Genomic DNA, 72,089 nt, shown 5'->3' with positions numbered 1-72,089 from the left:
ATGTTTTTTTCTGTGTCTAATGAGATGATCATGTGCTTATTATTCTTGCTTTGTTGATGAGATGAATTACATTAATTGACTTGCATATATTGAACCAGGTTTGCATCCCTGAAATGAATCCTGTTTGATCATAGTGTATGACTTTTTTGATGAATTGCTGAAGTTGATTGGTCAGAATTTTGTTAGAAGTTTTGCATTGAAAGAAATGTATTCTTTATCTTATATAACTGTAATTACTCTGTACATCACCTTTACACTAACAATAAAAATGCATTAAATGAAAAAGAAAGGAAGGACAGAAAACTATCATTTTGTAAAGGTCTCTGTAATCAATCAAACTTCTCTTAAATTGGTCTAAAAGCAATTGTTTTAAATAGTTCTTTTATTTTGGGATAATATTAGATTTTATTAGGTAATACTGTTAGATTTTTTTCAGGTACTCAAGTACTCCTTTCTCACTTTTGCTTTCCGATAATATAATCATCTTTCATTCCATTTATTTTTGTCAAAAGTAAGGATTGGAAGATGTTACTGTTAGCTATTTACATTTTATCAATTTTTATCTCTTTCAACTTTCACTTTCTCCACAATATATTCAGATTTTATTATTTTTATCAATATTTTTATTCTAGGATTCAGTCCAAAATACCATACTTTGTACAGGAAACTAGCCTCTTCTGATTTGGTATTTCTCAGTCTTATTTGGGTTATATATTTATATATGTATATTTATATAATGTGTATAATATATATATATATATACAGAAGTATATTAACTTTGATTTTAACATCTTATATAGAGAGTAGTTTTACAAAGGAGTTTCCATGCATGCCAGTTTATAAATATAATTCATCAAGATGTTACCTCTTCCATCATTCTCCATCCCCTGAATCTGTCTCAGCCCCACCCTCCCCTCAAGTTACCTGGCTCTATTTTCACATGTATACATTGAGTATTATATATGTATTTGTCCACTCTTCTTCTCTCTATTTGTCTTCAGTCTTGTGTTCCATAATTAAAAGGGATTTTTGATCCATGGAAGCTGGATTTTCATAGTTGCAGACCAATTATCCTTCTTTTTTGTTTTAGAAATTTCTTTATTCAGGAAGGTTTAAGGAATATTTGCTGACTCTGTTCAATGTTAAATGTAGCGAGTAATAAAATTAGTGGAATTATTAACTTAGAGTAGATAAGAACTGGTAATCACAATGAATATTCAAAAGTACAAGGTTTGCACAAGAGATGAAAATAAAGGCTAAAAGGAAATTCTAGATTAAGCTGTGAGAAAATTTGGAAGGCAGACTAAAATCCTTGCAGTTTATTCCACATTGGTGGGAACCACCAGACATTGTGAGCACAGAAATCATCTATATTGATTCTCTGTAGCCTGTAGATGTAGCTGCCTCTGGTCACTCTGAATAAATCTCCTGTATAAATGGCTCAGATAGATGCTGTTCTCCTCCATCCTGTATGTATGCAAGAGACTGTTGAACCTCAGAATTATTATTTGTTTTGGGGTCCGGTTGTGGGGTCTGAACTCTTGAGCCTGGGCGCTGTCCCTCAGCTCTTCAGCTCAAGGCTAGCACTCTACCACTTGAGCCACAGCGCCACTTCCGGCTGTTTTTTTCTTTTTGCTTATGTGGTGCTGAGGAATCAAACTCAGGTCCTCAGGTTTGCAAGGCAAGCGCTCTACCACTGAGCCACCTTCCCAGCCCTGAACCTCAGAATTATAAAAGTCACATCATCTATGCAATACTTTGGAAGACTGAAAAATTATGAATATGAAATGAAATAAGCAGCCTCCAATGGAACAAGGAAATTTAAAATCCTATATTCTTGTTGAAATCATCTGAAATGTTTGTATATCAATTGAGGACAGCACAAATGTAATCAAATAATTAATACTTCCTGTAAAAAAAAAATCTTAGGATGATTTTTATTTGAAATTCAATGTGACCCGTAAGGCTCACTATCAAAATTCAGTCCAGTTAAGGATTCATCCCCATCATAGTTCATGTCAATCAACCAGCCTCTCATTTTTTATTTATTTTAAGAGGATATATGGAGAATATTGTGCTAAACACTGAAGTTGGCTTAAAAATAGGAAGTCAGAAAGTCAGAATTGGAGAATTAGAGTCAAGATTAGCTTGGCAAGCTAATGCATTTCATTGTATTATAATAGAAAGCACAGTGGAGAAAATCAGAAGCTTGTTCTTACTCCCTACTAACTGGAACTAACCTTTAAGAGAAGTTCATGTAATAGCTATTGTGATGCCCCAGAGGAGGATGCTTCCTTCCCAAATCACAGCCCCATTCAAAAACTTACTCTACAGAGATAGTTATGAAGTAGACTTTTGGTAAACTTCATATCTAGTCACTTTAAATGAACTGCAATGAGATATTTGAAGGTACTCTAATTATCTGGGCTCACATAAAATGTATATTACATTAAAATTTTTATCAAGTGTAGCCTAACAAATAATGTATGATAGAGCCAGGCTTCTCAGGGGGCTTAAGCAGAAGGATCACTCAAGCCCAGGAGTTTGAGTCCATCTTGTACAACATACCACAGGCTATGAGATGATTTACCTTCTAAAAGCCTTCTACAGACTATATCAGGCAACCAACAACTATAAAACAGCAGCAAGAGCTGGATACCACATCTGGAGATGGAGGCTTCATTGCCGTCAGGGTTCTGGGGCTTAAACGAAATAGTTGGGAACTAAATTTCTGGAAATTGTACTCACAAACTCTTACGCCATCTCTCTTTCTAGATTAGTAAAGTTGTGCATTTTGACAACCAAGAAAAGTGTATTTAAATAAATATATTTATCACCATGCTCTGCTGAAGAATGCAGTTTATAAGAAAAAGGTCCAGGGACTGGGAAGGTGGCTCAGTGGTAGAGCACTTGCCTTGCATGCATGAGGCCTGGGTTTGATTCCTGAACACCACCACATAAGCAGGAAAAAAAGCCAGAAGTGGCGCTGTGGCTCAAGTGGTAGAGCGCTAGCCTTGAGCTGAACAGCTGAGGGATAGCGCCCAGACCCAGAGTTCAGGCCTCAGACCAGACCCCTCCCCCCCCCCAAAAAAAAGTCCATTGGTGGCTACAGATAGTATTTTAATCATTTTTCTTTTTGTAAAGTTTATGCAAACAAATAAAGCCAATTCCTGTGATGCTGTTGCACATCCTAATTAAACTCACCTGTTATATTAGGATAATTTTTCTGTCATTATCTTTTTTAGATCATATTATTTCAGTGCCTTTATAGTATGTATTCCATCGAATGTCTGGTAATTAACTTTAACAATGCTAGCTTCGTGGGAGTTAAACGTATTATCTTGTTTTGGTTATTATGAATATGTACATATGCCCAAATCTGTTCAATTTTTTTGTTTTTTGGGGTTTTTTTGTTTTTGTTTTTGTTTTTGGGTCTAGTCATGAGCCTGAACTCTGGGCCTGGGCACTGTCCCTCAGCTTTTCAGCTCAAGGCTAGCATGCTACCACTTGAGCCACAGCGCCACTTCTGGCTTTTGTTTTCTGCTTATGTGGTGCTGAGGAATCGAACCCAGGGCCTTATGCATGCAAGGCAAGTGCTCTACCAGTGAGCCACCTTCCCAGCCCCCTGTTCAATGTTTTCAGGGTCTATCTTACATATTGCTCAGGTCCCTCCCCAAAAGGCTGACCAGTGCCTGCCTAGCCCACCTCCAGCTGTCACACACATGTCTCACCCATCTGGCTCCAAACTGTATTCATTTGTTATATTTATTCATAGCCACCATGCGCTAGGTAGTGTTCTGGATCATGGCAGTAAAACAATATACAAGCAAATGTGATCCTGTCACCATGACACTTCTAGTCAACTGGGAAGACAGAGACTAAAGAAACAGTGTGCTCAGACATTAGTTTAATATGGAGATGAGCTGGTAAATTAGGAAACAATGCCAGAAGCCCCTGTGATCCAGAAGGTGACATGTTGCCAACTCATAATTGATCGTTTCTTACCATCTTGCTTTGTCACTCACACCATCACGAAACCTCACTGTGGCTCTTTGCTTAGAATCAGATCTATGCAAATAACAATGGTGCAGATGACACTGGACTACTGTCTAGCTTGGATTTTATAGCTGCTTCCTGCAGAAATCTAGCTTCTAACTTGTGATCTATCCTTTTCTTCCTCCTGGACTAATTATAGTAAGTATTCCCAGTTTGTTTGCAAACTTTGGACACAAAGAACTTCACTGGACTTCATAGAAGACATTCATCCAAGTTTAACAACAGTTTCCCAGACTTCACAGTTCCCCTCTATCTATCTCTGCCAGATTTCTTGGGATTACCATCCTGGCCCTGGTACAGATGCAGAGTTCGACGTAGGGCTCTCTTGACTTCTTGGTTGCGCAAGCAGTAAATGATGGGATTGAGTAATGGTACAATGACAGCATAGAGTACAGAGACCAGCTTGTTGGTGTCAAAAGCAGAGAGTGCCTTAGGCCGGGCATAGATGAAGATACTGGCTGCATAGAAGATGATCACCACGGTGAGGTGAGAAGCACAGGTGGAAAAAGCTTTATGGCGACCAGCAGCTGAAGGGATCCGCATCACAGCACCCGTAATGGCCATGTAGGAGGCTCCAGTAACAGACAGCGGCCCCAGAAGGATAAAGATGGCCAGGACAAAGTCTGTAAGCTCTGCTGTGGACATGTCTGTGCATGACAGGTTGAGCAATGGGGAGACATCACAGAAAAAGTGGTTGATGATGTTGGGACCACAGTAAGAGAGGCGAGAAATGAGAAAAACTTTGACCATGGAGATGCCAAAACCCCCGGCCCAAGAACCAGTTGCCATCTGCACACACAGCCGGCCACTGACAATGACAGGGTAGCGGAGAGGATGGCAGATGGCCACATAACGATCGTAGGCCATCACAGCAAGAAGGACACACTCAGTGCAGCCCAGTCCCAGGAAAAAGTAGAGCTGTGTCATACAGCCCTCAAAGGAGATGAGTTGCCCATGACTCTGTGTGGACCCAATGAAGCCAGCAAGCATCTTGGGAATGGTGACAGTGACGTACCAGATCTCCAGGAAGGACATATTAGCCAAAAAGAAATACATGGGTTTGTGGAGAGTGGGATGGTTCTTAATTGCCACAATGATAAGTGCATTTTCTGTCAGTACCAACACATAGGCCAGCAGAGAAAGGGAAAACAGCAATGCCCTCAAGGGCACTGGTGCAGGGAAGCCCAGCAACACAAATTCACTCACTCGCCCACTGTGGTTCCTCTGCTCCATGGCACTGGCTCTGCCCATTTCTCTTCAGAAGATGAGGTTGCAGTGTCTCAAAAAGACAGCAGCAAGAGCCTAGATTTCATCTTAATAGTTATTAGTTGTGGTACATGTGACTAATCACTGAGCTGAGAAATGAGCTAAGACACCCATGGACTCAAATAAGTGGCTTTGTATTGAAGACAGGCTAAGTCTTGCTGAAACCTTGAGCAAACACTTATTATTCATGTATTTCTCACCAGGAAATGTATTTCATGTATTTCTCAACTTACTGATCCCAATGTCTCTTCCTTGTTCCTATACCAACACAAGAAGGAAAGACCAAGATGATAGATATTAATGATGAAAACACTGTAGCAATAAATTTTCATATGCATGTAAATAATCATATCCCCAAAGTAGGAAAAGCTAAGAGTCTTGGCTTCCTAAAAGCCATTGTTAGATAGATTGTAACTGTTTCAGAGAAGTAAATTATGAAATGGTGTTATAATAGTAACATATAATCAGAGTTTTCATTATGCATTATTGTTCTAGGCACTGTTTTAAGTTAGTAGAAGTAGCACTGGATCCTCAGAATAAAGCTGTGGGTTAATATTAAAAACTCCCTTTCAAGCCTCAGGAAGTTGAGGAATGGAGAGGTTAAATAACTTGTTCTGGATTGTGGACATTATAAGAGCCAAAAACAAGGACCTCAGAGCCTAAAAACTATTCTGGTAACACAAAAGATGGGCTACATAATACAATCTGTATTTACATGTAGGTAAGGGTATCTTTGGAACTCAGCTAAGGGTACAGTGTTCCCTGCAAAGAAAGAAGACCAAAGCAGAACAGCAAAGTGTATTACAGGAAGACTTTGGACCCGCCTGGAAATTGTGAAATGGAAGCTGGCTGACAGAAAGACTAAAAATCCCATTAGTTCTCAAAGTTCTCATTAGTTCTCCTATTATGAGAGTAAAGCCCTTATTTTGGCATCAAGGCCAATATAAAAGCATACATTTAGTGACACAAATCTCCTGGTTTGACTTGATACCAAAGACAAATTTCCCTTCCAAAATGTCAAACTTTTTCTGTGTTCCATGCAGAAACTGATAGAAATAAAAATTCACCCCATACCCTGTATGGTCTTAACATTTAAACAGTATATAGAGATTAGAACTGGAAATAGGGGAGAGTCCATGAACTATCTAAGAGCTATCTCTTTCCAGAAAACCCCTTACTTTTTATTTGTACATCTATTCTATGTGTTATTGAGGCAGGGTAAGGAATGATAGAATGTGTTCACAAAGCAAACTTTACACTGCTAATAATCTTATACTTGCATTTCCACTGTCTTTATGCTCTTTTGTCCATTTTTGAGCCCTGAACATTTCTCTCAATACCAGAGTATGGCAACAAAAAAAACTACAGAATTCCAACATGGCATGCTTTACCCATCACTTCCATTCTCAACATCCACACCCATGATATAATTTGACCCAGAATTTAGGTAAAATGAACTTGGTATGAGGATGACAGATTCAATGAGAGAACATTAGTAGGTGTATGACTGATGAGTGAGAAATGGAAGATCATGAAAGCTCTAGAGTGGGCAGGCACATATGAATGGATAAGAGCCCTTTATGAAGGAAATCATAAAGAAAGCAATATTGGAGTATCAACAATATGGGTTATGTGAATGGGGATTTAGCGTTTTATTAAGTATAGAGAGGAATAAGGATAGAGACTGTTGAACAAAAATAGTGAAGACATGGGAGATGTCTACTTGAAGAAGAATCAGTGGACAATAGAATCTACTTGTGTCGGATGTCATTAACTCACCAGGGCTTTCCTGAGATGTCTAGGTCAGTTAGGAGAGGACGTAGGGGTGTATATGAAAGATGATCAAAGCCTCAGGTCAAAATGAAGTTGTGGAGACTCCTCTTCCTTCCATGTTCAGGGGACTCTGCCAAATGAGAAAAGATTCCTTTATCTTACACTTCCCTTATTCATTCCTCTTTCCCACTACCCCGCCTCCTTTGATGCTTTGGGATGTCACGGAGGCAGGAACCCAAGAGACCAAAAGAGATACAAGAGGAAAAAAAACAAAAAAGGATAAGATAGAGGACAGAAAAGAGAACCGATAGGAAACTGAGAAAATGAGGTTTATGGAGAGAGTGTCACAATACAAATATCTATATTGTTGGTATACTACATTGTGAGTTGAATAACTATCAACAGCAACAATTGTTTGCACTGCTTAAGTGAGGAATACCTGTAAAACTTTAGATTTTATTGAAAGAGATGCCCTTCTGACTTTTGTGATTATTGCCAGTCAGTAAGTTGAGTTCATCCATGAAATTAGAGGGGACTTATTGTCAAATAAAGAAGAGATACAAATCCATCTTCCTTATCCAAATCAAACAAAGCATTTGGATATTTCAGGTCACAGAAAGAATATTCTGCGAAAGCTATAAGTTTCCTAACTTTCAGGAAATTCTGAAACAACATGATTGATAAGCTAATACATAAATGAATACATCTACAGGAAACACATGCACAATATGGAACAAAAACTAAATTATCAGTTACAACAGGGTTAATCATCTAAAGTGTATAAGCCTCAACCTTAGGAAAAAATTTTCAGTTTTCAAAGCTAATTGGATTTTAGAATTTAAAGTAAGGGCAAGAGGGCATGTATATCTATTTAAAGCCAAATGCATATATTTGTTAAACATGGGAATACTAAATATATTCCCATTAAGAAAGAAGATGACAAAAAAATTGGTCCTGTTACATTACTTTGGAAATTTTTGGCAAGTCAACACAGCATGAAATAAACAAATACTAAATATTGAAAAGATAGTTGTAATGAAGTGAACACTTATCTGTGGTTTTGGGGTGTAAACGTGATCACTTTTCTAGAATAAGTACATAACATGCATATGCAGTCATGATAATAGTTTTTAGGAAACTCTCAAACTCTATTTGGAGTGGCTGTATCATTTGACACAGCTACCACAGATGAATGCCTGATACCCATTTTAGTATCCTTACCACCATTTTGTGCTATCATTGATTTTTTTTAATCTTAGTGTTTTGATAGGTGTGTACTGATATTGTAATGTCTTTTGCATTTCTCTAAAGAACAAAAAAGTCAATACCTTTTCATGAACTTATATAGCATCTCCATATCTCTTCAATAAAATATCATTGTGTCTTTTGCCTCTTTTTTTACTTGGGTTGCTATTTGTATTAGTATTAACATTATTACTATCATTATTTGTGCTGGTCCTGGGCTCGAACTCAGGGCTTAGGCACTACCCCTGAGCTTTTTCTTTCCTCAAGGCTAGTGCTCTACCATTTGAGCCAGAGCTTCACATTCGGCTTTTTTTTTTTTTTTGGTAGTTTATTGGAGACGAGTGTCACAGACTTTTCTGCCCAGGCAAGCTTTGAACCACAATCCTCAGATCTCAGCCTTCAGAGTAGTAAGGATTATAATCATGAGCCACTGGTTCCAGGTTGGGTTATTATTTTTAGAACTGTTTTTAAGAGTTCCTTATTCTATGTGTTTACTTTCTTCTAGGTGGGCTAATAATTATGAAAGAGAATAAATGAGCTCAAAATGGATTGTGGGAATTTATATAAAAAAGAACAAAAAGACTGTTGAAATGGAATTAGGGAGGGTAGGTAAAGATTGGAATACATTGTAAACTTGCATAGAAATGTCAATGAAATCTCCTTTGTATAGTGTTGTATATGCAAATAAAACTAAGTAAACACGAGTTCTTTATTCTGCATTCTGATTCTGTGGTTTACAAATATGGCTTCTCCATTAGACTTTCTGTTTTGATTTTTTTTTGGGGGGGGGGGGTCAGTTGTGGGGCCTGAACTCTGCCTGGGTGCTGTCCCTCAGCTCTTCAGCTGTAGACTAGCACTCTACCACTTGAGCCTCAGCCCTACTTCAGCTTTTTCTGCTTATGTGGTGCTGAGGAATTGAACTCAGGGCCTCATGTATGCAAGGCAAGCACTCTACAACTGAGCACTTCCCAGCCTGTTTTGATTTTCTTACCAGGGTATTTTAAACAGCAAAAATTTTTGTTGAATTCTATCAAAGTCTAGATTATCAGGTTATTTTTTTAGTGGAATTTGGTGCAAATTCTAAGAATTCTTTGACTAGGTCTAGATTCCAAAGCACTTCTATTTTTCTCTCAAATTTTTATACTTTTGCATTTTACAATTGAGTCTACAATGTTACATATTAATTAATTTGATTTTTTTCAGTTGTGGGGCTTGAACTCAGGGCCTGGGCATCATCCCTGAGCTCTTTTTACTCAAGTCTAGTGCTCTACCACTTTGAGCAACAGCGCTACTTTCAGTTTTCTGGTGGTTAATTGGAGATAAGCATCCTACAGACTTTCCTACCCGGACTAACTCCAAACAACGATCCTCAGATCTCAGCCTCTTGAATAGCTAGGATTACAAGTATGAGCCCCCAGTGCCCAGCATAATTTTTATATAAGGTGGAAACTCAGGCCTATGTTTGTCCAGTCATGCTAAATCCCAAACCTACCCAGATGACAGCATCATTTAGAAAAGTGTTTATTTTTTCCCCTACTGAATCACTTGGGTATACTTTTCATAACTTAGTATATGTTTACTTTTTGTTCTCTGTCCTGTTTCACTGATTTATGTACCCACACCACCACAAAGAACACTTGGTTTTGTGGCTATATAATACATGTTGGGATTATGTATGGTAACTCTTCTTACTTTATTCTTTTCAAGTTTAACTATGTGTGATTCATTTGTTTCTATATAGGAATTTTGAATAAGCTTACCTATTATGACCAAAAAAAAAAGACTCTCTTGCTCCAATTTTAAAAAAGATTTGCACTAAACTTGCAATTGGATGAAAGCTGTCATCATTACTATTCTGAAGCACTGCAGTCCATAAGCACAGTATGTTTCTCCATTTTTTCCATTTTCTTTGGTTTCCTTGATCAGTACTCTGCAGTTGACAGTACATAAGAGTTGTTAATGAGTTGTTATTTATGTCACCAAAGTGTGACTCTTTTTTGTTGAATAATGGTCAATGCTATCTTGCCACTAATTCCATTGTGTAAATGTTCATTGATAGTATACAGCAAATTTGTTCTCTATTCAACTAATTTCCATTTTAAGCTTTAATGATTTTATGGAAATATACTGGCACTCTAGCTACATGGGAAATATAAATTGGAGGATTGCAGTCCACTGCAAGTGAATGTTATCAAAAGTTGGTTATTAGAAGATAAAGAAAGATTGGTATTAATTGATAGTTAAGTAGGAGGTTCTGATGTGCTAATATAGATAATGGTGTACTGTACATTTTCTAAAGTAGAATAAGAGAATTTGGGTGTTTTCACCAGGATCCCTGCTGTTTTTCCTATCCCTTCCTGTAAATAGTTTTTTTTTCCTGTAAATAGTTTTGTGCTTTCCTGTCTTACATTGAGGTCTGTGAGAGATTTTTGAATTGATGGTGGTGACAGGTGCTGTATGAAGGTCTAGTTTCAGTTTCCTGCATGTCAACATCTAGTTTTGCCAGCACTATTTGTTGAAGAACCTGTCTTTCTTCCAGCCTATATTTTGGCTTCCATATCGAATATTAGCTTGGTATAGGTTTATAGATTTGTGTCTGAGTCTTCTATTCTGTTCCATTGGTCCTCATGCCTATTTTTGTGGCAGTACCAAGCTGTTTGCATTACTATGGCTTGGTAATAGAGTTTGAAGTTTGGTATTGTTATTCCTCTAATACTGTTCTGCCTGCTATTTTGTGGTAGATAGAATGTATTTACAAATCTGTAAGTAGACACCTGGGTGGTAGGTATGCATGTGGTTATAAATGAATTAACTGACCTATAATAGCTAGTGAGAGCTCAAATAGTCAAAGCCCAACAAAATCAGCAGCAGGAAATGGCTACAAGCAAGAGGTGGATGGGACCAAGGGGAGAGGAGTAATGAATGAAGGGGGGAAGGAGAGAGAATGCAATCACAAATCTGTTTTATATACCACAAAATTAAGAAAAGTAAGGGAAGGGGTGGGCTGAAGGGGGGTGAGAATGTTGAAGGAGTAACACTGATCATGATGTGTTGTAGTCATAACCTGCTCTGTGAAATTGGACCTCCTTTGTACAACTACACAAAGATAGCAATTAATAAAAAGAAAACAGAATGGCAAAAAAATAGAAATGTGAAAGAGAAGACAAACATATTTACCTTCTTTTAAACATTGTACAACAAGTCAACGTAGTAAGATGACACATGCATTCCATAAGCAAGAACAATTAAAATATCTTCATGATTAAAAAATAGGTGGCTCTTGGGAAAACCCCACAAAATATATGAATATTCATCAAGATTGATGACAAATGACAAAAAATGAAAAAAATTCAAATGACTGAAATCAACGTGAAAAGAGGCATTATAACCAATTTTATTGAAATAATGAGGATTGCAAGAGAGGTATGAATAGCTGCACATCTACAAACTATATAATCAGAAGTGGTAGTGGTGGAGTGGCTCAAAGTGGTAGAGCACTTGCCTTGAGCTGAGAGGATGAGGGACAGCACCCAGGCCCAGAGTTCAAGCCCCATGATGGACCAAAACAAAAAAAAAGGCTTGGGGCTGGGAAGGTGGCTCAGTGGTAGAGCACTTGCCTTGCATGCATGAGGCCCTGGGTTCGATTCCTCAGCACCACATAAGCAAAAAGAAAAAAGCAGAAGTGGCGCTGTGGCTCAAGTGGTAGAGCGCTAGCCTTGAGCTGAAGAGCTAAGGGACAGCGCCCAGGCCCCACGACTGGACCCCCCCAAAAAAAAAATCAGAAGTGGAAAATTCCTAACAAGAGGCAAAACCAAATTGCCTACAGTGAAATAGGAAAAATCTCAACAGACATATAACAAGAGGTAAAATTAATAATAGAAAAACCTTCCTCCATGAAAAAGCTAAATTAAAAAATTAATTCACTGGTAAATTTTGCCATATGTTTAATTAATTAACACATATATTTCTTGAATTATTCCCAAGAGTAGAGGAAAAGAGATTGGTTTCACCTCACTCTGTGAGGGTATTATTTCCTTGACACCAAAGCCAGAAAGAAAAGGTGTTTTTTAGCTGAAGTTTTTTTGTGTGTGTGGTTAAGGATACAGAAAATAAAAACTGAATTTACAGTCATGAAAAGAACATATTGTTCAGAACTTCTTGCCCATCTTCGTGATGATAGAGGTGACACTTCTCAAAGAGAAATGCATTCATTACCTGACTTATGTAAAGATATGTATGTATGTGTGTACATATATATATATATATATATACATATATATATATATACGTATATATATATCCCTATATGCCAGACCCTGGTGGCTCATGCCTCTGACCAGGAAGGCTCAAATCTAAAGGACCATGAGGGAAAAACTTTGTGAGAGTCTATCTCCAAAAATGCAAAGACATTGTTTAAATAGCAGAATGCTAGCTGAGCAAGCAAACCAAGCAAGCATGAGTTCCTGAGTTCACATCCCAATAACGATGTGTACTGCATAGATAATATGTTGTGCTGCCAAGCGTGTAAAGAGAGACAGTAGCACAGGAGCCTGGTGAGAACTGATGATGTTACAGTGCTGGAAATGTGTCAGAATATATCCACATTTCTGTTATAGGCAACTAGGTTGGTAGAGATTCCTTTTGTTCATTGGAAATAGATGGAGGGTGAGCATATGTAACAGGAGAGGCAAGGTAGCAGGCGAGAGGTCAGGGTTCATTCTTCAGTTTTTCTTTTCTTTTCTTTTTTTTTGGGGGGGGGGTTTGGTCGTGGGGCCTGAACTCTGGGCCTGGGCACTGTCCCTCAGCTCTTCCACTCAAGGCTAGCACTCTACCACTTGAGCCACAGCGCCACTTCCGGGTTTTTTACTTTTTGCTTATGTGGTGCTGAGGAATTGAACCCAGGGTCTCATGCATGCAAGGCAAGCGCTCTACCACTGAGCCACCTTCCCAGCCCCATTCTTCAGTTTTTCTATGTGAACCCAGAGGAAGAGCACTGAGTCTAGTGGAGATAGACATGTCAACATTAGGACCATGGGGGGGGGGCGGTTAAAAAATTAGTTATTACAAAGGTGATGTGCAGAGGGGTTGTACTTAACATAAGTCAGGTAAAGAGTATATTTCTTTTTGAACAATGTTACCCCTTCCCCCACTTTCTCCTCGTTTTCCCTTCCCATCCCCACTTGCAAATTGTGTAGTTTATTTTCAACATAGTGTCCAGTGAGGACCACTGCTGCATTTGTTCACCCTTTGTCCCTCCATTTCTGGGCCTCCTCTTACCTACCTAAAGACAGATAAATGAACAAACAAGATAGAAAGAAAGGCAAAGAAAACTAAAACTGGGCTGGGAAGGTGGCTCAGTAATACAGCACTTGCCTTGCATGCATGAGGCCCTGGGTTTGATTCCTCAGCACCACATAAGCAAATAGAAAAAAGCCAGAAGAGGCGCTGTGGCTCAAGTGGTAGAGCGCTAGCCTTGAGCTGAAGAGCTGAAGGACAGCACCCAGGCTCAGAGTTCAGGTCCCATGACCGGACCAAAAAAGAAAAGAAAAGAAAATTAAAACTGCAATGAAGAAAGAAACCTTGTTTCCATTTCCTGGAGTTCATTTTGATAAATATTATTTTATATGATTAAAGGCACATTGGCATTGAGTTTTTGTGTTCCTCCTCTAGGAATATCATCTTTTGAGGACTATGGGTTTTAATACAAAACAATTAGAAGCAGTAGTAAGTCAAGCATAAAAAAATAATATATCTAAGATAGGTAGTCCAAGACAATTCAACAGAAAATGGAAAATGTGGAGAAGTCCAAATCTTCATGATCTGTACTATACTGAATAAGAGCATGAACATGGCACAGTGGCTCAACTGGTAGGTCAGGAACAGCACCCAGGCCATGAATTTAAGCCCTAGGACTGGCACAAACAATACCAACAAAAAATAGTGAGCCCCCCCGCCATCTCAAAATAACCAGTGCAAATAAGAGCCAATTATGTATGTCAAGTAGTAGAGCACCTTTCCACCAAAAACAAGGCCATGAATTCAAACCTGAACATTCTGCAGGAGGAAAGATTTTAAGCATGAGGTAGCAATAAAATACATGTTGTAAGACTTAGATTGGCAGCAGTGAGGAAAAAAGGTAGCAAGAGGCAGGGTAGCCTTAGATCCCTAGAGTAATAGTTTTCCTTTATAAACAGTTTTCTGCCATCTGAAATTCCTTAGGGCCTCAAAAGACAATAGATTCAATGAAGGTCAAGTCCCCATGAGAAAGAGAGGGAAGAGTTGCATAGGTGAGCTCAGTACACTTGGGGGAAGACACAGATTTCACCCCTTCCAGTTGACTCTAAGGATAAAAGAGGCACAGCTGGGCATAGCATCAGGACTGAGAGCATGGTCAAGCCACAGACTGAGCTCTCTCATGTCTGAGACAGAAAGCATCAGCAACCTAGTTCCAACTGCAGCCACTAATGGATCGACCAAGACAACAAGCGCGATATCCCTGGTTTCTTCTCTGGCTCTTCTGAAACAAAGGTTAGGCATGAACAAGAATGTAAGGCAAGCTGATCAAAGACAATGCCCACATTACACACAGGTAAGGCTCACTTCCCAGGACCAGATCAATCATGGGCCATCTATAGTTTCAGTTGCTCAACTGGACAAGGTTCAGGTAGGTTTTAGTGATACACCTAATCCAAATGGTATTCCTGGGTCTATACTGAGAATATCTCCTTTGGTTTCTCTCTTTTCTGGGCCTGTTTTCTTTGCATGTGGATGTTCTGTAAAGTTCTCTGATTCAGGAAGTTTCCATAAGAATGTATGCCTCCTCTAGGTCTTGATTGTCCTCTGTCTATTTCAGGAAAGATTTGTGCAAGCGAAATATTCATGAGACAGAGACATTCAGACTACAATACTTCTTTTTGGCAATCCTATGGATATAGAAAGTACAGATTAACTATTGGATATTTTCCTTTGACAGTTCACTCTAATATTTCTTGTAATTTTCATGAAAAATGATGGCTCTCCATAATTTTTTTCTCTATTATGGAAACAATTGAACTCTCATTGAATGCATTCACTTCCTAGGTGTTTTTAGTAAATACTTTTCAGAATTGAATTGAGAACCAATGTATTACAGAGTACTGGCAATCAATTGTCTGTTAGACATGTACAGGACTATATCGTACCCCATAGCCTAATTAAACAAGAAAAATAATTATGATACGTGACATGAAGTATCAAGATACGAAGATGGTGAATGTCTTAAACTGATCACCTTTAATAGATGTCATTTCTGTTCTGTCTTTTATCTACTATTTCCTACTCTGAATTTCTTCTAAATGAAGTATAATAAAATATGCATTTTCATATTGCATACTGTGTCACATTGTTTTAGAAGGGGAGTCCCTAAATGCATTTATAAAGGTAACTAATAATTTGTGAAGATTAAAAACAAGGAAACTAGAATAGGGGATATAAGTGTGTGTGTGTGTGTGTGTGTGTGCGTGTGTGTGTGTCTACTCTTTTTCCATTTGATTCCATTCCTTTGCCTCTAGGGCCCATTTATTTCTCCATTGTTAATGTGCTCTTTAAGTGGGAAGCAGAAAATGGATATAAATGGAAATGCTCAAATTTATTTTAGAATAAAAGGCTTACAAAGTCAAAATCAGACCATAAAAAATAAAATTTGAAGAAAAATAAGGCATCTCATAAATCAGAGGTTACTGAGGATCTTTTTTGTGCATTTATTTTTAGACAGCACAAAACTCTTCCTCTTACAATGGAGATTTGTGACTTTGTGACTTTTTCCCTTCCATTAATGAGAAGCCAGGGGTAAAAGCATTTAAAATAAGATTCTTCCAATCAAGAACCTCTCCCATGACTACACTGTGGCTTCCTGTCTGCCTCCATGGCTGCAGAAAACTGGACACGAGTAGATGAGTTTATCCTCATGAGCTTCTCTTCCCTAGCCAAGGAAATGCAGCTGCTGCTCTTCCTGGCATTTCTGGCCATCTACCTGGTCACCCTGTTGGGAAACAGCCTCATCATCGTGGTCACCTTGGCTGACCCCATGCTTCACAGTCCCATGTACTTCTTCCTCAGGAACCTGTCCTTCCTGGAGATTGGCTTCAACCTCGTCATTGTGCCCAAGATGCTGAGCACCCTGCTTACCCCAGACACAACCATCTCCTTCCTGGGTTGTGCCACTCAGATGTACTTCTTCTTCTTCTTTGGGGTGGCTGAATGCTTCCTCCTGGCCACCATGGCCTATGACCGCTATGTGGCCATCTGCAGTCCCTTGCATTATCCCGTCATCATGAACCACAGGACTCGTGCCAAGCTGGCTGTGGCCTCCTGGTTCCCAGGGTTTCCAGTGGCTACCGTGCAGACCACGTGGCTCTTCAGCTTCCCATTCTGTGCCACCAACAAGGTGAACCACTTCTTCTGCGACAGCCCGCCTGTGCTGAGGCTGGTGTGCGCAGACACGGCGCGGTTTGAGGTCTATGCCATCGTGGGAACCATTCTGGTGGTCATGCTGCCCTGCCTGCTGATCGTGTGCTCCTACGCTCGCATTGCTACTGCTATCCTCCAGATTCCTTCGGCCAAAGGGAAGCACAAGGCCTTCTCCACCTGCTCCTCCCACCTCCTAGTTGTCTCCCTTTTCTATGTATCTTCAAGCCTCACGTATTTTCGACCTAAATCAAACAATTCTCCTGAAAGCAAAAAGCTGTTATCCTTGTCCTACACTGTTGTGACTCCCATGTTGAACCCCATCATCTACAGTCTGAGGAATAATGAGGTGAAAAATGCCCTGGGTCGGACTTTCCACAAGGCCCTCATCCTCAGAAATCACATGCCATAGACATCCTGTCTCCCTCTCTTTACACATCCATTAGTGAAATCCAGCAGTTGAAACAGCTATTAGAAAGCAGACAGCTCATATATGCAATCCGACCTACTTAGGAGTCTGGAATCTGGAGGATCACAGTTCAAAACCAGACCAGGAAGCAAAGGTTTTGAGACTCAGCCTCCAAAACCAGACACAGCAAAATTCCAGACTGAAGTCATGGCTTAAGCTGTAGAGCACTAGCCAAGCTTGCCAAGCAGTACAAGTCAACATGAGACCTAGAGTTCGAACTTCAGTATTGGGGAAACAAAACGTACTATAGAAAACTGTGCTTAGAGTCAGGAAAGGTAAGAGGCCATGCTAGACATGAGGAGTCCTGGTAGAATAAGGCAAGGTGGAGAAGTGGGAGGTGTGTGGGGAGGGGTGGTAGGAGTCACAGTGTCCAGAGTACATCTTTATCATTTCAAGGAGAGTTGTCTCTTTTACCCACTCCATGTCTTAGTCACCTTGTTGGAGTTACCAGTGAAATATTTTCTAAAGCCATTCAACTCCATTAACTTGTATTAAAGTATTTTTTGTTTAAACATTCCTGCAGTGTGGTTTCTTGTGCCTTACCATCTTAAAGTAGCAGATTCCCTCATGTGTTTTATCTGTTGAAACTTTCCCTTGAAAACGTCATGCAATTTGTTGCTTACAATTTTTCCCTTAACATCTAGAACCTGGAGGAGGAGGAGTAAATTTATGCATAGGCACAACAAAATTATAGAAGGTATTAAATCATTGCTATTTTCAAATACACAACTGATTTTTAATAGAGAATGGAATATAGACTGTTCAGTGTTGTCTTCAAAGATAAGTGTAGAAGTAATGGATAGAATTAATAAGAGACTATTTAAAATAAATCATTGCTTTTTAAGCACTCTTCCATGATTAGTGTGGTGAAAAAATAGATTCATTAAGTATCATAGTTCTTTAAGAACTGAACTGTGAATCTGGGTAATTTAAACATTTGTGATAGAAATACATGAAAATTAGAATTCTCTTCCAAGGAGACAAGTAACCAAAGTGGACTACTTTGTTCTAAAAGGAATCGATCTCACACAAAATTGTGCAATCTAAACTATACTGAAATATAAAATTTTAACTCAGTTGACTGTCTCCTTTAAATAAATACTGTGATTCTAAAGTGCAACAGTACATGGTTTCAATGTAGTCTCTCTTTCTCCAGGTATAGATTCAAGGTGCATATTCATAATTGCCTCTCTAATCTCTCTTCCCCTTGTTTTCCCTCCCACATTGGTCAACTACATTGTATCTTATATAAGGTAATGCTGCCACAATTACTTTATTAAACATATTTATTATTCTCATTTAAATGTTGAAACAGTTTTAGCTAATCTGAAGTTGATATAGTAGAGGTAAGCTGTAATAAAATGACAGTAAATAGTACAGGTGGGATTTAAGCTGCTATTCTGTTATCAGTTACAATGTTCCTCCATTATAAGTTAGGTGACATATGATAAAGAATTGTTAAAACGAAAATTAAATGTGCTAGAACTGGAGGTCTGACTCAGATGACAGAGTGCCAGCCTTGATTGAAACAAGAATTAAATATGTAGTTCTAGCACAAAATAACTGAGGGAAGAGATTTCCTAACCACCTGTCAAGGGTTATTGTACAGAGTATACTTATAAAGTTGTTCTGGATGATGAATCTGATATAAGTATATAATGAGATAGTTCCTATCATATAGCATATTATGCAGCAAACTACTCACATTATAATTTGTGAGAAGAATCACCAAGATCTCATTATCTATTACTGTATTTCTCATAATCTCTGACAGTTGTTGCTATACTATGTGTATTTGTTTCTACTTGGTTTTATTAATTAATATCATAAGTAGATTTGCAAGATTAGGTAAGACACAAGTAGTTTTCTCATCTACAAATGGAGACTACCACAATGACTTCCACACAGAATTGTAACATTTAAGTTAGGTAGTGAACATAAAGGCCTTATTTTTATCTCTTTATTTTTATTTGTATGAATGTGAAGCATGATATGTAAATAAATGAATATCAACCCTATGTCATCATTTAGTTTATACACTTCACTATTTTCTATGTCTTACCTTTTTAAAGCAGATAATCAAATAGAAATAATAATGTAGTGAATGTTTTTATAGTTATGTTTTTTGTGTGTTTAGTTATATTGAAATAGAATTTTAAATAGATTTAGGTATCAATATCCATGAAATGGTCTCAGTTCGTTGATTTTTCTTTATGAGTTCTTCAAGGTTCTTCAACTTAATACAATTGTTCCTAGTCCACCCATTTCCCCACAGTACTTACTTTTATTAAGAATTATAATGATATAATTATAATGCTAAGAATTATAATGATATAATTATAATATTATTTATTAAGAATTATAAACTACAATCTCCCAGAATCTTTAAAAGATGTTCGAGTAGTTGTAATTTATACAGTATATTTACATTAAGCTTTATTAATATTAAGGATAACTTCATAAATAATATCAGTAATAACTTATGTCAGTCAGTGAGTTCAGATTCTAAAATATATTTTGAATACAAAATTGACAAAGAGCTAAGCAAAAAATTGGTCTTTGGCAAATTCTAGAGCCATGTGAATGCCCGGACAAGTATGTAAAAATGGTGTCACAAATCTACAGTTAATTGCATTCCGTGTGTGTGTGTGTGTGTGTGTGTGTGTGTGTGTGTGTGTGTAAAGAAATGCCAAGTCAAATAATACCAAAAAATACTTAGGAAACTGAGTGGTAGTATTTTGCAATAGATCAAGAGATACATTAAGATTATACACAAAAGTCCCAAGTGAGAAAGAACTTGGTATATTATGGAAGTATAAGAAAAGCTATTTTTACTGGAATGAGAATCTCAGAAAGATGGGTAAACATGATTTGATACATGTGTAGAGATAGAGTGCAGTTTATACAAGAATTGTTCTTAATCATGTGAAAGGCTTTAACATTTAACTTACATCCACTGGGTAGCCATTAAAATACTGTGATCAATTTTTTAAGACAATAACTGCCGGATTACAGAATGCATTGCAAAATAGGAGAGTAGAATGAGAGAGACCAGTGAAGTATGTTGGGTTTAGTAATAGTAAAACAGCAATAGTAATTAAAGTTGAAATTCTAAACACATTTTAGAATGTGTTACCCAGGTGCTGGTGACTCATGTCTGTAATCCTAGCCACTCAGGAGGCTGAGATCTGAGGGTCAAGTTTGAAGCCAGCTTGGCAAGAAAGTCTGTGAGACTCTCATCTCTAATAAACTATTCAAAAAAGCTGGAAGTGGTGCTGTGGCTCAAGCTATGAGCCCTGAGAAAAAGAATCTCAAGGATAGCACCAGGCCTTGAGTTCAAGCCCTAGGACCTGCAAAAACAAATAAATAAGTATAAATAAAATGAAATAATTGACAAGGCATGGGGAGATGGATTTTTATTGAACTCTTGAGGAAAAAGGAAGTATCAAGAACTCCATCCACATTTTTGGTACTAACAATCAAGTTAAAGGCTATCCCCTTCATCTAGATGGAAAATGAAGGACTAGACATGATGGGGCATGGTAGAAAGAGAAACAGAGAGTTCAGTTTCCATTCATGTTCAATCCACTAAAATAGATACTAGACACAAGGGTAAGCCACTGAAATAGTTAGTATGCAAGACACAGTCTTTGCAGTTCAATGATCAGACAGAATTAGAAATATACAATTCAAATCCTGAGTATTAACACAAGCATACGAACTAGGGGTAAAAGAAGAGCATGAGTGTCAACTGGGATTGGGGAGAAGTTTAGAGTTGAGTGCCAAAAGAAATTTTACCATAGAATCACAGGAAGTGAAGAGGGACAAAACTGCATGGTGCATTATACCATCCCAAGTAGGTATCAGAGGTCAGCAATCTGCAAAGGGCCAGATAATAAATCTGCAAACCCTATTTATAAAGGGCCAAGAAGAAAAAAAACAAAAGTTAATAGTCACTTGTATAATAAAAATAATTTTTCAAGCTGGGCACTGATGGCTCACACCTTCATTCTAGCTACTCAGGAGGCTGAGATCTAAGGATCACAGTTCAAAGCCACCCAGGCAGAAAATTACCTGAGACTCTTATCTCCAATAAAGTATTCAGAAGAAGCCAGAAGTAGCACTGTGGCTCAAGTAGTAGAGTGCTAGCCTTGTGCAAATAAAGCTCAGGGACATTACCCAGATCCTCAGTTCAATCCCCAGGACCAGCAAAAAAAAATTTCATCATTTTATTGAAGAAAATTAATAAACTATTACTAAGCTGATTACATTTTCAATGGAGAGTTACTAATAGAACAGTGACATTCACTTTTGGAGGGATAACATGTCAGTTAATTGAGTTTCAGAGTTAGTGTTCTCTTTCATGAAAATCAGTTGCAAGTGTTTATCTACTAGTACTGATCTGTAAATCATTTAAATAGGGATACAGGTGGACCCATGCAACAATGAGATGTACAAGTCATGTTGAAAAATGAATTTTACAACTTTGGTGGGGGGGAGAGGCTCGGGTGGGGGAAGGGAGGAGTATGAGAAGGGACGGGAAGGGGAAACAAAGAGGAGGCAACTATGCTTGATAAGAAATGTACTCATTATCTTGCCCATGTAATTGTAACTCCTTTGTAGGGTATTCTCACAATAAAAAAAATAAAAATTAAAAAAAAGAAATTTAACATATTCCATTGCTGAAAATACCTTTCACAATGATACATACGCATAAATATCTTTTGTACTGAACATATACAATATAACTTAATAGAGTGTATTCATTATAGAAGATATTTACACAAGTCTATTAGATTATGTTCCTATTGCTTTTAGCATAACAGTGCACTGAAGATTATTGGTTTTCCACAGAAAATTCAGTGTACACTCATTAATTTCTTAGTTAAAGGGTTTTATTTTTTTGAGATATGGAAACCTTTACTAATAATGTTGGATTTGGACAGTAAGGCTGTAACTTCCCAATGCCTGGACAAGAGCATGAACTGTGAAACTGAAATGCCTAGATTTTACCCTGACCCTATGACTTCACAGCTCTTTGATATTGGGGAAAGCTAGTTGGAATCTCTTGTGCTCAGTTTCCTCTGTAAAATAAAGACAATCATAGCAATCACCTCATAAATCGGGTAAGAAGATTAGATGAGCTCAACGTGTTCATCACTGAGGAACCATGCTAGGCATGTTTTACTTCAATGTTCACCATCATGATAATATTAATGACAGTGGTGATGATAGTGATAATAATGTTAGCAGTAATATATCATGGTAGAGAAAATGAGAACCATTACGATGACTTTGAAAAGGTTTTTTTTTTATGCTGATCTGTTTGACCACTCTTTTGTGAACTAGGTAAATCAGTTTAACTTTTCAGTGCAATGATACAATCAGACATATATTTTGCAACATTTACTTTGGTGGCAATGTAGAGGAGAGGAGAGAATGGGGAACAAAGCAACATGGAAAAAAAAAGAGGCCAGTTAGAAAACTTTTGTAGTACAGCCCAATTAAGTGTAAGGGAAGACACTTCTTAATCTTAGAAATTGAAGCCCTCTATCAAAATAGGTCAGCAATAGAGGCCGTTTAGCAGAACTGATAGCTCTGAGGAAAATCACTGCAACTCTGGGCAGCAAATTGGAATGCCACTTGGGATTTGAGCCTCAAAGCTTGCTTCTTGACAAGAGATATGGTGTTGGGGCTTGGGTTGTTAGCCCTCTCCTTAGATCCAATCCTGTCTAGTGACCTCAGTTCCCACTCCAGTTTCCAGCACAGGCCACTGGGAGCCTCAGTTGCTGTGCTCCCGGGAGCAGCCCAGTATCTCGTTAACAACTTTTTAATGAGATCACAGTCGGTAACTGTTCATTAAGAAATTGGCGCATCTGCAACCCCAAGGGTAGAGGAGCCTGAGGACAGAAGCCAGTGACAATAGATCATCACCTATGTGTAGAGGCATGGGAGGAGGAGAATAACCTGCTCTTAGCCGACTCCCAGGCTTTTCCTGTTAGATCTCCAGGGCCCCAGGCAGCTCCCAGAGACTTTGAAGCTGCAGACAGAGATCTGAAGGGACTAAGGCCTTGGTGAGAGAAGGTGACAACAGAACCAAGGGATCCCAGCCTTGCAGCATCTTTTAGTCTACAGAGAGTTTGGAGAAAATCAAATGCTTTTCAGGTTTCTTTTTACATGCTTGTTGTAAGTGGATTATTCTGGGGACTTTTTTTTTTAAATCATTTGCTTTTCATAATGAATGTCATTGTTATTCTTCCTACTCCTCCAAGTACATATTCCTGCAGTTATTTTCCAAATATTTTAACAACTACCCTTGTCCTGGAGGTTCAGTTGTTGAGGTTGTTCTCTCTCTTGGAAATCCAGTCTGTTCGGTGTTTGAAGACATTGCCTATATATAAATGAAATTTGACCACTGACTTCCATCTCTGGCCGGGATTAGAGCTAGAATCTCCTAATCAGCTTCTTTACCTCTAGTCACAGGGCAGTTACATACCTCCCATTCCCATCCATCTTCCTGAGCTCCCACAGAGTCCTTTCCAAATATACACATAACAATCTATCATCATGCCTACACTTATGATTCCACATCACTAGAATAAAGCCAATGTTATTAGCATGTCATGCTAGCCCTTACAGTTCAGCTCTAGCTGGTCCTTCCAACCTTACTTCTTCCCATATCCCAACCTTATAGTTGAATGAATATTTGACTAATCGCCTGTAATTTTTCCCCTTAGTTTAGTTTTTTTTTTCAAAATTCTTGTCACAAGTCTTGAGACTGAAAACCTAGCTCCAAATCCTGTTTGTGTCATTTTCCAGCTACGCAAGTTCATGAAAATAACTCCAAATGTACCGATGTACATTTCCATTAGTAATTGTTGAATTGTCTACTCCTTTCAATCCTTAACATTCTTTCCAATTATATTAGCATATCAACTCTGCAGAATTCTCAAAAGGTTTTGTCATTGTCTGTAGCATACATACATTATGAAGTTCAGGATACAGGAAGGAACAAAATTACTGTCAAATAGAAGCTGCCTATTTATTAGTATAAAGTGTTATCAGGACAGAGCAAATAAATATCAGAGCTTAGATGATTGCATCTAACTCCAGTATTCTGGTACTTTTCGTATAGCTTTGTCCTACTCTAAAACAGAAAGACAGATGCTCAAAAGAAGTTAGCAGGAAGCTTTGGGAGTGTCTTAAAGAGAAAACAATATTGACACCAATAAATATAAATGGATGGCTTAATAAAATAAATGGTGAACTATTTCTCTTTTTTTATTGTGAAAATACGGTACAGAGGGATTACAATTACATGGGCAAGATAATGAGTACATTTCTTATCAAGCATTGTAGCCTCCTCCTTTGTTTCCCCTTCCCATCCCTTCCCAGCCTCCCTCGCCCTCCACCCAATCCTCCCCCCCCACACACACACCAAAGTTGTAAAGTTCGTTTTCGACATGACAACTTGTACTTCTCATTGTTGTAACGGGTCCACCTGTATCCTTATTTAAACAACGTGTTTTTCCCCTTCCCCTCCACAAATTATACTGACATCAAATACAGTGAAAGCAGGGGTTATACTGTGGGGGAGAGAAATACAAAGCAACTAAGAAATAATCTTATAAATGCATTAGAAACAAATGCATAAAAGAAAAAAACATTTAAATATATATCTTAGGGTTCATTTTCATAACATCACCTTATCTGACCTTTTCTGCTTGATTCATACATATACTAGATATTGCAAATAAGGCATTGTTGCCTCCTCCTTTGTTTCCCTTCCCATCCCTTCCCATCTCATCCCACCACCACCACCCCGGCCAAAGTTGTAAAGTTTGTTTTTCGACATAATGATTTGCACATCTTGTTGTTGCAATGGGTCAAACTGTATCCCTATTTAAATGATTTGTTTTTTCCCCTCCTCTCCACAAATTATACCAACATCAAATATAGTGAAAGCAGGGGTTATACCCTCGGGGAGGGACATACAAAACAACAAAGAAATCGTCTTATAAATATGCTAGAAACAATTGCATGAAAGCAAAAACATTTGAATACTTATCTTGGGATTCATTTCACCTAACTTCCACTTACCTGCCCTTTTCTGCTTGTCTCAGACAAATACTAGTTATTGTAAATAAGGGAAACCATGGAACCTATGTTTCTTTGGGCCTGGCTTACTTCACTTAATACAATTTTTTCCAAGTCTTTCCATTTCCTAACAAATGGGGCAATGTCATTCTTTCTGATGGAGGCATAGAATTCCATTGTGTATATATACCACATTTTCTTGATCTATTATCTACTGTGAGGCATCTGGGTTGGTTCCATATCTTAGCTATGGTAAATAATGCTGCAATAAAAATAGTTGTGCTGGTAGCTTTAGTGTGGTCTTGTTTGTGATCATTTGGGTAAATGCCCAAAAGTGGGATTGCTGGGTCATAGGGGAGCTCTATGTGGAGTCTTTTGAGGAACCTCCATACTGCTTTCCAAAGTGGTTGAACATTCCCACCAACAATGCAGTAAGGTTCCCTTCTGTCCACATCCCCTCCAGCATCTGTTGTTATTAGAGTTCTTGATTTTAGCCATTCTAACTGGGGTGAGGTGGTATCTCAATGTTGTTTTGATTTGCATTTCTTTTATGGCTAGAGAGGTTGAGCATTTCTTCATGTGTCTATTGGCCATCATTTCTTTAAGATAACTAAATAATTTGAAAAAGTGATTTTTTTTTATTCTTTCAGTAAAGCTACATGAAACAGAATAAGTATTCACCAGAAGTAAACTTCATTATTAAAACATTTTACCTTTGCTCCATCCCTCTGCCAACAGTTCCTGCCTCTCACCCCATCAATGCTGCCCAAGTCGACTCTTACCTGTATCTTAAATGACAGGTAACATTGTTCCTTCCAGGAGTCACTGGGTAGTTCCTATATGCAAATCTGAGCTCACTCTCATTTGAACAAATATGGTGTCTTGTGCATATGCCTGCCAAGCCTTAATGGCATAAGACTATTTTACATGTATAACAGAATCTAAAATTTTCCTTTGCTTCAAATGCCTGTCTTTTTAATTAAATATGAATGCTTGTACATAATAAAAATTCAGTAAGGTTTCTTCCTCCTGGTGTTGGACATTAGCTCTTTACCTGTCTATAATTTGAACTAAAATTTTACTTCTAAGGAATTGAACATAGATTAAAGGAGAAAATTTACAATGGAGAAACCTGGATGACAGCACCTTAAACAGGGATTAAGGTTAAAACAACATGTTTATCTGCACAGATTGATAGTACATGGTAAGAAGAACAAGGAAGGAACCTAATCTGTATGTTATTATTTCTAACTACCCCAAACCCGAATGCATATTTATTCATGGAAAATCAACTTATAGCACTTACTGGAGAATTTAATACAAAATACCTGACCATCTTTAATCATATCAAGGGTAAAGTACATGAAATGTCTCTGTTATCTTTGTGAGTCTCCTATAAATCAAAAGTCATTTCAAAATCAAAATGATTTGATGAAAATACTTATCAGGGGATGTGGACAGAAGGGAACCTTACTTCATTGTTGGTGGGAATGTAAACTTGTTCAACCACTTTGGAAAATAGTATGGAGGTTCCCCAAAAGATTCCACATAGAGCTCCCCTATGACCCAGCAATCCCACTTTTGGGCATTTATCCAAATGATCACAAACAAGACCACACTAAAGCTACCAGCACAACTATTTTTATTGCAGCATTATTTACCATAGCTAAGATATGGAACCAACCCAGATGCCCCACAGTAGATAATGGATCAAGAAAATGTGGTATATATACACAATGGAATTCTATGCCTCCATCAGAAAGAATGACATTGCTCCATTTGTTAGGAAATGGAAAGACTTGGAAAAAATTGTATTAAGTGAAGTAAGTCAGGCCCAAAGAAACATAGGTTCCATGGTTTCCCTTATTTACAATAACTAGTATTTGTCTGAGACAAGCAGAAAAGGGCAGATAAGTTGATGTTAGGGGAATGAACCCCAAGATAAGGATTCATATTTTTTTTTCTTTCTTGCGATTGTTTCTAAAATATTTATAAGACGATTTCTTTATTCCTTTGTATGTCCCTACCCCACGGTATAACCCCTGCTTTCACTGTATTTGATGTTGGTATAATTTGTGGAGGGTACTAGAAAAAACAAATCGTTTAAATAGGGATACAGGTGGACCCATTGCAACAATGAGATGTACAAGTTGCTATGTAGAAAAATGAGTTGATGTTAGGGAAATGATCCCTAAGATATGTATTTAAATGGTTTTTTTTCTTTCAGGTGATTGTTTCTAACACATTTATAAGATTATTTCTTTGTTGCATTGTAGGTCCCTGCCCCATGGTATAACTCCTGCTTTCAATGTACTTGAGGTTGGTATAATTTCTGGAGGGGAAGGGAAAAACAAATCATTTAAATAGGGAAACAGGTGGATCCATTGTACAAGTCGTTATGTGGAAAAAAGAACTTTACAACTTTGGTGGGGGGGGGAGGAGGATTGGATGGGGAGGCGTGGTGAGAATGGGAAGGGATGGGAAGGGGAAACAAAGGAGGAGGCTATAATGCTTGATAAGAAATGTACTCATTATCTTGATCATCTAATTGTAACCCCTCTGTACAGTATTTTCACAATAAAAATTAAAAAAAAAAAACAAAAATAAGAAAAACGAACTTTACAACTTTGGTCTGGGGTGGGGGGGTGGCTGGGCGGGGGCGGGGGGGTGAGGAGGGTGAGAGATGAGAAGGGGTGAGGGGGTGAGAAATGGGAAGGGATGGTAAGGGGAAACAAAGGAGGAGGCTACAATGCTTGATAAGAAATGTACTCATTACCTTGCTCATGTAATTGTAACCCCTCTGTACAGTATTTTCACAATTAAAAAAAGAAAATACTTAACAGTATAAAATAATATGTGGCCAGGCACTGGAGGACCTGCTGGAATGTAGAGGATCACTGTCATACCAGACAAAAAAGTTGTCTATACTTTACCTCCAAATAACCAGCAAAAAGTAATGCTGGACAATGCAACAGCAATACTCGTAAGACACTATGTTGGAAATGAACTTTCCAGCACAACTTAGGGGAGAGGGATTGGGGGAGGGAAAGTAGGAGAAAACAAGGGGGAGTAACAATGTTCAACAAGTAAGGTACTCATTACCTATGTAACTGTAACCCCTCTGACACCATCCTTACAATAAAATAAAATAAAATGTACTCATTCGAACTGTAACCCCACTGTACATCACTCTTACAATAAAATAAAATTTAAAAAATAGTAAATGAAAAAAATAGTAATGCTGGAGGTGTAGTTCAAGTGACAGCCTACTAACCTCAAGGCCTAAGTTCAAGTACTTCACACACAAAACAGATTTATGATTAAAAGTAAATTTCTTTCTCAATACTGATGTCTTTGCTCCTATTTCCTTGCCCAGAGACAGTGTCTTATATACATTGTCAGAAATTTCCTAATAATAAATTTTATTTCTGTCATTATAATTTTCTTTTCCTAAGATACCTGTGCAGCTTACATTGTGTGGTATGAATATGGTGTTTTCAGCCTGACTTTTTAAAATAAGCCTTACAAAATCTAGGACAGTTTTACAGAAAAATTGTAATGACAGTTCACATAGTACATTAAGGCCCACATAGAGCTCCCTGTAACTAACACCTTTTACTAACATGGCACATTTGTCACAATTAAGGAGTCAATAATAAAATGTTATTATTACCTAACATCTGTACTTCATTTGCATTTTCTCAATTCTCACCTAATGTCCCTCTTAAGTTCTCAGATTATGAGCAGGATGATACATTACATACAGATTTCCTGTCATGACCACACTTCTGTTGGAAGAGTCTTGTGGATTTGTCTGCCTCATCTGGCTTTGAACCTCGATCCTCAGATCTCAACCTTCTGAGTAGTTAGGATTATAGGCACCCAACTATTTAAGGCTTTATGGAATTATTATTTTGGAGAGGTGGATTGTTATTTCACCATAATATAATATCAACAAGTTTTTTTCTTTATATTGATCTTAGTCTCTTGGCTAATGCAGTGTTTGTCAGGTTTTTCCTGCAATGTAGAGTTTCTCATCTCTCCTCCCATAACCGTACTCTTTGATTGGAGATAAGAGCCACTACACTGAACCTACCCTCAAAAGATGGGGAACCACGTTCCAGAGGTTTGTGGATAGCATTTGTTCAGCAATTCCTTCATGTTCTTCTGCTCAGGGAGTTGTTGATTCCCTCCACATAACTTTTATTTGCATTAATATATACATACGCAGTAGCTAGTGTATACTTCACGTTCTAATCCAGTTGTACATTGTTCAAATTATACAGCTTTGGCTATGGAAAACTTTCATTGGGCTTCTGTGTTTCTTTGCTATAACCCAGTGATGTGTTGTCATTTTTTTCTGGAGCATTTACTTTCTATACTATAATATGCTGCAGGTTCATTTTCTATATTTCTTGTTCCAGTCTTATTATCAGGCTTTTCTCTAAAAAGTACTAGTTCTTTTTATCTATTTGGGAGAAAAATCCGTGATGGTACATGACTATAGTCCCAACTACATAGGAAATGGAGATTGGGAGGATCATGGTTCAAGACTAGCCTGAGCAAAAAGTTAGACATCATCTTAAACCAATAAGCAGGGTATGGTGGTAAATATCTGTCATCCCAGCTATGGAGAAGTTATGAATAGGACAGCTGTGGCCAAGATAAACCCAGACAAAAATTTAATAATAAACAATTTAATAGAAAAGTAACCAAATCAAAACAGCTAAGAGCATGGGTCAAAGCACAAAGTGCTGAAATCAAAATCCAGTATCACAAAATAATTACATAAATAAAAGATGAAAGACAGACCTGGTTGGTAGATGTTTATATCTTCATCTTAATTTTTAACATGAATATTGATACATATTTATAGTCATATAGAATCTCCTTATAGCTTATGTAAAACTTATAGTTTCATTGTCCCCATTTGATGAAATAAAGGCATTCTCCACATTGTTTTGTAATTTAAGTGGTGCTACAATTTCTAAAATAAAAACTTTTAGAAATCTTTTATACTGCTTTATTTTTGCTATAGTGTTCACTAGCTAGTTCAAAGTCCATTAGTACTAAGTCACCTGAACAGCTAGAGAGGAATTAGGGTTATGAATTTTTCTTAATGATAAGAAGGATAAAACCAAACTACTTAAAAGAATAATCCTAATATTCAAGTATGTGTTTCAGATCTTTCCCCTTCAGTCTTCTTCTACCATCTGGATTTATTTTTTTACTAGTACATATTAATTGTACAGAGGTTTCATATGATGTCCCTACACTTGCATACAATGTACTTGATCAAATTCACCTCCCTACTACTCTTTCTTTACCTTGCTCTCTTTTGCCCTTTAAACAATTTTAAACAGGATTCATTAGTATAGTTTCATTCATGTAAATTAACCATCTCAATAATTCACCCTCATCACTCTTCTATTGATCCCAAAGCTTAGAGTCCTATTTTATTCTGATGCCATTCATTTTCTTTTTACATCAAGATTGACAGAATATGAGAGAATATACATTGAGAGAATATACATTGTCTTTCTCTGTCTGTTTTATTTCACTTAATGATTTCTAGCTCCTAGAAATTTTTTCTACAAATGATATCATTTCATTCTTCCTTATGGCTGAATAACACCCCAGTGTGTATATTTACCACATCGTCTTTATTCATTCATCAATCAATGGACACCTTGAATGACCCACTTAGTCTCAATTATTTACTTGTAGTTCAACTGGTTACTCTATAAAATGTAAGGACAGGGACCACAACTGTTTGGTTCTTTGTTTTATTTAATTAATCTAATGCCTAAAAATAGTTGATATTTAGTAGGCAATATGTATTTGTTGAAAGAATGAGCATTACCTGCATGATAGATTTTGTTAATGTAAGTTATTTTATTGTATTATAATACCAACCTTTAAAATAAAAACTTTAGGCAATATGGAACTGAAGCTCAGAGAATTTAATACAAATGTTCAGTTTTACAAACTAGAGAGTTCTGGAGCTGAAATTAAGTTTAGGTCACTCTAATATCAAATATTTAGTGCTTTTTTTTCCCCTATACAACGCTACTTACCTTATTTGTACCTTGTGTTTGATCTCTAAAATTCATCATGGTCTCAAAAGACAATAGATTTAAGAAAGGTCAATTCTCATGAGGAAGAAAGAAAAAGGAGCTTAGGTAAGCCCAATAACTCCTAGGGGAAAACAGAGATTCAAGCCCTCCAACTAGGCCCAAAGACAAAAGAAGTTCAATTTGGAATCACTCTCTTAAAATCAGAACCAGGAGCATGGCTAGTCCACACAGTACAGTGACTCATATATGACACCAAAGGCATCAGTGACTTGCTTAAATCCAGCCATTCATGGCTCAGACATGGCAGAGGGTAAGACTTCCCTGGTTCTTCTTTGGACTCTTCTGAAACAGAGCTAGAGCTCTTCAATTATTAAAAGGCATACATGAAATTTGAAAGTCGAGTGGAAGAAGCCCCATTTAGTTACAGGCAAGGTTCAATTGCTTAACTGAATATGATTTCTATTTTTTATGCATTGTTGGAAGATCTTATTAGTTCCTTTCTTCTTAGGCCTCAGTTTATGATTTCTACACCCTTAGTTACATTTAAGCCTACCAGAAAATTGATATCCACGGTGGTTTTGTTTTTATTTTTGTTGTTGTTCCCTCCTGTGAAGTCTTTTTTTCTTGTAAAGTTTTTTGAGTCAAGAAGCTTTTGGACCTGGTAGCTTTGAGAGAAAAAACATTTCTTTCTAATCTCGATTTTTTTCTGTGGACGACTCAGGGAATATTCCCTTCAGAGAAGCATCCACGAGACTAAGGATATCAATCTTTCCAATCTTCACTAACAGCACACTCTATACATCTGTCAGGAACTGAGGCTCCATTTTAGTAAAGAAAAAGAGAAGTTCTAACAAAGAAAAGACAGTTGCTGAGAAAAGTAACAACTCTAGAGAAAGAACTCCAGCATGAGCTTTGTTGAATTCATGTACTCATTCACCTAATCAGTTATTCCAAAACACATATAAATGGCTTATTCTAGACAGATACCGGTATACTTAACGTTGGGAAGATGACATAGACTGTTCTATTGTGAAGGAATTTATAGATGGATATATAAATATATATGTAATCTCAGTAATTAAAAGGCTTTAAAAGATACAAGAAAAACAAAGATGACTAATCCTATCTGAAAGTATCACACAACAAACAGTTAAGTTTTAAGCGTCAGAAGGAGTTGGTAAGGTAGAAGAGGTATTGTGCACAATCAGAAGTGATGGTAGTCATTAAGACACAAAATGAATTGATGCGTTCTGTAAATAGCAAGAAGCATAGCATTACAGCAGAGGAAAGAGAGATGATGTGGAAGATCAGTGATGACACAAGTTTATGACCAACAAGATATGCCTTATAATTATTTCACATGCCTTCTTGAAAACATAGTTTTTAATATTGTAACTGAAAAGTTCCTTAACTGTAATAGAGATATCAACTCTAATTTTGGTTTGTTATGTTTAACAAGGGGATATGTTAATGCTATTTAAGTAACAGTGTTGGGCTCAGAGAAAAATGAGAAAAGAATGTAAAGCACAAAGCATCCATCTTTACAACCTCAGTAAATATCATCGTTATTGTGATCCCTACCAGGATTTTTTGTTTTGATTTGGTTTGGGTTTGGGTTGTTTTGTCGGTCATGGGACTTGAACTCGGCCTGGGAACTGTCCCTCAGCTCTTCAGCTCAAGGCTAGTGCTCTATCAGTTACACTACAGTGCCACTTCCAGTTTTCTGGTGATTAACTGGAAATCAGAGTCTCACAGACTTTCCTGCCCCAGCTGGCTTTGAACTGCAATTCTCAGATCTCAGCCTCCTGAGTAGCTAGGATTACAGGCATGAGCCACCAGTGCCAGGCCATCAGTTTTATTTTAATTGTTTTATGACTAATACATAATAAATATGGCTCATCATGACAAATGTGGAAATCTAGACAAATATAAGAAAATAAATATCCTATTACTATTTGACTTAAATAGCTTGAAATTTTTCTTATACCCTTTCAGTCTTCTCACACAGCACAGATTTCAAGATTGGAAATTGTGTTAGTGAGTAGTGATGTGTTCTTATGTTTCATTACATATTATATGGAATTATTACACAACAGCATTTAACGGTCCTCAAATGTTGCTTTGGTACTTATAGGATATTTTCTTGAATACTTCTTTTGTACTTGAGCAATTCCTTCATGTGTGTTTATAAACATTTAAAGTTTGTCACTACAATGGTCATCTCTAGACAAAATAAAGCATAAGTTACTGCTTTCATATCTTTACTAGAAAGGGGTTCTCCAGAAAATGTTCAAAGAAAATTAATATATGTGATCTTAAACAAAATAAGATATGCCTATTACAATGTCCTATATGCTCTCATATATAACCCATATGTGTTCTCAATACATGCTAGCCCCTCTCTCATCTCTCAAACTCTAGCCAGGTAAGAAAGATTTGTGCAGACTAGAAAAATCCACCAGGCTCACTATGGCTCACAACTGTTATGGAAACTATTAACAGACATAGACAGGAAAATTTTTAGTTCAAGACTCCATCTAAACCAATAAAAGCTAGTCGGGTACCATGTGCCTATTACCTAAGCCACATGGGAAACATAAATAGGTTGTTCATGGTTTGGGCTGGGTCAGGCATAAACACAATGCACAATGCTCAAAACTTTTTATTTAATATTTTATTTTAAAGGTGATGTATGGAGGGGTTATAGTTATATAAGTCAGGTATTGAGTACATTTCTTTCTAAACAGTGTTACCTCTTCCCTCATTTTCTTCCAGTTTTTTTCCCGCCCAACCCATCTCCCCAAAAAGTTGTATAGTTCATTTTCAACATAGTGGCCAGTGGGTATCACTGCTGCATTTGTTCACCCTTTTCCCTCCATTTCTATGCTTTCCCTTCTTTTTCCCAAACCATATAAACTTACGTACAAGATAAAAGTTACAGAAATCAGAAACAGTGATCCAAGGGGAAAAAACATAAAAAGTAAAATAAAAAGTCTATTGTTTCCATTTCTTGGAGTTCATTTCAATGAGCATCATTTTATAGGATCATATGCACATAGCTATTGAACCTTTGTGATCCTCTCCCAAGAATGTCCTCATTTGGTCTCATTGTATGAATGTTTAGAGTACTGTTTACTTTATCATGTCTACATGCAATTTTTGGTCTTTTACAATCCATTGGGTTTACTTCTGGATTTGCAGGTACATTCTAATTATCACAAATGAGAGAAACCATGAACCCTTTGAGTCTGGCTTACTTCACTTAATATAATTTTTCCAAGTCTTTCCATTATGAATAGGGCAATGTCATTCTTTCTGATTTAAGCATAGAATTCCATTGTGTATATATTCCACATTTGTCCACTGAGGGGCATGTGGGTTGATCCCATATCTTAGCTATAGTAAACAAGGGCGCAATGAACAACTAAAGATGGCTGGGAATATGGATCAAGGAGTAAAGCAACTAGCAAGTACAAAGCCTTGACCTCAAAACTTCAGTACCAAAATACGATCAATAGGTGGTCTATATTATAATTAAAATTAATTATAAATATATTTCTAGAGTTTGGATAAATTCACATATGTCTGTTCTTCAATGAGATCATGAGCATTGGGCATTTTATTCAAAAAATCACCATTGTCCTGCCAAATGTGTTCTTTCATGTCTTCTTCAGAGATTCATGATTCTGACTTTGCCTGGGTTTTCTCTGTATATTAGTACTCAAATGTCAACTCCATCAGAAGCAGAATCACACCCTCACAGTAATTAAACTCTAGATATATTTTCCTTGCATCTTTATTCTTAGACAACACTAAACTGTTCCTCTTATAAATAGATCCTGATGTTGCCACCTTCCCTGACAATAAGGAGGATTCAGGAAAACAAATGTGGAATCTGACTCTTCAGTCAAGAACCTCTCCCATGACTACACTGTGGCTTCCTGTCTGCCTCCATGGCTGCAGGAAACTGGACACGAGTAGATGAGTTTATCCTCATGAGCTTCTCTTCCCTAGCCAAGGAAATGCAGCTGCTGCTCTTCCTGGCATTTCTGGCCATCTACCTGGTCACCCTGTTGGGAAACAGCCTCATCATCGTGGTCACCTTGGCTGACCCCATGCTTCACAGTCCCATGTACTTCTTCCTCAGGAACCTGTCCTTCCTAGAGATTGGCTTCAACCTCGTCATTGTGCCCAAGATGCTGAGCACCCTGCTTACCCCAGACACAACCATCTCCTTCCTGGGTTGTGCCACTCAGATGTACTTCTTCTTCTTCTTCTTTGGGGTGGCTGAATGCTTCCTCCTGGCCGCCATGGCCTATGACCGCTATGTGGCCATCTGCAGTCCCTTGCATTATCCCGTCATCATGAACCACAGGACTCGTGCCAAGCTGGCTGTAGCCTCCTGGTTCCCAGGGTTTCCAGTGGCTACCGTGCAGACCACGTGGCTCTTCAGCTTCCCATTCTGTGCCACCAACAAGGTGAACCACTTCTTCTGCGACAGCCCGCCTGTGCTGAGGCTGGTGTGTGCAGACACGGCGCGGTTTGAGGTCTATGCCATCGTGGGAACCATTCTGGTGGTCATGCTGCCCTGCCTGCTGATCGTGTGCTCCTACGCTCGCATTGCTACTGCTATCCTCCAGATTCCTTCGGCCAAAGGGAAGCACAAGGCCTTCTCCACCTGCTCCTCCCACCTCCTAGTTGTCTCCCTTTTCTATTGTATCTTTAAGCCTCACATACTTTCGACCTAAATCAAACAATTCTCCTGAAAGCAAAAAGCTGTTATCCTTGTCCTACACTGTTGTGACTCCCTTGTTGAACCCCATCATCTACAGTCTGAGGAATAATGAGGTGAAAAATGCCCTGGGTCGGACTTTCCACAAGGCCCTCACTCTCCGAAACTGTATTGTTTTTGGCATCACTAAGTAACAACTTTTATTGAATTGAGAATAACCAGTCTCATATTTGAGATTCACCTCTGCATTATTTTACATCTCCATTGGATTGAATCCCAATGGCTTTTGGAAAGCTTAGTAGATAGGAAAGAGCACAAAAGTAGTTCAGACCTAATAATACTACCTGCAAAAATAATTCCTCCCACCCGCCCAGTGGAGATATATTCTTTTCCTTAATAATTGTGCTTGTTTTCAATTGTTTTATGGCCAACTGTTTATATGTATTTGTATTCCTGACAGGGTGTGAGCAGAGTGTTCTGATAATTTGTACATTTTACAGAAAAATCAATACAAGGCCATCCTAAAGCATCTTTTTACTTTCTCTTCCTCTGGGCAATCTGATTCTCCCTTGAAGTTCTCAGTTCTCATGTCTTTGAAGAATAATAGTTTCCTTAAACTTCTTGGTCTGTAATATAGATGTAGAAAGGCAGATCAATAACTTTCCTACAACTTCATAGTATCAATTATCCTTTTTCTCTCATTAGATTCTTTCCAGGAAAGATGAAATGAGATCCCATGAATTCTATATGTCATATTTAGGTTGAAATAAATCATTTCAGTCATGGTTCACTCTCATCAACTTTAGATTCATCCACCTGATTCAGCAAAGGTCTTCTTTAGCCCCAAAAATGTTTTCCATTCTTTTTATAACCTAATGAGACTATTTTTAGGCTTGCCATAATTTATTTAATCATTCTTTTACTATAAACAAATAATGTCAAATATAATAGCCTTAGAAATATGCTTGTTAATGTTTTTCTTACTGTATTTGAAAGATGAAAATCTATGCATATATACATATATAACATTGCATATTAGCAAATTTTTCCTCCTTCCACGTGACTGCACCATTTTAGACAAACAGAAATTCATGACTGTGCTTGTTTCCTGATAGCTTTGTTGATAACGTGAAACATTTTTTGTCATGAACCATTTATACTTATTTAATATGTAAAATCTCAAAATTTGGGTGAAAACAAGTTTGAAGAATAAGGAAAAAATAAGTGAGCCAATCAGAGAAAAGTCATCATTTATTATGTTCAAAGTTCTGAGTTCATAGTTCAGATAATTAGCATTGGGGATGACTTAGTATTCTATTTTTTCTCCTTAAAAGATTCTTTCTGAATGGATAAATGGTATTTCATCAATCTGAAGAGTTTCTACATGGATAAGGACATAACTAGCAAGAAAACTAACAGAAAAGGAAATCTTTAATAACTATGCATCAGACAAGGACCTCATATGTAAAATATACTTAGAGGTCAAACAATTAAACCCCAACAAACAAATCCTCAAACAACCACCCCATTAATAATTTCCTCTGAAGAAGAAATAAGAATGGCCAATAGACACATCTCTGGCCATAAAAGAAATTTAAATCAAGACAACATTGAAATTCAATCTTATCCCAGTTAGAATGGCCATTATCAAAAAAATCTAATAACAACAGATGCTGGCAGAGATTGGCCAGAAGGGAACTGTTGGTGGGAATGTAAACTTGTGTAACCAGTCTAGAAAGCAGTATGGAGGTTCCTGAAAAGACTAAATATAGAGCTTCCCTATGACCCAGAAATTCCACTCCTGGGTATCTATCCATTTGACCACAAACCAGGCCACACTAAAGCCACCAGAACAACCATGTTCATTTCAGCTTTGTTTACCAGAGCTAATATATGGAATCAACTCAGATGGGTTGATGGATGGGTTGATGGATGAATGGATGAATGAGTGGATGAATGGATCAAGAGAATGTGGTACAATTGAATTCTATACTTCATCAGAAAGAATGATTTTGCCCATTTATAAAGAAATGGAAAGACTTGGAAAAAATCATCTTAAGAGAACTAAACATACCCAAAGAAACATAGTTACATGATTTCCCTCATTTGCAATAATTAAAATGTGCCTATAAATCTTATAAGTAAACCCAATGGATAGTAAAAGAAAAAAACTACACTTGGACATGATAAATTAAACAGTACTCTAAACATTCACACCGTGAGACCAAAGGAGGATTTTCTTAGGAGAGGATCACAAAGGCTCAATAGCTATTTGTGTTTGCTGAAATGAACTCCAAGAAATGGAAACAAGAGGCTTTTTGTTGTTTAACTTTTTTTTCTTTCTTCTTTGTTGCTGGTTTTGTTTTCTGTATCTTTTGTCTTGTATGTAAGTTTATCTCTTTGCGGTAATTTAAGGGGAGCACAGAAATACTGAGACAAAGAGTGACCTAATTCAGCAGTGATATTCACTAGACACTATGTTGAAAATGAACTATACAACTTGTAGGAGGGGATTGGGAGGGGAAAACTGGAGAAAATGAGGGAAGAGGTGCAACATTAACAAAGAAATATGCCCATTACCTGACTTATGTAACTGTAACCTCTCTGTACATCACCTTTACAATAACATTTTTTAAAAGAAGCCTTTATTTTAGCCAAAATTATTTGAGCTCTTTTTTTTTGGGGGGGGTCAGTCATGGGGGCTGAACTCTGGGCCTGGGCGATGTCCCTCAGCTCTTCAGCTCAAGGCTAACACCCTACCACTTGAGCCACAGCACCACTTCCAGCTTTTTTCTGCTTATGTGGTGCTGAGGAATCAAACCCAGGGTCTCATGCATGCAAGGCAAGCATTTTACCGCTGAGACAACTTCGCAGCCCAATTATCTGAACTTTTAATGTCCCATTGTAATTCCTCGAGATTATATTTATTATATTTTTGTTTTATGTGCTTCCATTCCAAGTTTATCAATAGATAGTTTAAATCTATGTTTTTGTTTATTTTGTTTAAATCTATGTTTTTGTTTATTTATTTTATCCAAGTACCCATAATCCTTTGAAAATAAGTACTACACAGTTTCTTTTTGAATATGACATAGATATTCCTGAATAGTCAAGAGACTGCTGATGCCAGAGTTTAAGAACATTTGACTCAATGTTGAATACAATCATCTATTTTGGTTTATTCTGTCCAAAAAAAGCTTTCTCATCACAATGAATTAATCCTCTGATTTTTGGTAGTTTATAAAAATGAGTAAGTGTAGCCAGGCGCGCCAGTAGCTCACACCTGTAATTCTAGCTACTCAGGAGGCTGAAATCTGAGGATCACAGTTCAAAGCCAGCCCCAGCAGGAAAGTCTGTGAGACTCTTATCTCCAACAAACCACTCAGAAAACTGGAAATGGGGCTGTGGCTCAAGTGGTAGAGAGTTAGCTTTTAACTGAAGAGCTAAGAATAGTGCCCAGGCCCAGATTTCAAGCCCCATGACCGACAAGAAAAAGAAAGAATAAGTGAAAGGATAATTCCACTGAGAAGTGGAATTTATTCTAACTAATTTTTGGAGGAAGAATTTGTAAGACTGGATGGTTGATAGTTGGATAGTTGAGCACTGCTCAAGAGAGGAGAGTGGCCATTCTTTCATAGCTCACAGCTATAATCCTAGCTACTCCAAACTAAGCAAAGCTGCAGTTTTAGTTAACATTTTCAATGCAGCTTCATTCTGCAGGGAGTAGTAAATCATAAATTCTCCTTCAATGTTTTTTCTGTATGGAGTCCTAGGAAATAAGTGTTTGTAGTTACACTCTAGTCAATCACTCCAGTCTGCCACTGACAGACTGTCAGGTGAAGAAGTAAAACTTCTAGGCACCTCTGTTTCCGAGGGCATTCTTAGGGTCCAAAATGAGTGTTCTGAAGGTCTCAGGCACCAACCTGGTGCTTCATGTCTCTGATCTTTACTTTCTGAGGATTCTGGTCTGAAGCCAGCACAAGCAGATAAGCCTGGGAGACTATTACTTTCAATTAGCTATCTAAAAGCCAGAATGGAGGTGTGGCTCAAATGATAGAGTACCAGCCATGAATGAAAAAGCTGAATGACAACTTGGGGCCCTAAATTCAAGACCTAGTACCACAACTCTCTCCCTACCCCCACTACAAAACCAAAAGGGTTTCAGGCAAATAATATGAGAAATAGAGCCTATAAGGAAAGCATGTGCCAAGTGTTCTTAACCACCCCCCCCCACACACACACACTCAAATATCTTCTTTTTGGAAAATCTCAGGGGTAATTTAAATAAAATATAAACATCCAAATTCATTTTCTAAGGACATCCCTTTATTATAAACAATACAGTTGAATATATAATAACAAATAAATATTTTCTTATTGAAGTGATCCTTAAAACATCTATTTTTACAGTGGGCTCAAAATGACCATCATTATGTATGGCAGTGATAGTTCTTTTTCTTCTTCTCTCACTTAAATAGCAGCCCCCCTCAGGATGCATGGTGATACCAGTTCCTTCTATTTTTCTGAACATGATATAATTTAATTCTTCATTGCTGAACAATATTCCATTGTGTAGACATACCACATTTTCTTTACTGACATATTAGTTTTTGTATACTTAGTACAACCTAAATGTGTGTGTGTGTGTGGTGCTGGATTTGAACTCACCGTCTCCCACTTACTAGACAGGCATTCTACCACTGAGCCATACCTATAGCTCTTTAAGTTTTTGGCTAAGAGTCTCATGCTTATACTTTGTGTCTGGTTTAAAGGAAAATAATATTGCTGTTTTTGCAACTTCTTTGTTGCCTTGTACACGTTCATCACAGTTGTAGGATTATACTATCATGGTTCTTTGGTTTTCCTTTTCTAAACTCTGTTTCATAAATTAGGGGCATTTACTACTATAGCCCTAGTTCCTGGTGCATGTTAGGCACTGCCTAAGTATTTCTTGGATGAATGGCAAACATTCAATGTGGATTTTATTCATGTGTTCTTTGGTCATTTGAACCTGTGTTGCAATTGCTCCTCCTACCAATACTAGAGTGAGAGGAGGGAAGAAAGAATGTGAGGAGGATGACAGAAAGAATGAGTAGACATGCCTACTCCCACATTACCTTTACTTGCAATTCCAATTTAGCATGGGAGCAAGCAAGGACCCAGCCTCTACTAGACAAGATTGGGGTTAGCAGGAAGAGTAATAGTTACTCTTTTTAAAAAGGTTATTTTTTAAATATTTTATTATCTTTAAGTTATTATACAAAGGAAAATAGCTACTCTTAATCTTCCGAGAGCTGCCTCTCTGTTGCATTGAAAATATGGGGTGTTTCTGTATAACAAAGTAAAGGGTGAGGGGCTATCTTACTTGAAACAGCCTTATCTCAAGTTAAGTAGGCAAGAGTGAGATAAAAATCAGTATATTCAATATGCATTGTGGATATATAAGTATTCAAACACAGACCCTGTGGTAGTTATCAAGCAAACAATAATAAACAAATGTATTGCTTACAGTGAGAAACATACAACCAAAATATCTGTTCAAAATCATGGTAGCCAATGGAGTTTTGGGGTAAACTCCCTTATCATTCAGGGAGACATTTTATTCCAATGCCCTTCCTTCAACTTACTCTTTCAACTTCACTTCCTGTTTCGCTAAAGTTAGAATTTTGAGGCTGTTAATCATAATTTCCTTTCCTCCTTAGCCTTGAGTTAATAACTCCCCCCAACTAATTATGATTTTTTAAAATACTGTACACTTGGTCTACACAATGGATAGATTCTCTTCCCCATACCTGAAAATTTCTCTGAGTCCAAGTCAGAAACACTCCTAAGAATCAACCATTTCCCTCATAAATAAGGGGAATGTGAGAGTATACTGGACCACCCCTCTAATCTCTCAAGGGTACAAACCTTGAAGAGTAGATAGACCAGCTGAATTTTGTCCCTGGGATTTGTGAAGCTATAAGCATCACAGCTGCAGGCTGAAAGAAAAACTTTCCTCCAATTATACAATTGCAGAATCTTCATGGGTTTTTGCACTCCTGGGAGTTTTCCAAAACTTACACCTGTCAGAAAGCAAACCTATTTCACCATAAAAAGAGAAGCATTAGGGAAAATAACTTCCTTACAGTAAACAGCAGGGAATGAAATAGTCCTGAGACCCAGGCTGGAATCCTCTAGAGTAGATGACAAAGGCTTAGCCCAGAGCATCTCTGGAGTGACAAATGAGGCACAGCTTAGAGCTTCCTTAGGAGAACTGACCTACCCACAGCCCAGTTATTTCTTGGGGTGATGGACACAGCCCTGGGCCATAAAGCCTCTTAGTGACTGTGACACAGACGCAGCTCAGAGTCCACCAGAAAGGTGGACTGAGCGAAGTACAGTCTAGAATGGCTTTCACAGGACAAACTACACTTTAGGACTCTCCTAGAATTAGTCCTTCAGAAATGACCTGAGCCTGCCCTAGAGTGACCAATCCTTCTCCAAAATTTCACAGCAGAGGTCCCTCAGAGCTGGTGAGTAAAGAGCACAGAATGGTGAATAAACACATTCTTAAGAGATAGGAAGAGACATCCAGGGTCTCATACAAGGGATAAGGAATTTTGTAGGACTTAACAAAGGGGGGAAGTGGGCAAAGGAAAGAAACAATGGTATATGTGTCATTCTTTAGAAAACTCAGTGTTTGTTTGTACTGTGTGTTGTCTCATTTCACTTTTAACAAGAATCCTGTCAGGTAGGTAAAGCATTTTATTATTATTTTCACAGTTGAGAAAAATCATAACTCAGATAAAGGTTATGATACTGGCTAAGTGTATCGCTGCTGCTGCTGCCTCTACTACTCCTACTCTTACTCCTACTTCTACTACTAATACTACTGCTACTACTGCTATTAGTAATACTAACAACTAGAACATTATCTCTGACCTTTCAAAGTCCCTGTGAAGCTCTGAGCACTCCCTTTCAGTTCAAATCATCCTTAGATGTAAGTATCACCATTCCCTTTAAAATGTGATGTGAATAGAGAGAGGCCATTCCTATTTTGTAAGTCCAAGAACCAGGAATCACATGTAAGTTCTTCAACTTTATTAGCTGATCGTATAGTGATAGTCTTTGATCACTTCAAGATTTGGGGTCTGAGATTCATTTTCTTCCTAGCTCCTCGTCACATGTCTTTGTCTAACTAGAGCCATCTTGTTGAGTGTCCTTAGGAAATTCTCCAACCATGTTGTGCCTTCAATGTTCCTCTGGTTTCACTATGCTGAGTCTTGGCTACATTTCATTGACTTGCTTTATTTCAACCCCCATTACTTTACTCAGGGATTTTAGTAAATTAGGGTTTTTAAGAAAGTATAGAAACTACAGTAATATCAATTAATTATGACAAAAAGAATTCAGATTTGTGTGTTGTTTATAACTTTACACTTATTTCAAACTTTCTCACTAAACAAAAATTTATAACATTGTTTAAAGGACTTTTTTAACAAATACTTAAAATAATGGTGATTGCTTTACTAGGAATTTTACAAGAAAGAACCTTATTAACTTTTTAGAACAAATATTAGGAAGCTACACCAATTTAGAAGTATCATTCAAATAAATGTTAATTAACAATTCTACAAGCACTTGAGAATTCTATTCACTGAATTTGATCATTCTACTAGCATTTTACTATGCTCGTGAATAGGTAGGTACCAGGCAAAGGAGTAGGGCCCAAGCAATGGATTTGACTCATTTCGTGTTTCCAGGATGTGCTGTAAGGGGAAAAACATTTGTAAAAGTAATTAAGATATGAAACCATTGCTAGACTAAGGATATTTTAATGCCAAGATGCAGAAAATAGTTATTTATACTCATTTATGAGATGAAGGTGATCAAAACTGACTTTATAACTTAGTTGACATTATGATGAGTGTTGATGCAGGTTTGCCTGCATTTTGCAAAGGCAAATTTGATAAACTCTCTTTGTTGCCACATGAAAGAGATATGTTCTAGATGAGAGTACATAGCGATATATTTTCTTTTTTTCTTTTTTTTTTTTTGGGGGGGGGGGCGTCCAGTCATGGGACTTGAACGCTGGGCCTGGGAGCTGTCTCTCAGCTCTTCAGCTCAAGGCTACTGCTCTACCACTTGAGCCACAGTGCCACTTGTGGCTTTTTTCTTTTTGCTTATGTGGTGCTGAGGAATTGAACCCAGGGCCTCATGCATGCAACACAAGTGCTCTACCACTGAGCCACCTTCCCAGCCCCAATATATTTTCTTAAACTCAAACTTTGGGTGATATGATTCAATAAAAAAAACTGATTCCTTGCATCAAAGGTAGCTTAAAGAAGTGGTATCAGCTCATTTGGTGACCTTGAAGGGTCTTTGTTCTGTTCTAGGAAATTTTGATTTAACAATGGCCTGGTGAAAACACAACACACATACACACACAGAGCACTTACTAAAAATGACACTCTGTGATCTGACATAATGAAGACCCAACAAGAGAACAATTAATATAATCAAACTGTAAAACACTGTTAAAACTAAGCACATGGAGTTAAGCACTATTCTGGACACAAAAGGTAAAGTAAATAATTTGTTGAATTATTTTTGTTGAACAATTGCAGTAATGTACACAGGCTAACAATATGTACATAATTGTAAAAGTCCCTAGTATAGATTTGCACAAAATATTGTGAGAAAGTAAAAAATACTTTGACTCTGATAAAAATGGAAGGGAAACTTCTAAAAGATGTACAGAAGGCTGTCCATAGTTTCAGGGAATGGTTTCCAAGAGAAAGGAACAGCATGCAGGCCTGCAAAAACAAAGAAAACATGTTGTGTGCAAGGAGCAGAAAATATTTTGGCGTGATTTGAGCATTGGCTTGCCATGGTATTTGAATCTGGAAAAATAAGCAGAGATTGGATGCAAAGGACCCTGTTAGAGGGTTTGTACTTCCTCTTATGGGCAGATAAATGATATGATATGAGTTGTCAGATTATTATAATAGATAGAGAATAAAAACAGTTTCTTTCAATACACAGGTGAGAGAAAATAAAAGCCAGAACCTAAAAACACGTTGATGGAACAGATGGAGGAAGTAAAGCGAATCAATGTAGAAGAGGAAAGACAATCCAGTTCTAGGGCTAGATTAAAGGATAATATCTCATGTATACTTCTGGGTAATGCCACTTACTGACATGGGTAAATATAAAGAGGAGATTGAGAGTGGAGTTAGATTATAAGTACATTTGGTGAGTACATCATTCTTTAAGTTGGTGTCAATTATACAATATTCCTTTATGATTGTATCTGAATTCCTTTGGATTGAAGCTTACTGTACTTAGCTTCTGTCTATATAGATGTTTTCCTAATTATTCCCTATAATTTATTCATTACCCATGAATTCCATCAATAACCTCTTAGTCTACTGTTCTAGACATCAAGATAAAAGTTTGAATGACACAATTTGTACTCTCAAGGAGCGCACCATCTAGCATATGAGATGAATATACATTTATAATTATTCCAGGGCTAAGACTATGGAAGTGATCATTCCATCTGCAGTATTTCTAACACAATGGAACGTTCTGCCAATTCTTTTTTATTATTAATAAATTTTTTATTGTGAAAATACCCTACAGATGGGTTACATTTACATGAGCAAGGTCATGAGTACATTTCTTATCTAGCATTGTTGCCTTCTTTGTTTCCTCTTACCATCCCTGCCCTCCCCTCTCCCCCTACCCCCGCCCTGCCAAAGTTGTAAAGTTCATTTTTCGACATAACATCTTGTACATCTCCTTGTTGCAATGGGGCCACCTGTATCCCTATTTAAACAATTGGTTTTTCCCTTCCCCTCTATAAATTATACCAACATGAAATACAGTGAAAACAGGGGTTATACTGTGGGGGAGGGACAGACAGAGCAACAAAGAAATATCTTATAAATATGTTAGAAATAATAGCAAGAAAGAAAAACCATTTGAGTCCTTATCTTGGGGTTCATTTCGCCTAGCACCAAATTATCTGACCATTTCTGCCTGTCTTAGACATATACTAGTTATTGCAAATAAGGGAAACCATGGGACCTATGCTTCTTTGGGCTTGGCTTACTTCACTTAATATAATTTTTTCCAAGTCTTTCCATTTCCTAACAAATGGAGCAATGTCATTCTTTCTGATGGAGGCATAGAATTCCATTGTGTAGATGATTGGCTCAAGAAACCTTCTGCCCATTTGGAAACAGCCTCTCTTGGTTCCTAGATCAGACATTCTGGGTTGAATGCCGCTGTGGGCTCACACTCATTCCCAGACTCATTCCCATTCTGAAAAGATGCCTGAAAGAGGATATGGGTGGTTAGATGTACAATGTAGTCAGACCATCCAGAATGCAGATCCTAATGGCTACACTTGCTGGCTTCCTGCCTTTGAAAAATTACTTCATTGCTCCATCCCCACCTTTTTATCCAGAGCTGAAGACCAAACTCAGGACCTTGAACTTTCCAGGCAAGTGCTCTTCCACTGAGCTAAATTGTTCTTTACCTGCCTCCTTCTTTGACCATTTTACTTCACCTCTTGCACCTGCTGAGTACTTTACTCACACAGCATCTTCTCAATGAGTGTTATCTGACACTCTCTACACTCCAAATGCCTCCCACCTGTGCTGCCTTAGTGTTCTCTATTGCTCCTGTTGCCAGCTGTCACATTATATATTCCACTAGCAGAGTTTGTAACCTCTCTTCCACATGAGAAGGTGAGCTCTGGGAGGGCCGAAATCCATATGTAGAATAATGTCTGACCTACAGAAGATAGTCAGTATTTATTATATTATTACTCTTTTGCTTTAGGACTATCAGGAGTCACAATCTGACCAATGGATTCAGTAAGAAGTAGGTTTTAGAAAGTAGATAGAGCATGTATCATCATAATAACTGATAGCATTTATTATTTCTAATAGGCCAAACAACATGTTAAATACTTTAGATTTATTCCTTCAGTGAAGCTTATCATTATAAAAAAAATCTAGTTACTGATGCAATAATGAAACCTGTTCCTTTTCAATAAGAATTTAGTGTTATGTATAAGTCCTGTTTTATTTGAAGACTTTATTAACCTGTAATGTGTGAACCAAGATCAAATTTCTTTTTTCTTTTCTGTCAGTCATAGGGCTTGAACTCAGGGCCTGGGTGCTGTCCCTGAGCCTTTTTGCCCAAGGCTAGCACTCTACCACTTTGAGCTACAGTGCCACTTCCTTAAATTTCTTTAGAGTCATGATAAAAGTTTACCAAAAAGCTGATGTAAATTGGTTTATACTGAATTCAACTGGATTGTTCTGATGCTATCTTGAGACTATACTTCCTTTGATCACACATAACCACATGGACAATACTTATTATAATAATATAATTTACTATATTTCTAAGGTGAATATAATAAACAAAAATCTACCACTGTGTCTTATGTTTTTGTATAAATGACGTTTTTCTGAGTGTAGGAATAGAGCTTCCTACAGCATAGGAGTGCAGCCTCCTAGAGTCTGGGCTCTTAAGCAGATATCCTCAGGTCTCCTCCTCAGCTATCATTTCATCATTGTTGGTTCGCTTTCCTTTTTGTTTCTTTCATTTTTTTTTTTTTTGTTTTACAGAAGGTACTCTGCCTGACCTCATTACCTTTCCAGATAAATCAAGACTCCTCTCTTCAGAAATATTCAGTCTGGCTTTTTTAGCACCACTAATTGTTGAAAAGAGAGAGTGAAAAGGTACATTTGAACATCTATAGACAAAGTCCAGACACGTATCGATACATATAGTGCATCAAAAGAATTCTTTCAAAAAAATGTGAACTCAATGATCAAAATTCTTTTACATATTTTGGAGAGATCAGGTGTTTGGTTTTCCAGCAAGGTAAGAAAAATGGAGAATGAAACCAAACAAAATTTCTTTTCTTAGAGAATAACAGAGTTAGAATTAACCTGTGGAGGCTTCTCACAACTTCCTGGAATCTGGAAGCCCAATGAAACCGCAGGCACAAGAATGACCTGGGGAAACTGGACAATTGTCAGTGAATTCATTCTTGTGAGTTTCTCTACCTTGTCCTCGGAGGTGCAGGCTTTACTATTTCTCTTGTTTTTGGCTATTTACATGATTACACTAATGGGCAATGTTCTCATCATACTGGTCACTACTGCTGATTCTGCCCTGCAAAGTCCCATGTACTTCTTCCTCAGAAATCTATCCTTCCTGGAAATCGGTTTCAACCTGGTCATTGTGCCCAAGATGCTGGGATCACTGATCATCCGACACACAACCATCTCCTTCCTTGGATGTGCTATTCAGATGTACTTCTTCTTCTTCTTTGGAGCTGCTGAATGCTGCCTGCTGGCCACCATGGCCTATGACCGCTATGTGGCCATCTGTGACCCATTGCGCTACCCATTAATCATGAGCCGCAAGTCCTGTGTCCAGCTGGCTGCTGCTTCTTGGTTCTCGGGGTTCCCAGTAGCCACTGTACAAACCACGTGGATTTTCAGTTTCCCCTTTTGCGGCCCCAACAGAATCAATCATTTTTTCTGTGACAGCCCCCCTGTCATCGCCCTGGTCTGTGCTGATACCTCTCTGTTTGAACTGGAGGCTTTGACAGCTACTGTTCTATTCATCCTCTTCCCTTTCTTGCTGATTCTGGGATCCTATGTTCGTATCCTCTCCACCATCTTCAGGATGCCCTCAGCTGAGGGGAAGCAAAAGGCCTTCTCCACCTGCTCTTCCCACCTCCTGGTTGTCTCCCTCTTCTACAGTACTGCCATCCTCACATACTTCCGGCCCCGTTCTAACAACTCTCCTGAGAGCAAGAAGATGCTGTCACTGTCCTACACAGTCGTGACTCCTATGTTGAACCCCATCATCTACAGCTTAAGGAATAATGAAGTGAAGGCTGCACTGAGGCGGGTCCTACGCAGAATTCTGGGTTCTCAGAAACTAAGACTGACTTAGTTGGAAATGGATAGCATAGAATGCAAAGGCAAAGAAAATTCCTCGCATGGGTTTTGAATTTTGAGGAGACACCGTATGCCCTTGAGATTTTAGACTTCATGTTGGAATCTATTTTCAGAATGGAAAAAAAAGAGAAGCATGAATGACAATAGTATATAGACTCAGTATTCTATGAGGCTGTGGTACCACTGTCTCTAGTTTATACAAATTTGCGCCCTCTGGAGGTTTAAATGTCACTATACAATCTACCAATTTTTTTGTCTTAATCTTCATCTATTTCATTTTATAATATTCTGCTTTACTTTCTTCTATTTGTCCAGAAAACTCGCTACATATTTCTAAGGTGTCTTGACTTATAAGATAATTATACTGAAAGTAATCAATAAATGGTTTTCCCATTCTTTTGTGAATGTGCACCCCAACAATTGTCACTAAATTTGAGTTGAATATGTCAAGCCCAGTTCAGGCCTTGGAGACACAGTTGTCAACAAAACAAAAAAGTTTCTTCCATCAAGAAACTTACATTCTAGGATAAAGAGAGGGAGAGAAAATAGAAAAATTGAAATATCCAGAGGTTTATAATGCTCGTAGTTTTAGCAAGATAACAGTTGAGGTATTCTGCCAGTTACCCTAGTTAGACTGCTTTATACTGAGACATCCTTAAATACTGAATTATCATATTACAGAATTTGAAAACTACTGGTGAAAGGACTGTAAAAAATGAGCAGGGCACCAGAGGCTCATACCTATCAACCTAGCAAATCAGGAAGCTGTGATCTGTGGAAAGAGGTTTGAAGCCAGCCTTGGCAGAAAAGTCCATGAGACTCTTGTCTCCAATTAATCAGTAAAAAGTTAGAAGTAGTGGTAGTGTTAGCCTTGAGCATAAAAACCGAGAGCTTGAGGCCTTAAGTTTAAGACCACCACAAAAAAGGGAAAATAAAACCTAATATTTACTTCTAATTAGCAAAACGCTCTTGCCTTCCATTAAAGATAACAGTAACTATACATGATGAAGATAAACATAATTCACCATAATTTTATTGTAATAAAATACTTCATACAAGTGTTACACAGATATCTAAAGCACTATCTTTTTCCTTTCCATGAAAGGAGGATAAGGAGACACTTTCTTACCCACTAATAATGTTATTTATACTATCATCAATTTCAAAGAGACACTATCAAAGTAGAGAATTTCCTTCAGAGGTTTCTGAATCCTGATTTTGTGTGTGTGTGTGTGTGTGTGTGTGTGTGTGTGTGTGTGTGTGTGTGCGCGCGCGTGTGTGTGTGTGTGTGGTGTATGTATAGCAGTCTTGGGGCTCGAATTCAGGGCCTGGGTACTGTCACTGAGCTTCTTTTGCTCTACCACTTGAGCCACACTACCACTTCTAGCTCTTTTGGTAGTTTAATGAAGGTAAGAGTCTCACAGACTTCTCTGCCTGAGCTGACTTTGAACTGCAATCCTCAAACCTCAGCTACCTGAGTAGCTAGGATTACAAGTGTGACCCATTGGCACCTGTCTGATGAATCCTAAAGTTTGAAAAAACTTCAGTAGTTGTTAGGAATGTCCAGGACTGTTTGAAATGGAAGAGTCTGGAGAGTCTCTGCTGATGGTGTTGTCCTGCATAACTTGGACTTGCTCTGGATACAGTGGCTGGTGTTGAATTGCTCTGTTTGTCCTCACTGGTGTTCATCATGGTGGAATGGAAGAGGTATCCAAATTCTCTGAGTCTCTGGCTACATAGGTATAGGAGATGGCATGCAGCAGCCCCACAGGACTGATAAATAACCAATGTTCCTGGAGACCTAAAGGGCCCTCTTAGCGTCTATTAGTCAGAAATGTAGGCCCAGGACTTCTATGACTGATAAAAAGGTTCACTTGTGCTGAGGTGACCCAGAGTCTGGGATCCAGCTGGAGTCTGACTCTAGGCTACTACTCTTCCCCTCCATTCCTTTACCTCCTCTGCTAGTGAACTGGGCTTGGGTCAAATGTCCTTGTGAAACTCAGCTCTGGCTTTTGAAATCCCAGGTCAGCCTCACTCTACAGGGAATGCTGGAGGTAGCAACTGAGGAGCGGCCAGAGAAACAGCCTGGGGGCTGCTTGCCTGTGGCATCTTATCCTGGGTGGCTGGCTATCGACAGAGCTGGGCTAGTTCTGGAGAGGCAGCTGAGGCCTCATGCCATCAAGTGTCTCCGCTGTCCCAATGGTGGCACACTGTGCATATTCATGGGAGGCTGGCTTGGCATTTGGGGACAGATATTAACTTTGGGGTTCTGAGCCAGGCAAGAAGTCCTCAGCAGGGCCAAAACCTTGCTTCCCAGTCCTTCTGACTTTGGTTCTTCTGCTACAGTGAGCAGAATATCTCACTGTCTAAACAGTGTATTTCCCAGAGAACAAATGAGCCAATTTTGATATTAGAAAGTTGACTGAATTGTGCTATAAGATCCTGCAAATTGAGCCCATTCCTTGGAAGTCCTTTCCTGGCCTTCTTGCTGATTCTGTGATTCAGGCTCCTTACAGGATGTGTTTTGCTTTTTTATTTATTTATATATATATATAATTCCTGCACTAAGCTCAGACTGTAGTCATCCATTTTCTTTCTTTTTTCACCCTGTTATTTATGTTTTTAATTCTATTTTTATTATCTTTAAGTAGTTGTATAAAGGGATTACAATTCAACATGTGTGTTTATGGGTCCAGTGACTCTTGATCAATATCACCTCTTTCTTTGTTCTCCCCCATCCCTCTCAGCCCCATCCAACTCAGTTTTCCAAGTTTTATAGGATACACATTGAACATTATGACTACATCCTCCTCCCTCTTCCTCTCTTCATCCATTTGGAATGGTTCCCCAATCTCTTCCCTACTCTTCCCTCAGATCTGCCCTCTAACAAAGGAGAAACATTGGTTTCTTTCTGCAAAGCAATGGAATAATGTGGGCTAGGATAATGATATATATCATTCTCATATGTAGACACAGATCCCTTAGTACTTGAAATTCACTTCTGCTCATTTGGAACAGCAGTGGCTCATGCCTGTAATCCTAGCCATTCTAAAGGGTGAGATCAGAGGATCACAGTTCAAAGGCATCCCAGGAAGGAAAGACCATGAGGCTCTTATCTTCAATGAATCACACACAGAGAGAGAGAGAGAGAGAGAGAGAGAGAGAGAGTAGAGCTGTGACTTACGAGTCACAGAAAAAGCTAGAAAAAGCTCAGTGACAGTGCTCAGCCCATGAGTTCAAGCCCCAGGACCAGTATAAAAATAAATAAATATATTTCAGCATCTTTTCTGATTTTTTTAAAGTCAGCAAACAAGTCATAGAAGGGAAACTCAACATGATAGAGGGCATCTACAGAATCCTGAACCACTCACAGCCTTAATAACTTGGAAGCATAGAATGCCCATTGATATTCAGGGTCCTTTATATTAATGAGCCAGTTGCAAACAACAAGTTTCTATACTGCCTGAAGTGATTGATCTTACTTCCAGGCACAAACAGGGTGGTATACATACATGTGATGCAGCAGGTAGGAGTGAGGGGAGGGATCTTAAGGAAAATTGGGCCTGGAACTCGAAGGATGCACTGGGATATCTTACTACAATAGATCCAATCCAAGAAAAACTGATACAAATCCAATGAATGGGATCATCATGGCCTCAAATACTCAGGAAAGTTTTAGGTTACCACATTAGATAACACACTCCAGCAAGCATGAGTTAAGACAGACAATAAGCCCATGTAAAGATGGTGGAAGAAGTTATAATGCTGCGTGTGTCATGGTGACCAAGATCAGGAAGTACAGCAGCTATGCTTCCTACTAACAACTCACATTGTATATACCTTTTGCCTCTCAATTTCCTTGTGTAGGTCATCCTGGTAGAAGCTTTGCACTCAACATCACATTGCCATGATAATATTATTAATGGAACATCATGGGTTCCCTGTACTAGGAGTATGAATTTATCACTGGACAAAGGACAAATGGAAGCTTAGGGCAAAAAAGGTGTCCTTTGCCTAGTTTAGATCCTTTCAGATGCATCCTCTATCTTTCATCTCCTTATAGTGTGCTTCAACATACCCGCTGCCTTTAATGAATTGTGTAAACATGTTTCTTTGTTTTCTGCCTCTGCAATAGCAGAGGATCAGAAAGAAGGCAGAGAATGAACTTCAAATATTTCTACCCATGGCTTGCTGATTTCTCCATATAACCCAATCCCTAGATACTGCCTGTGTCCTTTGCATATAGCTACCCTCTCTGTGTCCTCATTCTCTCCTCCTCATTCCCTCCTCTGGTGTGGGATTGATTTCAGATTCTCACTCTTGCTAGCCCTGGAATATGCCATTATTTCTTCTCAGTCTCCAAAACTCTGCGTTCACCCTAATGAAGATATATTCTGATAGATACCTTGTTAGATATGGTCCTTGTGACTATACAGAGTGAGGCCAGGCACTAGTGGGTCACATCTATAATCCTAGCTTCTCAGGAGGCTGAGATCCAAGGATTGCAGTTCAAAGACAGCCCTGGCTGGAAAGTCTCCAAGTAGCAACCAGAAAAGATAGAAGTAGATCTGTGGCCCAAGTCAAAGAGTACTAGCCTTGAGCAAAAAAGCTCAGGGACCAAGTCCAGGCTCTGAGTTCCAGCCCCAGGACAGAGGGGAAATAAAAGACTGAGAAGATCCTAAAGATCACATGTCTGTTTCATTGTACCCATGTTCCTCATTACCTTTCTGAAACACACATGCACAGTACCTAGCTCATGGTGACTAAATAATGTTGGTTAAATTTTTATTATTTGATGATATGAAGAAAATCATAAATACCTAATGGTAAAGAACTTGGATTAGAAGCTAGGTATTAATGAGACTTATTTCCCAATTCACCAGAAAAAGAAAAAAAAACTGGATGTGGAGGTATGGATGGTGTAAGTGGTAGAGTGTCAACTTTGAGCAAAGAAGCCAGGCAGGAGTTAGAGACCCTGAGTTCAAGCCCTAGTAAAGGTAACAACAACAGCAAAAGCCGCTTGGATAAGGATCCAGGGTAGATGATAATATACATCCTGATTTAAAAAAGTATATTTTATAAGGCTTATGAAATACACTTCTGAAGGGATTTTGCTATCTCCTAGGTCTCAAAAGTTGGGCAAGAAGGAAGCCAATTCCTTGTATTGACTCATGAGTTATCATCCTTCTTCTTCTACAAGGTATGAAGGATAGAGAGTGGGTCCAATGAGGAGGCCCAATGCTGACACTATTAGCATATCCAAAGAGATATGCCAAAGGCTATGGCGCAAAATCTTACCTTGTCAGAAGCCAAACCAGTCTGAGTCAGTGAGTGGTTCTCACCCCACATGGGCAATTCCTCATGGCTACTTTTCTCAGCGATCCCTTCACATCCTTGTTCCTCAGACTATAGATAAGAGGATTTAGCATAGGGGTCACCACAGCATAGAAGACAGACACAAGTTTCTCCTGCTCTTTGGAAGACTTGGGTGTCATGTAGGTGACGATTGCTGACCCGTAGAAAAGGATGACCACCAGGAGATGGGAGCCGCAAGTAGAAAACGCCTTGAGCCTTCCTGCTGCTGATTTGATCTTGACTACCGTCACTATGATGCGACCATAGGATACCAGAATCAGCGAAACAGGTATTAGGAGAATCACAACTCCCATGAGGAAAATGGCCATCTCTGAGGTGTGAGGGTCTGTGGATGCCAGGACCAACAGTGCAGGGGCTTCACAAAAGAAATGAGCAATACTGTTGCTGCCTTGATAGGGGAGCCTTAGTGTGAAAGTGGTGTCTACCACCGACACTAAAACGCCACTGGTCCATGATCCTGAGGCCAGCTGGACACACACGCTCCGGGTCATGACACTGTGATAATGCAAAGGGTTGCAGATTGCCACGAAGCGATCATAGGACATCACTGCCAGGAGGGCACACTGCGTACACCCAAAGATGAGGAAGAAGAGAAGCTGAGCTGCGCAACGTGTGAAGGAAATCACTTTCTTTCTGGAAAGCAAGTGGGCCAGGGCCTGAGGAACTATGTTCGTGGAGAAACAGAGGTCAGCCAGAGACAAGTTGCAGAGAAAGAAGTACATGGGTGTGTGAAGCTGGGAGTCAGCCTGAACAAGGGAAATGAGGAGCAGATTTCCAAGCACAGTGACCAGATAGACACCCAAGAATAAGATGAAAAGCAGCTTTTGGGTGTGCAGGTCATCAGAGAGTCCCAGGAGGAGGAATTCTGTCACCTGTGTCTGATTTATTTGTCTCATAGTTTGTTTTCCTTTTCAGCAAGAAGTCACTATGTGATAAACACAGTTGTGCATAACCTATAAAATTATATGATTGAGAATCAGAGGTCTTAGGAATATCCCCGACCACTCTAAGCCATTTTAAAACTCCCTTTTATAACATGGTTATTCTGCTTTAGTTGACATGTTTGCAGTGTTGCAAAATAATATTTTATAAAGTGGTGCGTTCCTTGTTGGCATCATCTGGCAAGTAAAAAGTAGATCAAAAGAATTGTCCTTCCTATTCTGACCATCACACTTCTAAAAATACAGGGATGAGTAAGATTGGAATCATTTGTAAACTTGAAAACAAAGTAATTGCAATTTATTATCAGTTAAATTCTCTTTGGCTTATGCTGATGTGGTCACGTTTCCTCCATCTCAAGAATATATGGACTCATATTGATTATTTTTCTAAACAAAAATAATTGGGACATGCAGCTGGTTCTGTTTTTCCTTAAAAGATTAGTCTAGAAGGTATAAGAATTCAAAAGAAGCCAAATTGCCTTGTAGGACTCAGATTCTTTAATAAGAAAAATAACCTATCTTGAAGGAGTGTGGAAAGTAACAACTAACCCTAGATAGTTCCTTGACAGTCCTAACACAGCAGCCCAAGCTATAGTTCTGTCACAGTAGTCTCAATTGAAAATGAACTTCCACAACAGCAAACATACCATCACAACAGAATGTTTATGTTAAGCCACCAGTTGGCTTGCTTCCTGCTTAGCTCTAATTCACTACTCCCCAAGCTGTTGCCCATGATCCTCTCTTGCTACCTTGTATTATCTATTGCTGATACATCCCAAAGTTAAAAACTCTTCTGAAAATCCTCTGTATCTTTTTCATGTTTGTGTCATTTAGGAAACACATTATAACTTTTCATTTTGTAAATGATCTTTTAACTAAAGGAGATAAAAATAATTCGATCATGTAATTCAATTGTGTTGGTTCAAGGGCACACTTCTATCCCTCTAGAATTTAAACCAATTGGGAATAATCATAAAATTGTATTGAGCTTTTCCAGAAAAGAAAGAAAATCTATCCAATTGAATGCCCTAATCAAAGGTTGGTCTAAGATTTCTTTATCTATCAAAAGTATCTCAGCATAGTGTTTAAAATGCACCAAAATAAATGTATAATGATTACTAACAAAATCACTCATATCCAAAGAGTTAAGATAGTCTTAGAAAACAAATGTGTAAATTGCTTAATTCATGTAAAATAATAGACCATGTGCCTTTATCAATCAGCACATTATGTTTTTTAAATAGCTGTATGTCTAATAACTACCATCATTTTTTTTCAAAATAATTATGAACTTCACGTGATATGAAAATACCTCTGGTGTCTATCCTTGACAAAGTCTTTCATTCTGCTAATACTGGTATGGGTTGGTTATCTGTATTTAAACCAGAAGGAAATGTCAGACCAGGTAAAGAAAGTAAAAGTTCAGAAGTAGCATTTCAAGTCCAAATTGAATTCTGGATTAAGACCTGCTGCACTGGGCTGGAGGTGTGAATTAGTGCTTAAAAAACCTCTATTTAGCAGATATGAGGCTGCTGGAATTTAGTACAAAAAAGTGCTGGGCTAAAGAAATTTTTTAAAAATTAGAATAATTTTACTTTAACATTGTCTTAACATCTGGACAGGCCTGTGAGTCCAAATGACAAGATTTCAACTCATTGTTGGTCCAAAGACTAGGGTTGGAGGGTGGCATTACACATAGAGGTTCACTACAATTGGAGGTCCATTACACTTCTATATAACTTTACTCTGTAGGTTGAAACTCAAGCAAACTACATGTCACTTTTATGACCAAAGTCCAATTTATAACTTTTCACCTTCTGCTGGTTTGCCATGGAGTTCCCTCTGTTTCCTCACCCCATGGTTTTCTACAGTATCTTTCCCTCTTCCTCATTGTAGCATGAACACATAGACTTACTAACAAATACCTAATCTGTCTTAGATGAACAAATGTGCTTACATCATTATGTACTTACCTCAAGAATACCTCTTAACAAATTTCATTGAACATATTTGTCATTCTCTGTGACAATAAGATGTCCAAGGGCAGGTACCGTTACTGAATCATATTTATTCACAGAAAATATGATCGATCAAACATGGTAGAAATTCATGTCCAGAGCATGTTTCTTGAGCTGATTTGACTGGAGTCAAAGTATCAGGAGACAGAGAAGTCATTGTAAGTCAGGGATGAATGTGACATGGAAGACAGGAGCTTTCCATGACCCTAGGAATACATTAGCAGGCAGCACTTCTAACTTTTCCAATCATCTTTACAAGTGCTATTCTCCTATAGCATATGTGGAGAAGAAAATGTTCTCCCAGGTGACTGTGAACTTGTTTCCAGAGTCAAGAAGCTCCTGTTCGAAAATCATTTTTATGGTTAATTTTTTGCCATTTTATTTTCCTTATTCAGTATTTAACAGGAACTTGTGAGTTCCTTTCTCTAAATGAATTTCACTAACACATGCTAGTGGATATGGAACAGGATTGGAAGGGCCACAGAAACTTGGATTGTCTATTCTGACTTATGTTTTAGGAAGAGACTGAGTAAACCCATAGGTTTTTTAAAATTTCTCTTCTGAATTCAAAATCCTTCTTGCTTACAATCATCTAATCTTTATCCTCTGTGCACACTGTCTTCCAAACCCAGCTCATCAGAGTCATAAGAGGCATACACATTCCCAGTACCCAAACTGACTCCAAGGACATTCTGCTTCTATCCCTGTGAAAAGGAGACTAGGATTCTTCACAGGAAAGGTTATAGATATACTGGGTTGAGGAGGCAGCATACTGCATCTCATGGCTTCTGTTCTCTTCCTTTACAAATTTTAATGCAATATTCTCATCTGGAGAGGTAAAAAGACTAAACTAGTATATCAAAGCCAATGAATCTAGTTCACACTTAAGGGGACCAGCGCTGCAGAAGCACTGACTACCTCTTGGGCAAAGCAGAGACAGTAGGTATCATGTCCTAAAGGCAGAGAGCTCAGATCTTGGAAATCAAGACCACTGACAAGATCAAGAGGGAAATCACCACATTTCCCGTGTCCTTTTGGTCTTTAGGATATACCATGCAACAGCAGTCCCACTTAAACAAGGTGAAGAATGGAGTAGAGATACAAAGAGCAGTCTCTGGAGCTGAAGTACTCAGGAGAATTCTGCATCATTAGTGGGAGCTCTGGCTGTGTTTTCTCTCTGAAGGCTCCCAGATGGTTAGAAGGAAGACAGAAAATAGCACAGCATATAGTTAGCATTCCCGTCTTGCTTAGAGGCCCTCACAAGTTCTTAGATGTCTTCTTAGGAAACTATTGTACTATCAGAATTAAGTATTTTGTTTCTGGAGGAAAAGAAAATACTACTTGAAATTTAGCGTTGCCAGCAGCTGGATACTAATGAAAACCTTGAAGTGATAACAGCAATGGTTTTACATCCTCACAAGTGTACGAAACATCACTGAATTAGGCACTTTACAACAATTACAGTGTTAATTTTTTAGCATACATTTTTATTGTAAAGATACTGTACAGAGGTGTTACAGTTACATGAGTAAGGTAATGAGTACATTTCCCATCCAGCATTGTTACCTCCTTCTTTGTTTTTCCCCTACCATCCCTTTCCTCCCCAACACCCCAACTCCTCCCTTCCCCGACAGGTTGTAAAGTTTGTTTTCAACATTGTGTCTTGTACATCTCATACAGTGTTAATTTTAGACTTTCTTGTCATTTTTCCTAGCACACATTATTTTCACAGAGTGGTTTCATTACTACAGTTTTGCATGTGTACAATGTATCCCAATTGATCTTATTCCTTTATCACTCTTCCTTAATCACCTCCTCCTTTCTTAAAACAACTTCAACAGTTTTCATAGTTCTATTTTCATACATGGAGCAAACTCCTTCTACCATATTAATCTTCCTTCATCCTCTTTGTTAATCCAGCTCCTCCCACTGTTATCACTCCACCCCCCCAAAAAAAATTGAGCCTGTTTTACTTTGCTTGCTTGCTTCCTTCCTTCTATCTTCCTTTTTCTTTCTTTCTCTTACTTTCTTTTTCTCTTCTCTCTATCTCTTTCTTTCTTTCTTCCTTCCTTCCTTCCTTCCTTCCTTCCTTTCTTTCTTTCTTTCTTTCTTTCTTTCTTTCTTTCTTTCTTTCTTTCTTTCTTTCTTTCTTTCTTTCTTTCTTTCTTTCTTTCTTTCTCTCTTTCTGTCTCTCTTCTTTCTGTCTCTCTTCTTTCCTTTTTTTTGTGCCAATCAGTCCTGGGGTTTGAACTCAGGGCTTGGGCACTGTCCCTAAGCTTCCTTTGCTCCAGACTAATGCTCTACACTGGAGCCACAGTTCCACCTGTTTTATTTTTTATTTTTTTGGTAATTTATTGGAGATAAGAGCTGACTTTGACCCTTGATCCTCAGACCTCAGCCTCATGAGTAGCTAGGATTACAGGAGTGAGTCACTGGTGCCCGGCCTGTCATTCATTTTTTTAAGTATATATTAATTGTGCAAAGATGTACCACAAATCTTATATTTTCTTACTACAAATAAAAATAATTAACAGAAACAGAAGAAAAATATAAAATAATGAGTACTAGGGGACTAAACTTATTTACTAAAATACAAGGGACAAGATTATTCTCAAGAGTATTTTTAGTTTTTTCAGATAATGCAAAATAAACCTATTTCTTTTTTGCAAATTATGTTTTTCTCTTAGGAAAATTTATCTAAGAAGGAGAAAAGCGATTGCTTTCATCTTAAAATGATTCCTAGAAGAAACCCAAATACAAATAAAAGAGTATGAGAAAAGTAACTACTGATGGACTTTTTAGGTTTATGGGACATGTCCTCATAAATGGTGCTCAGTGGACAATTAGAGAGAGAGAGAAACTAAAGTAGAACTTTACTTTGTTATATCAATGTCACACATATACACACATATCAATGCCTTTCTCTCTCAACACACACACACACACACACACACACACACACAAGTACTAGGGTATAATAAGCCACACATGAAAGAATATCATGACAACTTTTTTAAAGATAAAAAAACATGACTTTAAACAGTAAGGTCCTTTCAAATAGTAACACAAATATCCAAGGTTGTAAGGGTAAAGACTGACTGACTTGCCTAGATTGAACTATAACACATTTTCTCAAACATAACAAATTATAAGACATATGACCTAATAATAAAACATTTTAAATGCCAAATGGAAAGGTAAAAAATACTCAACTTGTTGTTTACAGATTCGTAAAAATAAAGCATTTGAAAATATCAAGTTCAGTAAAGGTGGAAATAAATAGGAACTTCCATGCAATTTTGGTGAGAGGGAAAACCAAGGAACTTTTTTGTAGAGAGCAGTTGATAATATTCAGAGATATTTAAAATGGGTTATGTTTTTCTCTAATGATATATTACCTAAAATTTATCTTAGAACCAATGAATTAGCTCCAGGCAAGTTATTCCTCAAACATAACTTACACAGGCATAAAAATACAGGATAGAAATGCTTGCTGTGACAATTTTAAGGTCTGAAGGTTCCACATTAACAGGAAGGGTGAACTAAATCATATCACATATAGCATGGGACACAATCAATTTATCTTAATGAATTAGATTTGTATGTACTGTTAAACCAAACTCAAACTACACATAAAATAAAATCCAAGGCACAAAACAAGTAAAATAATAACACTCAAATAAATAGCATGCATTAATATCCAAGGCTGACACTAAATTGATACTGACATCAGAGAATTTCTTTAAATCACTTATAGTTATTCTATCACTCCATTTTTATCTTTCTTTGTTACTTTTCAAATGATGTGACTTTTTCACTTAGATATAAAATTTATTTTGATTTTGATTTTTTTTCCTTGGCATCATAGAATTATAGAAACAAAAACTGAGGCTAGATGACTTTGTGAAGCCCTGAGAAAATATCTGCATGATGTCATTTTTTTTCTTGAGACACTGTCAGATAATGCCCATGCTAGCCTCAAACTCATAATCCTCCCTCCTCTACCTCCTGAGTACTAAGACTATAGACATGTGCTATTATATGCAGCTCCTCTTGATATCTCTCTTTTTCTATTGTGTAAGTCTTGAAAGAGAGTGATGAATATGATTTGGGAACCTTCGTCTGTGATTTCAAATATTACGTAAAGAACATGACAGCACATAACATAGAATGGTAATAAAGTGCATCACACTCTGTTCTCATACACATCAGGTATGATTTCCCACATGACTAAGCCTTGGTCAGTATCCAGCTGGCTCACTATCTACTCTGAACTCCAGGGAAGGCACTGCTTACATAACTCCCAGGACCTCACCTTCAAATATTTTCTCAAAGGAATGTACTTGGTTCAGAAGGGAGACCTTGGAGAATTGGAGCTGGTGCTTTGAGTTAAGGAAAGTAGAAAGGATGAAGCCAGACTGAAAGGATGGCTAGTGCTGCTGGGGTTAGGATGAATGGCTCATGAGCCAACCCATGAATGATGCTGTCCTTCAAGTGTGGTACTACAGAGTACGGCGATTTCTGCCTCCTGTTAAACCCATGCTTCCTTCACTCATGACTCCCACAGCTGTGGTCCTTCCTGTACCTGCCTTGAGGTAAGAGGGGGAAGCTGGTGGTAGGTAGAAAAGATTATAAAGTATTGACCGGGGGATAGTTTACCATCTCTGTGACTAGAAGATGGTCAAGGGCAGACATTACAGCTGAATCATATTTATTCAGAGCAAATTTGATCATACACATGGTAGATAATAATCTGTAATAAGCATACAACATGTTTCTTGAACTGATTGACATGAGCCAAAGTATCAAGAGAGACAGAGCAGGAATTTCAAGTCAGAAATGAACGTTACTTGTTAGATGACAGAGACTCTCACTGACTCTGGATTGTATTAGAAGGCAGAAACCCTAAGTCCCTGATTGTTGTATGCATGTATGTATGAATGAATGTATGTGTGTATTCATTTATTTATATAGTATTGCTTTGCTGGTTTACATTAGGTACACAGATTAGGATTTCATTGTTACATTTTCACATATGTTTAAAATATATTCCAATTAATCACACCTTCTCATTCTTTCTCCCTCTGCCTTTAAAAATTATATTCTGCAAGCCGGGCGCTGGTGGCTCACGCCTGTAATCCTAGCTACTCAGGAGGCTGAGATCTGAGGATCGCGGTTCAAAGCCAGCCGGGGCAGGAGAGACTGTGAGACTCCTATCTCCAATAAACCACCAGAAAACCGGAAGTGGCGCTGTAGCTCAAGTGGTAGAGCGCTCGCCTTGAGCTGAAGAGCTGAGGGACAGCGCCCAGGCCCAGAGTTCAAGCCCCACGGCCAACCAAAAAAAAAAAATTATATTCTCCATGTAAATGTGAGGAGTCAACACATTGAAATTAGCTATTTAAATGTAAGTGGTGTAAAGATATAATTTTTCTCAAGTCCTTGGTCCTCTTCTATTAATCTAGTAATTCTTTGTAAGAAGTTGTTTATGATAAGTAATTCTTGAAATTCAGAGTTTCTCATTTACCTTGTGGTTTAACAAGAAATGTGTCTTCTGGTGATTGTTTTGAATGATTATATTATATACCATATTTTGAGCAACATTGTTCAGAAATAATCTAAGATATCAAATGATTTAGAATTAAAACCCACAAACAATTCCTAATGGGAAACATTGAACAATTATAAGATTTATTCAGGGGGAAAAAATCTAAAATATATGAAAAAAATGTGGTGGGTAGAAGGCTGGGGAGTTTTGACTTATCCAATACTAACATATATTATTAAAGTACTAAGTTTGTGTATATTATACTAATACAGGTGTCAATGTCTCAATGAAGTTATATACAAAATTCAAAATCAAACTTAAGAATGTAAGTGGAATAAATGACATAGCTGCCATCTAAACCAATAGAGGAAAAGTATGTTTGAAAAACTGTTAGCTTCAAGCTTGGTGGTATACTCCTGTAATCCTAATCCTCAAAAGACTGAGACAAGAGGATTGAGAGGTAAAGGTTATCCTATATAAAATAGTGTGTTCACAGGCAGAATAAGCTGAGAGTCCCTGTCTCAGAAATGACAAAGGAGACATTATGTTGAAAATGAACTACACAACTTGAGGATGGGGATGGGAGGGGAAAATGGAGAGAGTGAGGGAAGAGATGACCTGTCCAAAAAGAAATGTACTCATTACCTGATCTATGTAATTGTAACCCCTCCATAATCACCTTTATAATAACAATTAAAATAATTTTAGAATATAAATGAAAAAAGTTGCTAAGATATCTGATCAGAAACAAAACGCTCTCCTGCCTATCCTTGTTCTTTCCAAAATCCAAATAAATTAGATACCTTAGTGTAAAACAAAACAAATAACAAATTTGTTTTATAAAAACAATATTAGCCAGGCGCCAGTAGCTCATGCCTATACTCCTAGCTACTCAGGAGGCTGAGATCTTCGGATTGTGGTTCAAAGCCAGCTCAGGAAAGTGCATGAGACTCTTATCTCCAATAAAACACCAGAAAACAGGAAGTGGCACTGTAGCTCAAGTGGTAGAGTGTTCGTCTTGAGCTTCAGCTGATGTACAGCACCCAGGCCCAGAGTTCAAGCCCCCTGGATGACAAAAAATTACTAACATTTCTAGGGGGAAATATTGGCAAATATTTTTGTAGTCTTTGAGTGAAGAATGACCCATTATGTTGAGGTTAATATGTTTAATTATATAATAATGTAAAAATGAATGGTTAAAGAATGCATACATGTAAAATATAAGCAACAAAGAGAAAAATTATTTACACTGTCAAAAGACTTTTAAAAGTTAAGAATGAAAGAACTCCATGGAAGTGGCACTGTAGCTCAAGTGGTAGAGCGCTCGCCTTGAGCTGAAGAGCTGAAGGACAGCGCCCAAGCCCAGAGTTCAAGCCCCACGACCGACCAAAAAAAAAACAAAAAAACACGAAAGAACTCCATGGAAAGATGGAAAAAAATGAAAATGCAAAAGCAGAGAGGTTACAGTTATATAAGTCAGGCAGAGTACATTTCCATTTGGACAATGTCAGCAATAGAAAAGAAATAGAATAGGTAAAATAATATCAAATTAGATGTTGGTTTTAGTATTAGTTCCTTCTATAGTCTATGCTATCATAAATCAAACCAATCCTGTTCTTTTTGTTTGTGACAATAAGGTAAATAAAGCGTAAGTCTCAATGGAAAAAGAAAACCAAACCTCTGTAGATGAGTTTATCTTCCTGGGTCTTTCAGAGGACGTACAGACCCAGATCCTGCTGTTCATTTTTTTCCTCATCATTTATCTGCTGACCATCCTTGGAAACCTGCTCATCATCATTCTCATCTTTGTGGACTCTCAGCTTCACACCCCCATGTACTTTTTCCTTAGAAACCTCTCCTTTGCAGATCTCTGTTTGTCTACTAGCATTGTCCCTCAAGTGTTGATTCACTTCCTGGTAAAGAAGAAAACCATTTCTTTTGGGGGCTGCATGACACAGATAATCGTCTTCCTTCTGGTTGGCTGTACAGAGTGTGCACTGCTGGCGGTGATGTCCTATGACTGCTATGTAGCTGTCTGCAAGCCCCTGCACTACTTCACCATCATGACACAACAGCTGTGTCTCCAGTTGGCCATAGGGTCCTGGGCCAGTGGGGCCCTGGTGTCTCTGGTAGATACCAGCTTTACTTTCCATCTTCCTTATAGGGGAGAGAACAAAATCAATCACTACTTCTGTGAGCTTCCTGTCCTCCTGAAGCTGGCCTCAGCAGACACTTACAGCACAGAGATGGCCATCTTTGCCATGGGGGTGGTAATCCTGCTAGCTCCTGTCTCCCTCATCCTGGTCTCCTACTGGAACATCATCTCCACTGTGATCCACATGCAGTCCGGGGAGGGGAAGTTCAAGGCTTTTTCAACCTGTAGCTCCCATCTCATCGTTGTTGTCCTCTTCTATGGGTCTGGAATATTTACTTACATGAGGCCTAACTCCAAGACCACAAAGAAGCGAGATAAGATGATATCTGTGTTCTACGCAGTGGTGACTCCGATGTTGAACCCCATCATTTACAGTCTGAGGAACAAGGATGTGAAGGGTGCTCTGAGGAAACTTGCTAGAAGAAAGTCCTCTTAACTCAGTGATCTATGAGTCTGACTTTTAAAGCTATGATCATGAATACTTCTCCATTTATACCTTGGAATAAATCCTGACTAAAATTACCAAGATATTTAAGACAATTTTTATTTTTTTGGTTGTGGGGCCTGAAATCTGGGCCTGGGCACTGCCCCTCAGCTCCTCAGCTCAAGGCTAGTGCTCTACCACTTGAGCCACAGTGCCACTTCCAGGGAGAGATAGATAGATAGATAGATAGATAGATAGATAGATAGATAGATAGATAGATAGATAGATAGATAGATAGATAGATAGATAGATAGATAGATAGATAGATAGATAGATAATGAGAAGGAAGGGAGGGGGAGAAGAATGGATGAGTGGATGACAACTTTTAACTAAACAGTACTTAAGCCTTTTGATCAAAGTTAAGCCAGTGATAATGAGTCACATTGATAGCTGGTACCTGAGGTGTGATACAATGCAAATGGTACTCAGTCCAATCTTGAGAAAAACATCAAGCACATCCCAACAGGGAAAGATGCTACAAAATACTTGACCACAGCTCATCAAAACTATTAAGGTTATGTGCTTCCCCCATGGTATAACTGTTGTTTTCACTGTAGTTGATGTCGGTGCCCTGCATAGACATTTTTCTAATTTGGGGAGGAGAAGGGAAATAATACAATGCTGAAATAAGGATACAGGTTTACCCATTGTAACAACGAGATGTACAAGACACTATATTGAAAAAGAACTTTACAGCTTGGTTGGGAGGAGGAGTTGGGGAGGTAAGGCATGGTAGGGGCTAAACAAAGGAGGAGGTAACAACACTCGATAGGAAATGTACATATTACTTTATATAACTGTAACCCCTCTGTACACTTTTTACAATAAAAAAACTATTAAGGTTATCAAAAACCAAGGAAAGACTTGTGAAACTGTCACAGCCTAGAGGAGCCTAAAGACGTATGACAACTAAACATAACACAGTATCCTGGGTAGGATCCTAGCGCAAGTAAAAGACAAAAGGCAAACAAACCCAAACAAACAATAAAACATACTAAAATAACCCAAATAAGGTATTATGAGCCATAAGTAATAAGATTACCTGTTAATTATAGCAAATATAGCATTATAATACAAGATATCAACAATAGGGAAATTGATTCTGGGAAACTCTCTTTACTATCTTCCTCAAATTTTTATATCTAAAAGTACTCTAGAAATAGTCTATTTTTAATGAAAAAATGCCATCTATTAGTCTTGCTTGTTTTCATGTTACTAGCTCTAAAGTCTAGATTGTGTATACCTAAATTCAAATGGCTGAGAAAAAGTTATTTGTTGTCTCTCAGTTGCAAAAGAGACCAAAGAGAGAGTGAGAAGAAAATATTGGGTATTCACCCTTTAAGAATGTGCACAATGATGTGATAATGATTAAATGAGATGAAATCTCTAATTTGTTTATGATTGTATGAACACAAGTTGTCAAAAAAAATCCAATTTCCACCTTGTTTTACCTTAATCAACTCCAGGGCTAGATTTAATGCTCCCAATGGAGTTTCCCCTACTTACTAATTTGAGTTCTTTCTTTTTTCCTCTTACAGCTGTATACATTCACATATCAATCATTGATCATGTTGTAATGATTATTGAGTATTCCTTCCTTTATAGCACACTTTTCTTCTTTTTTGTACCCAAAGATTCCAGACTCTATCTCAGGCTGATTTTCCTTTTTCCTTTGTAGGAAAGTTTTTCTGTTCGTATTTTAATGGTGTTCAGGTCCCAGTTTCTAGGACCAATTTTCCCTTAGTTCCTCCCCTCCTCTCCACTTCCCCTTTCCTCCCCTTCCCCTCCTCCCACATTCTCATTTACACCCAGCTGGCACAGATTTCACACGTGTAGCAGGTCATCTCTAAGCTCCAGGAGACTATATAATTCAAGTGCTTGATTAACAACGTTTCTTGCATGTCACCAAACATCTTAGGTCCACCCAGGTAAAACGGAACACCCATGGGCTAGATCCTCCAAGCCAAACCTAACAAGAATCAATAAATCAATAAAGACCACACAAAATACAAGATGTTATCTTGTCAAAATTAAGTCACTGATGTTTAGTTCCAGGTAAATGGAGGAGACAGCAAATAGGTTTTGGTTAATATACGCAAATGAGGTGAGAATTCAATAGATGCTGGACTCAGCTTTCCTCCAACCCACCAAGAGAACAGCAGCAGCAGGGACAAATGTGATTGTATGAAATTTCAGAGCTTCTGCATGGCAAAGGACATAGCTAGCAAGATCAATAGAAAGCCCACGGATTGAGAGAAGATCTTCACTAGCCATACAACGGACAAGGGTCTCATATCTAAAATATACCTGGAACTCAAAAAATTAAATCCCCCAACAACAAACCTTCAAAGAAACAACTGCCCAATAAACAAGTGGGCTAAAGACTTAAAGAGAAACTTCTCTGAAGAGGAAAGAAGGATAGCCCATAGACACATGAATAAATGCTCACCCTCCCTAGCCATAAAAGAAATGCAAATCAAAACAACACTGAGATACCACCTCACCCTAGTTAGAATGGCTATAATCAAGAACTCTAATAACAACAGATACTGGAGGGGATGTGGACAGAAGGGAACCCTACTGCATTGTTGGTGGGAGTGTAAACTTGTTCAACCACTTTGGAAAGCAGTGTGGAGGTTCCTCAAAAGACTCCACATAGAGCTCCCCTATGGCCCAGGAATCCCACTTTGGGGCATTTACCCAAATGATCACAAACAAGACCATACTAAAGCTACCAGCACAACCACGTTTATTGCAGTATTATTTACCATAGCTAAGATATGGAACCAACCCAGATGCCCCTCAGTAGATGAATGGATCAAGACAATGTGGTATATATATACACAATGGAATTCTATGCCTCCATCAGAAAGAATGACATTGCCCCATTTGTTAGGAAATGGACAGACTTGGAAAAAAATTTTATTAAGTGAAGCAAGCCAGGCCCAAAGAAACATGGGTCTCATGGTTTCCCGTATTTGCAATAGCTAGTATATGTCTGAGTCAAGCAGAAACGGTCAGATAAGTTGATGTTAGGCGAAATGAACCCCAAGATAAGGACCCAAATGGTTTTTCTTTCTTGCAATTATTCCTAACATATTTATAAGATGATTTCTTTTTTGCTTTGTATGTCCCTCCCCCATGGTATAACCCCTGCTTTCACTGTATTTCATGTTGGTATAATTTGTGGAGGGGAAGGGAAAAAACAAATTGTTTAAATAAGGATACAGGTGGACCCATTGTAACAATGAGATGTACAAGTCGTTATGTGGAAAAACGAAGTTTACAACTTTGGCGCATGGGGGGGCGGGGGGAGGGGGAGATGGGAAGGGATGGGAAGGGGAAACAAAGGAGGAGGCTACAATGCTTGATAAGAAATGTGCTTATTTCCTTGCTCATGTAATTGTAACTCCTCTTTACGGTATTTTCACAATAAAAAAAACTTACTAATAATTTTTAAAAAAAGAAAAAAGAAAACATGAACCTAAAAAAAATACAAACTCAAAGCTCCTGGGTCTTTATTGAGCAGAGAGGCGGGGCGTGGTGTGGGCGTGGCCAGAGCTCTAGAAGGGGCGGTGCTTAAAGGACGATGCCTGAAAGGCTGGAGGGTATTTGTCTCGGGTCCCAGCCAGGCAGCGGGGGCTTCTGGGGGGGTCCTTTGATCTTGGAGCTTCTGTTCCCCGGTGCGCATTGGACGCTTGCGAGCTGCCTTGTGGCTGAGAGCTGAGCGAGCCCGGCCAAGTAGAGTGCTGGCGTCGTTGTCAGGGCCAGGTATGTGTACCGGCTTAGGTGGGCGACTTCTGCCGCTCCTCTCCACCGTGCCCGGGGGGCGTGTCTGCAGGGGGCCTTGGATAGGAGCGAGGCTGGCGGGCCGGACTCCCGCGGGTCGCGACCGCAGGGTGAGCGGAGTTGGGAGTGGCGCCTGGGGTCGTCCACGCAGGGCGGCGGTGGTGCTCCGCAGCTTGGGGCGAATCCGGGCTTCCAGCTGCGCGCGCGGGCGGCGAGCGGAGGGCCCCGGGGCAGGTGCGCGCGGGGAGCGAGTGGAGGGTCCCGGGGCAGGTGCGCGCGGGGAGCGAGCTGGGCGCTCACCCCGGCGAACCCGAGGAGCGGAGCCCGAGAAGCGGGGCCGGGAGGCGGCCGGGGCCCCGCGCCGCTGGGCTCCGAGCGCCTGGGGATTCGCCCCACTGCGATTCGCCCTGTCACTCCTCCGGAGATGGCCCGGCCACGGAGTCCTCGGTGGGCTGGTTTGGGAAGGGCTGGTCTGGATGCCTTGGAACACCTGGGGTGAGCGGCTCTGCTGGGGAAGGAAATGAGCCTTCCTTTACTGTATTCTATCTTGCTTTGCGTTCCAAACCATTCCTCACCAACCCCCTTAAAACGTTAACACCTCCAGGGGGGGCTTGCTCATTTCAGATTCCAAACTTTCTGTTCTTTATCTGAGCCAGATTTCTCTCAAGGCTCTAACTCAAGCCATTCCCCTTCCTGTCACCCACCCAGCGGGTTGAAAACCCGCCCTCTTGACAAAGTGCTACCGGCTGGGCATATTTAATAGGTATTGGCGGCCCTCAACTGTCTCACCTGGATAGCTACCTCTGATCCTCCAAAGTCCTGACACCTGCCATGCCCTGCTCCCGCCCTGCACTGGCGTGGCGCATTGGCTTAACTCAAGTCTCACTGCCATCTTCACCAGAGGTTTATTCCGTTTACTTTAGAGCTTAAACTTTACATAGGCTTTGCCTTTGGTACCATTCATTACTTCCAGACTAAAGCGACTCAGTCATGGCTAGGCCTCCAACTCCTCCAGTCCTCAGGAAACCTTCAATGGAAACAGAGCAACCTTATCTTCCTAGCTCTGTAATCATTCATTCATTCATTCATTCATTCATCTATAGCTGCAGTTTTTCACTTCCTGGGTAAATGTTTAACTCATCTCATTCTTGAGGTGCAGTGTGTTGCTTTTCATTTATGCTTTGTTACTGTTAGTATATAGTAGCAAAAGCTGAAATTTCAAAGTAGTTAAATCACTTTTTTGATGTTTGGTGTTAAGTACCTGCTCCCTGGTTCACTGCTTTTCTGGGAAAGATGCCTATTCAAGACTTCTCCCTCTAGTGGTATTTTAAATTGAAGATACGTTTTTCTTGTCCATTGCTGTTCTTTTTCTATAGCATTGTGCTTGTTTGGTTTGAGTTGGGCCTGAATTTAAAGGGGGTTCTGATTTCTTTTTCTCCAGGTGGGACCAAAATCCCTCCAAGTGGACTTTCTCACCTGCTACTGAAACCCTGGCTGGGCTGTCCTGTCTTTTTGTTTGATGTGTTCTCATGGGGTTGGGAACTAGATAGTATATTTTCAGAGCAGGTATAGAAGGATCTGCTGAGAAGTTGTAAGTGACTTGAAGTAACATAATTGGGTAAATCAAAGGCAAAACTGGCAAGGATCAACTGATGGGGCCAGAACAGAGGGTCATAGATGTCAACAGGTGTGGAGGACTTGCTTGGGGGCAAATGGAAATTATTCCTGTCTGGTGAGATTGAGAAATGGCCCTTCATGTATTACCTGTTGTTTTTTTTCTTTTCACTGATCTGGGAACCCAGCCAACATCTTGTCCCCTTTGATAGTCAAGTTTCTTCAGGCTCCTCTTGACTGTGATGGTTCGAGACATTCCTTGTCTCTGATGACCTTGACAATTTTGAAGGTATTATGCTACTGAAGGTCTTTTTTGAAGGTCTTTTGCTACTGGAGTATCCTTGTTTCTAAGCCTGCTCAGCCAATGACAGACATACGTGTGTTTATAGCCACCTATGGTCATACACATATCTGCAAATATGTATGTAGCTATCTTCACCTAAATTAAGACAAACTCAGTTTCATAATTATAGCTCCCAGTTCTATTTCATTATTACATGGGTCATTCTACTTTTTCCCTTGGATATCTGTTATCAAGCATTGAGAAATCTACAGTCCCTCTTCTGTGTGTTCAATCCCAGAACATAGGATATTAGAATTGTTAACTTGTACCCCTGTGGGAAATCACTTTATCAACTAGAATGGAATTCTCTTACATATTTTCTTCACCTTTAAGCTTACAGATTCCTCTCATTTTCAGACTTTAAAGTATGTGTGCATATGTGTGTATGTGTATATATACATTTATACATACATATATATATATACATACACATGTACACATATACATATATATACACATACATATTATCTAGCCAGACACCAGTGGCTCACATCTGTAATCTTAGCTACTCAGGAGGAAGCTAGCCTAGGCAGGAAAGTCTGTAAGACTCTTATCTTCAATTAACACCAAAAATCTGGAAGCAGAGCTGTGGCTCAAGTAGTAACTGCTAGTCTTGAGCAATATAGCTCAAGGACATGGCTTAGGCCCTGCGTTCAAGCCCCAGGACTGGCACACACAAAAGAT

The 72,089-nt window shown here is 38.5% G+C and overlaps 7 protein-coding genes across 8 annotated transcripts in view; 5 read left to right on the top strand and 2 right to left on the bottom strand.

The window, feature by feature from the left end:
* Nucleotides 1-4,305: 4,305 nt before the first annotated feature.
* On the bottom strand, nt 4,306-5,290 carry LOC122117797 (olfactory receptor 226). The gene has a single exon (XM_042691638.1). It carries the CDS (start codon nt 5,287-5,289, stop codon nt 4,306-4,308), a length of 984 nt encoding a protein of 327 aa, XP_042547572.1. The 5' UTR covers nt 5,290.
* A 9,309-nt stretch (nt 5,291-14,599) lies between these two features.
* Nucleotides 14,600-17,197, top strand: LOC122117779 (olfactory receptor 10A5). 2 transcript variants are annotated; one of them, XM_042691612.1, is made up of 2 exons: nt 14,600-14,627; nt 16,272-17,197. In XM_042691612.1, the coding sequence occupies exons 1-2, from the start codon at nt 14,600-14,602 to the stop codon at nt 17,195-17,197; spliced, it is 954 nt and encodes a 317-aa protein (XP_042547546.1). The 2 variants fall into 2 exon arrangements, with proteins under 2 accessions (XP_042547546.1, XP_042547545.1); XM_042691611.1 differs by lacking the exon at nt 14,600-14,627 and having other exon boundaries at nt 16,242-17,197.
* Nucleotides 17,198-35,381: 18,184 nt separating this feature from the next.
* Nucleotides 35,382-36,354, top strand: LOC122117905 (olfactory receptor 10A5-like). Its single transcript, XM_042691774.1, is given in 2 exon segments — nt 35,382-36,143; nt 36,145-36,354. Coding segments are annotated over 2 exon segments (972 nt in total).
* An 11,824-nt stretch (nt 36,355-48,178) lies between these two features.
* LOC122117904 (olfactory receptor 10A4) lies at nt 48,179-49,135 on the top strand. The gene has a single exon (XM_042691773.1). The coding sequence runs from the start codon at nt 48,179-48,181 to the stop codon at nt 49,133-49,135; it is 957 nt and encodes a 318-aa protein (XP_042547707.1).
* A 5,329-nt stretch (nt 49,136-54,464) lies between these two features.
* Nucleotides 54,465-55,412, bottom strand: LOC122117903 (olfactory receptor 2D2). The gene has a single exon (XM_042691772.1). It carries the CDS (start codon nt 55,410-55,412, stop codon nt 54,465-54,467), a length of 948 nt encoding a protein of 315 aa, XP_042547706.1.
* Nucleotides 55,413-64,669: 9,257 nt separating this feature from the next.
* On the top strand, nt 64,670-65,611 carry LOC122117902 (olfactory receptor 2D3). The gene has a single exon (XM_042691771.1). The coding sequence runs from the start codon at nt 64,679-64,681 to the stop codon at nt 65,609-65,611; it is 933 nt and encodes a 310-aa protein (XP_042547705.1). The 5' UTR covers nt 64,670-64,678.
* A 5,489-nt stretch (nt 65,612-71,100) lies between these two features.
* The window catches only part of Znf215 (zinc finger protein 215), an 8,339-nt gene continuing 7,350 nt past the window's right edge, over nt 71,101-72,089 (top strand). The window contains exon 1 of the mRNA XM_042691769.1: nt 71,101-71,180. Coding sequence (XP_042547703.1) covers nt 71,101-71,180 — 80 coding nt within the window. The remainder of the gene's footprint in view (nt 71,181-72,089) is intronic.

Source organism: Dipodomys spectabilis, unplaced genomic scaffold, assembly GCF_019054845.1.
Source record: "Dipodomys spectabilis isolate Male_0828 unplaced genomic scaffold, ASM1905484v1 ptg000145l, whole genome shotgun sequence".
Taxonomy (NCBI): Eukaryota; Metazoa; Chordata; class Mammalia; order Rodentia; family Heteromyidae; genus Dipodomys; species Dipodomys spectabilis.
The sequence above is the reverse complement of the archived record's forward strand: the minus strand, read 5'-3'. Positions and strand labels throughout refer to the sequence as shown.

What these genes read in the sequence shown, in the direction of transcription:
- LOC122117902 (XM_042691771.1), top strand. Translation starts at nt 64,679, where the DNA reads ATGGAAAAAGAAAACCAAACCTCTGTAGATGAGTTTATCTTCCTGGGT.
- LOC122117904 (XM_042691773.1), top strand. Translation starts at nt 48,179, where the DNA reads ATGACCTGGGGAAACTGGACAATTGTCAGTGAATTCATTCTTGTGAGT.
- LOC122117797 (XM_042691638.1), bottom strand. Translation starts at nt 5,289, where the DNA reads ATGGAGCAGAGGAACCACAGTGGGCGAGTGAGTGAATTTGTGTTGCTG.
- LOC122117903 (XM_042691772.1), bottom strand. Translation starts at nt 55,412, where the DNA reads ATGAGACAAATAAATCAGACACAGGTGACAGAATTCCTCCTCCTGGGA.
- LOC122117779 (XM_042691612.1), top strand. Translation starts at nt 14,600, where the DNA reads ATGAGAAAGAGAGGGAAGAGTTGCATAG. An exon ending in GAGAGGGAAGAGTTGCATAG is followed by an intron (nt 14,628 to 16,271) that starts GTGAGCTCAGTA and finishes GGACACGAGTAG; the next exon opens with ATGAGTTTATCCTCATGAGC.